General features: G+C 39.2%; 1 pseudogene; it reads left to right on the top strand.

Moving 5' to 3' along the window:
- Positions 1-36,190: 36,190 nt before the first annotated feature.
- Positions 36,191-36,291, top strand: LOC118835065 (annotated as a pseudogene).
- The last annotated feature ends 35,798 nt before the right edge of the window (positions 36,292-72,089 follow it).

Genomic DNA, 72,089 nt, shown 5'->3' with positions numbered 1-72,089 from the left:
CTTCCATAACAGTCATGTTGTAAAAGACTAACTGCATTTCCCTCCAACCTATACTGTTCCCCTTTATTCAGTTTTCTCCTTGTCCCTTTTCAAAAGTGTTTACTTTTGATTACCTCCTCCTGTGATCTGCTCTCCCTTCTATCATCCCCTTTCTCTTATCCCCTTCCCCCCTACTTTCCTGTAGGGTAAGATACCCAATGGAGTGTGTATGTTGTTCCCTCCTTAAGTCAAATCTGATGAGAGTGAGTTTCACTCATTCCCTTTCACCTGCCCCCTCTTCTCTTCCAATAGAACTGCTTTTACTTGCACTTTTATGTGAGATAATTTACTCCATTCTCTCTCTCTCTTTCTACTCCCAATATACTCCTCTCTCATGCCTTAATTGTATTTATTTTTAGATGTCATACCTTCATATTCGACTCACCCTGTGCCCTTTGTCTATGTGTGTGTGTGTATACACACACACACACACACACACATTTCCTTCAACTACCCTAATACTGAGAAAGGTTTCATGAGTTACAAATATTATCTTTCCATGTAAACAAAACAGTTCAATTTTAGTAAGTCCCTTATGATTTCTCTTTCTTGATTACTTTTTCATGCTTCTCTTGATTCTTGTATTTGAAAGTCAAATTTTCTCTTCAGCTCTGGTCATTTCACTGAGAAAGCTTGAAAGTCTTCTATTTTATTAAAAAATCCATATTTTGCCCTGCAGTATTATACTCAGTTTTGCTGGGTAGGTGATTCTTGGTTTTAACCCTAGCTCCTTTAACCTCTTAAATATCATATTCCAAGTCCTTCAATCCCTTAATGTAGAAGTTGCTAGATCTTGTATTATCCTGATTGTGTTTCCACAATACTGGAATTGTTTCTTTGTGGCTGCCTGCAATATTTTCTCTTTGAACTGGGAACTCTGGAATTTGGTGACAATATTCCTAGGAGTTTTCTTTTTGAGATCTTTTTCAAGAGGTGAGGGTGGATTCTTTCAATTTCTATTTTACCCTCTGGCCCTAGAATATCAGGGCAGTTCTCCTTGATAATTTCTTGAAAGATGATGTCTAGGCTTTTTTTTGATCATGGTTTTCAGGTAGTCCAATAATTTTAAAATTAACTCTCCTGGATCTATTTTCAGGTCAGTGGTTTTTCCAATGAGACATTTCACATTGTCTTCTATTTTTTCATTCCTTTGGTTCTGTTTTATAATTTCTTGATTTCTCATAAAGTCACTAACCACTTGCTCCATTCTAATTTTTAAGGTAGTATTTTCTTCAGTGGTCTTTTGGACCTCCTTTTCCATCTGGCTAATTCTGCCTTTTAAGGCATTCTTCTCATTGGCTTTTTGGAGCTCTTTTGCCATTTGGGTTAGTCTATTTTTTAAGGTGTTATTTTCTTAAGTATTTTTGGGTCTCCTTTAGCAAGTTGTTGACTTGTTTTTTATGATTTTCTTGCATCACTCTCATTTTTCTTCCCAATTTTTCCTCTACTTCTCTAAGTTGGTTTTCTAAATCCTTTTTGAGCTCTTCCATGGCCTCAGACCAATTCATATTTTTCTTGGAGGCTTTTGATGTAGGCTCTTTGACTTTGTTGACTTCTTCTGGTGGTATGTTTTGATCTTCTTTGTCACCAAAAAAAAAAAAAAAAAAGATTCTGTAGTCTGAGTCCTTTTGTGCTGCTTGTTCATGTTTCCAGCCAACTACTTGACCCTTGAGCTTTTTGTCAGGGTATGACTGCCTTCAGAGTAAAGAATGCTTTGTCCCAAGCTTCAGGGGTCTTGCACTGCTGTTTTCAGAGCTACTTCTACACAGCAAGCTCTGCCACAGCAGTGCTCCTCTTCCCCCAAGAACTGCCAGCCAGGACTGTGACCCAGATCCAAGCAGGACAAAGCAAGAGAACCCTGCCTCTGCAGCAGCAAAGTACTCCCTGCACCCCTGCTCTGATCCACCACTTGATTCCTCCCACCGTGTGGGCCAGGGACTCTGGAAGCAGCTGCCACTGGAGCTCTGAAAGCAGCTGCAGGAGCTTCCTGCTGCTGCCACAGCATCACCTCCACCATCCCCAGGGCTGGGACTGGACCACACACTTCTCTCACCCAGATTCTGCAATTTTCCCACTGACCTGCTAAGTTATCTTTGGCATTTGTGGATGAGAAGTCTGGTAACTTCTCCAGTTCAGTGAGTCATGGCCCTGATGCCTGCTCTGCCCAACTCCTGGTCTGGTCTGTCTTGGTGTAGTCCACCCTGGGCTGTGCTTTGCTCCCAGTATAGTGAAATAGACCCTTCCCAGTGACCATCCAGGCAGTCCTGGGATGGATACCTGCTGAACTCTGTTATTTTGTGGGTTCTGTAGCTCTAGAATTTGTTCAGAGCCATTTTTTACAGGTGTTTGGAGGGATTTGAGGGAGAGCTTAAGCTAGTCCCTGTTTTCCAGATGCCATCTTGGCTCCCATATATTAGTGTTAATAGGCAGCTAGGTGGTACAGTGGTTAGAGTGCTGGGCCTAGAGTCAGGAAGACTGATCTTTCTGAGTTCAAATATGGCCTCAGATACTTACTAGCTGTGTGACCCTGGGGAAGTCACTTAACCCTGTTTGCTTCACTTTCTTCATCTGTCAAATGAACTGGAGAAGAAAATGGTAAACCCCTCCAGTATCTTTGGCAAGAAAACCCCAAATGAAGTTATGAAGAGTCAAACATTACTGAAAAAAAAAGATTGAACACATTAATGTCAATAATATATTTTATATAATGCTAATGATAATGCCATGCAATTAATATATAAATATTATTTAATGTAATATTTAACGAATATTAAGTACATGATACTTAATATAATACATTCAACCTATAGCTTTCAAAGGTATCCTGTTTGCTTATGCTTCTTTCTGGCCTGCCTTTTGTTTACTTCTTTGCATTAAAAAAATGCCTAAATAACTTTCTTCCTTCCTTCTTTCCTTCTTTCTTTCCTTCCTTCTATCCTCCCTCCTTTGTTTGTTTGTTTCTTTCTTCCTCCCTCCCTTCTCACCCCTCTCTATTATCTGTATGCCTGCCCTGCCCTTCCAATGTTCACTCTCCCCATCCCAACAGGAACCCCTGTCCCCTTCTCAGAAAATCCTAGAGGTGAGTTTATCTGTTTATCTATATTTCACCTTACCTATGAATCTACAAGTTTGTTGAATTTAATTAAATTGAACTACTGAGGTTCTTTTGGACAAAGAGATATGGAACACCACAAATAAATTTCATTAATGTCAAATTAAACAAGTATTTATTAGGTACATAATATGTGTAAGTCATTCAGCTAGATCCTGGGGATATAAAGACAAAAATTAAAAAAAAAATTCCTGCTCTTAGATGCTTACATTCTACTAGAAGTAAGGGTAGAAGGAGGAAAACAACATATACACAGAAAGTTACATACAGAGGAATATTTTAGGAGAGAGCATTGATTCAGAATCATAAGGCCTAGGTTTGAGTCCCAGCTCAGACACTTACTACCTAGGTGATTGTGCAATTCACTTAACTTCTCTGAAAAATCATCTGTAAGGTCCCTCATCTGTAAAACAAGTGGATTAGACTGGACAACCTTTAAGCTTCCTTCTACCTGTAAATTCGTAGTCCTGTCATCTGAGTAGTTGGAAATATGATACTGCATTTAACTAAGCAGGTTCTCTGTGCTTGGTTAATACTCTATCCCATGCAGTAGAAGGTGTTTTGAGAATATTGAAGAAAATCCAACAGCAGTGACTTTGAATATTGGTCCATGGCTCCAATTCTGGAGAGTTCTCTGGGGACTGAGGGAAGCTCTAACAGTTGTCCTCTTCTTGATTTTCTTCTCCAGTGCCTTATACTGAGAGGGTAGTTATGTGGCCCGGTGGCTACAGCACCATTTCTGAAATCAGGAAGACTAACCTTCCTGAATTCAAACATGGCTTCAGACACTTACTAGCTGTGCAAACCAGGGCAAGTCATTTAACCCCCTTTGCCTTAGTTTCCTCATCTATAAAATGAGCTGCAAAAGGAAATGACAAAACTACTCCTGTATCTTTGCCAAGAAAACCCCAAATGGGGTCAGGAAGAGTCAGACACAACGCAACAACAACAAACAATAAACCAGCAGTGTTCATGGGGAATAGTTCTTAAATAGTGGCCAAGTTAGCTATCTTTTGTGAGGACCTAGGCCTCTTACATCTGAGTGGTCTAGGAGCTTCTATTTACCCCCAGCACATGATTGAATAAATTCAAAAAAATTTTGCAAAGTTCATATAGATTTATGGCTACATTAGTATTTTGAAGGATTTGTTCTAAACACCTGTATTAGGAGGGCAGAGTTTATAATCTCAAAGAGGATCATAAACATGTCTGAAAGGTTCGGAACCGCCGGATATAAGAAACTCTCAAAGTAGAAGGTAGAAGAATCAAAACATATATTTAGGCTCCACAGTAACCAACCCATGAACCAGCAACCCCATTTTGATATATTGATCAAAAGCTTCCAGGCCCAATAAGTACGCCTTGAAAGAGTAACCAGGAGGCTACAGAGAAGCATGATTGCGTAAAGCAAAATCATGCTTCCCCCTCTGTGGTAAAAAGATTACCCACTGGGCTGAAGTCTTTGTTCAGCTTCCTCCCGTAGGTCAGCTCTGCTACTGGCAGCTCCTGCTTCGGCTGTGGCTGTGGCTGTGGCTGTGGCTATAGCAGCCTCTGGCTCCAACGGGAGCTGCTTTTAACCATCCAGCTTCTGCGGGGGTGTAAGGTACGCCGGGGAAAGCACAGGTTCTTTCAATCTGCTTAAGCAAGGTGAAGGGGTTGACCGGGAAAGCACAGGTTCTTTCCATCAGCTTAAGCAAGGGAAGCAAGGTGAAGGGGCCGACAAGCTTACTCCAGTCCAACATACAAACAGCATTCAGTTCAGGGGAAAAAGCCAAACTAGTCAAGGGCACTTGTTGACTAAGTGCTAAGGAGCCCATTTTTGGTTGCCAACACAACACCCCAAACAAAGAGGAAAAAAATTAAAAACAAACAACAATTTAGAATAATATAATAAAATAGTGAAAAAAAGGAAAAAAAAAAAACCTTTTTCCTTACTAAAAGGTAAAGCACTCAGGTGATCCCCAGAGATTTATTTGTATACTACAGCCTTGAGGGGGTCTTTCCTGACCTGATTTGCCTCATGCTATGCAAAAGCAAAAAGTCCAGCTCTGTTAAAAAAGAAAAAATAATAATTCTGGGCCTTATCTTAACACACTCCTTTCTAGGGCAGGTAGCCTAGTTTTAAAACAAAAATTTAATTTAAAAATATAGATAAAGCTCCTGAATTATGTAGAGCTTTCCTAAAAGATATTTGGTAACTAGGAGTTATTTCAAGTCAATATCTTACCTTCTGGTTAAAAAAAAGAAATTAAATGATCCTAAATGAGCTCCCAAGATGTAATCCATGGCCCAGGGCTCTACATACTCTGGGATCTCATGAACCAGGTCCAATATTGGGAACTTCCCCTGACAGATCATATTCTCATCCAGTGTTTACTTTGGGAATTCTCCAAATGTAGTTTATGTATAGCTCATCTCTACATTTCCACGAATGTTGGAACCAGCTCCTGTATAACCCTCAAGATAACAAATGTTTATCAAATTGAGAATAGACTTTATTTCATCACATCGAAAATACAGAAAGTATAATCGAGTTATAGGAGCCCATGAATAGTTACAGAAAACACCCAAGACCCTCATATTACAAAAAAAAAAAACAACCAATTGATAAAATTCTCCTCTTGGAAAAGACTTGATCTTTCATTTTAGATTGGGATGATATACTGACATTTTGGTGAAACTCCCTCTTCCACAGGATACTTTATATTTCCTCCCCAGAACTATAGTGCCACCCTATGGTCTGGATACCCCTTGGAAGACAAACATACTTTGGAGCTGCTAAACAGGCAACTCCCCCCTCTCTTCCCACCCTCAGGGTTTATATTATCTGAATAACTAACAGTAATAGAGAGGTGTGTGTGTGTGTGTGTGTGTGTGTGTGTGTGTATGTGTATGTGTGTGTGATGGGGAGCTAAGTATAGGTCTTCCGCTCTCTCATGCTGTGGCTTTAAATGTCTTGCTGCTTATCATTCCATCTAAGGGGAACTATTTGTATAATCCTCTTCTTTCTCCAAGAGACATTATCCTGGGTGGTAATTTTTCCTCCATTATCCAGTGCCTTATTTTCACTAATGTGACCCACCTCATCGTTGGAGGAGGTGCTACAGATTATGAAACCATGTGTTTCTGCTTGAAGGCAACTATTAACAGTTTCTAGAAGGGGTCAGTTTGGGAGGTGTGTGGGGATTGTTGCTACTTGGTGATTCTCCAGTTATATTGCTAATTAGAGGTTGAAGACCAAAAAGTAATAGTCAATTCAACACTGGGGACCACACAGAGCTACAGTAATCCCAGCATCCTTTGGGTCTTGAAAATAAATCAGCCCACTATTTAAACCTTCAGGCTCCTTAAAACAGCATATCAAGAGACTTTGGTGTAGCTAATGTCAAGTTGGAAGTCATGGCTTTTATTTTTGACTCAGACCAATGAATTCAGTAGGCTGTGAAGCTCCTAGTGTGGAAACTTCTTCCACCAATGTAAAGCTTCCTGGATTGCTAAGAGGTTAAATGACTTGCTTGTGAGTCATGTAGTGGTATGTGTAAGGGGCAAGACTTAAACCCAGTTTTCTTTGACTCCGAGCCTTCCTCTTTCTACTATCCATACTGCCTCTTCTGGTGCTCATAGGCTTGCTCAAAAGAGCAAACAATTAAAAATAAAGACAAATAAAAAATGGAACCTCCCCAAACACAATGGCTTGCCCAGGAAATGCAATGGAAACAAACATGACTTGAAATTGGTCCTAGATCAACGACCTTTTCTTGCACTGTGAGGACTTTTATATTAGTCATAATATGCTACATCCCATCAGAAATGGAATGCCAAGACAGTAACAGTGCAAGCTTTTGAGGACTTCAGTGCATTATATTTTATCATTGTTGGCCGAGTCTTTAAATCATTATTTATTTATTTAATATTTTTAGTTTTCAGCATTAATTTTCACAAAGAGTTTGAATCCCAAATTTTCTCCCCATTTCTACCCTCCCCCCCACTCCAAGATGGTGTATATTCTGATTGCCCTGTTCCCCAGTCAACCCTCCCTTCTGTCACCCCACTCCCCCCCATCCCCTTTTCCCTTACTTTCTTGTAGGGCAAGATAGATTTTTATGCCCCATTGCCTGTATATCTTACTTTCTAGTTGCACGCAAAAACTTTTTTTTAACATCCGCTTTTAAAACTTTGAGTTCCAAATTCTCTCCCTTCTTCCCTCCCCACTCAACCTCCCTAAGAAGGCAAGCAATTCAACATAGGCCACATGTGTATCATTATGCAAAACCCTTCTACAATACTCATATTGTGAAAGACTAACTAAATTTTGCTCCTTCCTATCCTATCCCCCTTTATTGAATTTTCTCCCTTGACCCTGACCCTTTTCAAAAGTGTTTACTTTTGATTACCTCCTCCCCCATCTGCCCTCCCTTCTATAGTCCCCCTTTTTTTTAATCTCCTTCCTCCTTTCTGGTGGGGTATTGAGTATGTATGTTATTCCCTCTTCAGGTCAAATCCGATGAGAGCAAGATTCACTCATTCCCCCTCACCTGCCCCCTCTTCCCTTCCAACAGAACTGCTTTTTCTTGCCACTTTTATGCGAGGTAATTTACCCCATTCTATCTCTCCCTTTCTCCCTCTCTCAATATATTCCTCCCTCATCCCTTAATTTGATTTTTTTTAGATATCATCCCTTCATATTCAACTCACCCTGGGTGCCCTCTGTCTATATATATGTATGTATGTGTATATTCCCTTCAGCTACCCTAATGCTGAGGTCTCATGAATTATACACATCATTTTTCCATGTGAGAATGTAAACAAAACAGTTCAACTTTAGTAAGTCCCTTATGATGTCTTTTTCTTGATTACCTTTTCATGCTTCTCTTGATTCTTGTGTTTGAAAGTCAAATTTTCTATTCAGCTCTGGTCTTTTCACTGAGAAAGCTTGAAAGTCCTCTATTTTATTGAAAATCCATATTTTGCCTTGGAGCATGATATTCAGTTTTGCTGGGTAGGTGATTCTTGGTTTTAATCCTAGCTCTGTTGACCTCTGAAATATCATATTCCAATCCCTTCAATCCCTTAGTGTGGAAGCTGCTAGATCTTGTGTTATTCTGATTATGTTTCCACAATACTCAAATTGTTTCTTTCTGGCTGCTTGCAGTATTTTCTCCTTGATCTGGGAGCTCTGGAATTTGGTGACAATATTCCTAGGAGTTTTCTTTTTGGGATCTTTTTGAGGAAGCAATCTGTGGATTCTTTCAATTTCTATTTTACCCTCTGGCTCTTGAATATCAGGGCAGTTCTCCTTGATAATTTCTTGAAAGATGATATCTAGGCTCTTTTTTTGATCATGGCTTTCAGGTAGTGCAATAATTTTTAAATGATCTCTCCTGGATCTATTTTCCAGGTCAGTGGTTTTTCCAATGAGATATTTTACGTTGTCTTCCACCTTTTCATTCCTTTGGTTCTGTTTTATAATATCTTGGTTTCTCATAAAGTCACTAGCTTCCACTGGCTCCAGTCTAATTTTTAAGGTAGTATTTTCTCCAGTGGTCTTTTGGACCTCCTTTTCCATTTGACTAATTCTGCCTTTCAAGGCATTCTTCTCCTCATTGGCTTTTTGAAGCTCTTTTGCCATTTGAGTTAGTCTATTTTTTAAAGTGTTATTTTCTTCAGTATTTTTTGGGTCCCCTTTAGCAAGTCATTGACTTGTTTTTCATGGTTTTCTTGCATCACTCTCATTTCTCTCCCCAATTTTCCTCTACTTCTCTAACTTGCTTTTCCAAATCCTTTTTGAGCTCTTCCATGGCCTGAGACCAGTTCATGATTTTCTTGGAGGCTTTTGATGTAGGCTCTTTGACTTTGTTGACTTTTTCTGGCTATATATTTTGGTCTTCTTTGTCACCAAAGAAAGATTCCAAAGTCTGAGTCTGAATCTGAGTCTGTTTTCACTGTCTGGCTATGTTCCCAGCCAACTACTTGACCCTTGAGTTTTTCATGGGGGTATGACTACTTATAGAGTACAGACTACTTTGTCCCAAGCTTGAGGGGTTGTGCTGTTGTTTTCAGAGCTATTTCTACACAGCAAGCTCGGCCACACCAGTGCTACTCCTTCCCCAAGAACTGCCAACTAGGACCTGGACTGAGATCTAAGCAGGCTCTGCCCTCCTGCTCTGATCTGCCACTTAATTCCTCCCAGCAGGTGGGCCTGGGGCCCCGAAGGAACTGCAGCTGTAGTTCTGTCCTCAGAGCTGCACCACCTCTGCTGCCCCGGGGGTGGTGGCCAAACCAGGAACTCCTTTCACTCTGTCCCCCGAAGCTTTTCCCACTAACTTTCTCTGTTGTCTTTGGTATCTGCGGGTTGAGAAGTCTGGTAACTGCCACAGCTCACTGATTCAGGGCGCTAGCGCCTGTTCTGCCCTGCTGCTGGTCTGGCTGGTCCTGCCGCCACCCATGCTGGGCTCTGTTCTGCTCCTCTCCCAGCTCCATGGGATAGACCTTACCCAGCGACCATCCGGGCTGTCCTGGGCTGGATCCCTGCTTCCCTCTGCTATTCCATGGGTTCTGTACCTCTAGAATTTGTTCAGAGCCATTTTATAGGTTTTTGGAGGGACCTGGGGGGGAGCTCATGCAAGTCCCTGCTTTCCAGCCACCATCTTTGGCCGAGTCTTTAAAGTTCAATTTTTATGTATCTTTTTAAGTGGAAAATTCTTTCCCTCAGAGACCTCATTAACAGTCAGTGAGTAGATGCTAAGAGATGTGATGGAAACTTTTTATAGTATATGACCAGGAGTTGGTTTCACTGCCCATCTCCTGGCCCTCTAGTACCACCCTTGGCACAGATTGGTTGATTGATGAGCTCTTTCTCTTGCTAACTTCGTGAATGGCTTTCTACTGAATTAGAGCAGTCCTCTGTTTGAGCCATGCTCAACACTTACTTGGTGTTCTCCACAGTCCCTGATGTTGAGCAAAAAAACAAAAACAAAAAACCAATAAACTGCTTGAATCTCTTTCTCAAGACTAATGCTTTTTAATGCAAGCTTCAAAATGACTCTCATGGGCTTAGATTTGGGCACTGGAAATTGTTTCCTGAGGTAAATATCTCTTGAGTTAGTTTAAGCCGGTGAGAAATGGCATGTTTCAGGTAAGTGCCTCCCGCCTATTTTAAAGCCTTATTATCAGACTCAGGACTGAAGCTAGAGTCTCACTTCCCAGCCCCCTTTTCTCTGGCTGCCTTACTTAACAGATGTCCTGGATTTGTTGCTGTGTCACTATGGCGGGCTGACTCAGCTATAGTTTGACCTCAGAGTTACCTCCAAGTACTCAGGCTAAAGGAAATAGTTAAGTAGGAACTAAAGCATACAAACAGACCCACTCGCTGTATGTGTTTACAAGACTCACCTGTTCAGACCAAGAAGATGTAAGTGCAACTGAATGTTTCTTTTTGCATGGGGAAAGGAACGTATTTCTGATGTTATCTATCTAATAGCCAGGAATAATCCTGACTGCTCCCTCTGGCTAAATCCCTAAATTGTTCTGGAAAAAAAGAAAAAAAACACTGAAGTTCTGGTGACACACAGATGTACTAGGGAACCAACTTGTCATGAGGAGAACATTTTTATTGTTGTTTTATTGTTTGACTTCCAATACATTTGCAGCCACATAGAGCTTAAAGTAAAACCCATTTTCATTTTATAGCAGAGACATTCTGGAGGTGAGCATTCTACGTTCTCTCATATGCAAGACCAGGGCTAAATTCTGCCTCTGATTCCTGTTCTGAAATCTAGTCAAGGAACCAGAGATTTGGAAGAACTCTTAGAGACCATCTAATTGCCTCCTCCATGCCCTTCACAAACGAAGAAAATGAATTGATCAAGGTCACACAATGAGTTCGCAGCAAAGCCAGTGCTGAGACCTCTTCACTCATTCCAGAGCTCATTCAACCATACCATGCTGCCTAGGGACTTGCCCAAGATCTACTCCGTCATCATCTGAATCAACAACTCTGGATAGAATTTGGATCCTATGTCTGAAAAGTCCAACTACTATCTGGAGGAGAATAGTTAACATAAAGTGGAAAAGTCACTCTAAGGGATCATTACACCAGAACAAGGATGGACAACTCTACGACAGTAGCTGTTCACTGCTGTCCCATTATACATGGAAACTTCAGCTCTAGCCAAAGGTTGGATGCTGGCAGGGATTAAAGCAAAGCTGGCTACAATGAACCTCCTAGTGGCAGCTTCTCCATCCCCAAGCTGGCAGGAAGAGCAGCAGCATTAGGATGCAGAGGCTGCAATATTCCCAGGAAGTTTGTGAGGGGTGCTGCTGTATCATTTACTCCCATTTTCCTTAACTCCAGAACTGCAGAGTGAGTGATATATTCATCTCAAGCCTTTCCAATATCAGGGTGTTAATAGAGGCTATAAATTAGAATAGACTTCTGCAGGAGGCAGATCAATTAATCAACAAACATTGGTTAAGCGTATACTATATGCAGGGGCAGCTAGGTACTGCAGTGGATAAAGTACTGGGCCTGGAGTCAGGAAGACTTTTTTTGAGTTCAAATACAGACTCAGACACGTACTAGCTGGGTGACCCTGGGCAAGTCACTTAACACTGTTTGCCTCAATTTCCTCATCTGTAAAAGAGCTGGTGAAGCAAATGGCAAACCACTCTGGTATCTCTGCCAAGAAAACCCCAAGTGGAGTCACAGAGAGTTGAACGTGACTGAAAAAGAACTGAACAACAACATGTGACAGATACATAGTGGTTAAGATTCTTTAACTTTGAAAAGAAGAGGGAGTGGACAGCATCAGGAGGACCTGAGTTCAAATCCAGCCTCACACATTTACTAATTGTGCGACCCTGGACAAGTCGCTTAACCCCCATTGAATGAAAGGAAGGAAGGAAGGAGGGAAGGAAGGAATAAAGGAAGGAAGGAAGGAAGGAAGGAAGGAAGGAAGGAAGGAAGGAAGGAAGGAAGAAAAAGAAAGAAAGAAAAAGAAAAAGGAAGAAAGAAAGAAAGAAAGAAAGAAAGAAAGAAAGAAAGAAAGAAAGAAAGAAAGAAAGAAAGAAAGAAACGAAGAAACAAAGAAACAAAAAAATACCTCAGTGGCTGGAAATGGACCTTGTAATTTATTGTGGGAGAGATTCATAATTTGAATAGGGATTGGGTTATGTGACCTCCAGAATTTTACTTGCAACTCTAATTTTCACAGAAGTTAAGATCTTAAAGGGACTCTAGTACAAACCCCTCATTTCATGGCTGAGAAAGCTGGACCCAAGAGCAGTGAAGTGACTAGTCTAAGGTTACACAGGGTATCACTAACAGAACGTGGATCTACTTAGTCTCTGGGGCTCTTCATATTCCACCCAATAGAGGCACCTTATGATTCAATGATTAAATTTCTGAATTACTCAGGATGGTGTGTGTGTGTGTGTGTGTGTGTGTGTGTGTGTGTGTGATATCAGTTAGAAAACACAGGACAACAGCTGGGGGATTGTGACATCAATTCTTAAGAAAAAAACAGTCTTAACAAACAAGGTGAGTTTGTTTCTGTGAATGGCACCTTTCTCAACTCCCACCAAGCTCAGCTCTGGCTGGGCTTCTCCATCAGGCTAAACTTAAACAGTCTAATCTGACTGACAGCAGACCCAACAAGTCTTCGGGCTTTACCAGTTCAGAGAAACCCAGAGAAGTCCATGGTCACTCCAGATCCTAGGATAAGCCAAATGCCTAGGCCTGCCCCAGTTGGCCTCCCATTCTGGAGCAGCCCAAGAACTCAATGTTCTCGGAGCAATCAATCATCTTTTGACAAATATTGTGATCAAGAGACACCTCTGTTGGTATGGAGACTGAAGGTCAATATCTTTTCAAAAGACAAGCATGCAAACACATAAACAAACAAACAAAAGCCTTTAAAAGCCCTGTTGGAAAGTAGTCCACTGTGACTAGTACCTCCTCAATGATTTAGGTCTGACCAGCTGCTAATGACAGGAATCTTTTAAGACCATGCAGAAAAAAATAATCAGTATGACACTGCAGAGCTCTGTCTCACCTGTTAGCCCAATCATAGTAACTCATATTTATGCAGCACTTTAAAGTTTGAAGAGTACTTTTCAATCAACAATCCTATGTAGGGCAAATAGCAAATAGCATTGCCTCCAATGAGCAAACTGAAGTTCCATGGGTTTCAATGTTTTGACCACAGTCACAAAGCTATTCACTGTACATTTTTTTTACTGAGGTTTGAATAATAGATGCAAAGCAAGTTTGGAAATTTTCCATGATTTCTGGCCAATGTTCAGAACATGAAAGGGCAGCCAGTCACTGATGCTCACTTTGCCTAGAAAGTAGGGAAAATCTAGGACTCCCTATGTAGGTAATATTGTAAGTAAAGTATGGGGAGAATATGATTTTCTAATGACTGGCATTTATGATTTAGGATCTGCATTTTCAAGTTGAGGATTTTGTGTATTATTATGCATTTAAGAGGTGGTTAGGTAGGGAATAGAGACCTTGCCTCAAGGGTAGAAAGGCCTGACTTCAAGTACAACCTCTGACATGTCCTGGTACTATGGGTAAGTCATTTTGTTTCTCAGTACTTGAGATTATATGATAAGAATATAAACTGGTGGTCTGAGTTCAAATACAGCCTCAGATACTTACTAGCTGTGTGACCCTGGGCAAGTCACTTAACCTTGTTTGCCTATGTTTCCTCAGCTGTAAAATGAACTGGGGAAATAAATAACAAACCACTCTCGTATCTTTGCCAAAAAAGACCCCAAATGGGGTTATAAAGAGTCAGACATGACTGAAACAACTAAACAGCCACAAAAATATGTTGGAGAAGGTACAGACCTGAATTGGTAGGGAATTTCTTCCCCAAGGAGTTCCCTGTGCCAATGAAATCACAAATTCAGACCTGAATCCTATCTTTACTATGGATGTATGAGTATCAGATAGTTTAGCGATGTAGACACATGGATACTTCTAAAAGCCAACCAATTCTTCTTCCTTCCATTACCTTGGATGATGGTGAGTTAATTGTACCAATTTTTAGAAAAAGGATGTGGTAAAGTTTAGAAGTAGAACCTACCCATGGACAATTTATAGAAGTGGTCCATCAGTACTCGTGCTTTTGAAGGACACTATGAAGGGACGATGAACTAGACCCAGAGTTGACTTGGATGAGAAGGCTTTGCCTTCCTTCACGGAATTATTCAATGATTTTAATGACCCCCAAATTCTTTTTAAACGTCTCCTTTTATCATCAATATTCTATGGGTAATTCTGTATGGCTATCAGATGTGGAATCCCATAGTCTCCGAAGGATTAAAGTTGCAGGTCATCCAGAAGGCAATGGGGAGACACAGAGTGGGTGTGAGTAGGCTGCAGCATCTTACTAACGAAGGACTGTGCAAGAGGGGTTACAAAAAATATCTTCAGTGAATTGTAGGATCAAGAAAAGAATATTCTAGTCCTAGAGAGAGAGGGTGAGGGAGGATTAATGAATATCTATAATGCTTCATTGGTATCCAGACAATCTCAAGAGATCTAGAGCCAGAGTTCTTAACTTGGGGTCTGGAAATTTTTTGTTAAATATTTTGATTACTTTTAAAATATAACTAGCTTTCTTTGTAATCCTATGCAACTTATTTTATCCACTTAAAAATAGTATCCTAAGGAATCCATAGGTTTTATCAGATTGCCAAAGGGATCCATGACACAAAATTAAGTGAAGAACTGCCAAACTAGAGGAAAGACTTCTCTTCCATCTAAAACCACATATTAGCATTGAAATCTGAACTGCTAGAGAGAGTACTCATACCTCCTACATGAGTGAGCTCATAGAGCCATCAAAGTATGGCTGGTAGCTTATAAATACCGTTTGATAAAAGGTTTTATAGCCATTTTGGATTTGTATCAAATGCCCACATAAAGGAATTAACCAAATCTTCATTTTATTGAAGACAATGCTAAGGTCCAAGAAGACCTCACTTAAGGTGTGAGAAGCAAACATTGGAACTCTTATTCCTTGAATTTTAATTAGATACACAGTGACTAAAAGCCCACGTGCTGAAAAAACCACAGAGTCAAAACATTGGGGAAGAAGAGAGCTGGAATCTCTCTCTGAAGGCAGTTGGAATGCCTGAATGGTTGGGTGGGGACAGGAAAGGTTGGGAGGGGGAATCTGGGAGCCAGGAAAAGAGGCACCCCTAAGAAAATAGCAGCATTTGCACCACAACAGCTGGGTACAGTGAGCATTCTTGATGCTCAGTTGGCTGGCAGATGGCTTTGGATGAAACCCTTCATTCTCAAACATCAGCCTGTCTTTGGTTTGAGGACTCTATTAGCTTTAAGACATGTAGTGTATTCCTAGTCTCATATTAAAAAGAAATGAGCTCTCCTTGTTTTCTTCCCAGAAGTGTGTAATACAGTTGTTAAGCTGTGCGACTTTTTGACCAAGAATGCTCCCCTCAAGTGGGAATCCCTGTGCAATTCACAGCATGCTTTCTTCTATGATCAAAGTGAGCATCCTGTCCAAATTGGTTTCCAAATGAGGGCTCTGATTGATGAATGGAAGAATGCTAAACATTTCATAATGCTTTAACATAAAATGCTTTGAATTTCGATGGCATGTTGCCCAAGGATTCAAAGTTCCCTACAGTCAACCAGTACTTCTCAACCAGGCTGGGAACCACTGACAATAGGTCAAATTAGGGAGAGGGCTAGACCAGACATAGAGTAGAGTGAATATCTGAAGATCTAAGCGTGTGTGTGTGTGTGTGTGTGTGTGTGTGTGTGTGTGTGTGTGTGGACACGCTGGTTCCTGAGTGAGCACATTCCAAAGCTTAATACAGTATATAGTTTTTTTAGGTTGTATTTTATCTTGCATTATCCCAGTTTTTTTCTCCCTTCCATTAGCTTGGATGACTGTGAGTTACTGGTGCCAACACTAGAATAGTACTTTGAACCAATGTACACTTATGGTTTTTATTAGTTGTTCCATCTAAAAACCTCAGGCCCTCTAGGTGAGTATTGCTTTCTGGATGAAGAGACAGTAGTTTTTTTTTGTTGTTTTTGTTTCTAAATGAAGTGATTCCTTACACACTCCTGGACTAAGAGAAATAATCAGAAAGCAAGAGTCTGATGAATATGATATCAGACCACTGCATCTGGAGTCAGAGAACATGGGGTACAAATGTTGGTCTTACTTTTGCCTATAGGACACTGGAAAGGTCATTTAGTCCCTCCAAGTCTCAAATTCTTCACATGTAACGTGAGGAATTGGGAATAAATGGTTGTGTGTTATCCTTTGCTGTACGTTGTCCATTGTTGTTAGGTTGTATGTTCTCCATTATATGTTATTATATTGTCTGTTACCCATTGTTCTTTTCCAGTTCTGTGAATCTTTGATCCTTTAATCCTGGACTCACAACTGCATATTGTGAAGTAGATAGTGCAAGCTTTATTATCTGCATTTTACACATGAGGTCATTGAAGCTCAGAGACATTAAATAATTTGGCTGAGCTCGCACAGCTAGTAGTCACCAAAATGGAGATTTGAACCCAATCCTCTCATGACTCCAAGCCTAGCATTCTTCCTCCTCTGCCATACTGCCTCATAGAGCATTTTCCTCTCTCTTAGCAGCTCCCATGACACCCCAATGTTCCCTTCAGTTTTAATGACGACCTTGTTTTCATTTTACTACAACAAAATCAAAATATTTTAAAACTTAGGCATCAGGGAACAAATTCAGATAATGAAGTGCCAACTGGATTTTGGCACCCTTCCTTACACATTTGTCATCGGGAGTCAAAAGTAATAGGAAAGAAATTAGGCAGATAAAAGCACAGTTTTGTTTCACATGCTCTGAACTGACATTATACAGTCAGAGTTCTGGAATCTCTGCCTCTGCCACCATGGTCTAACTACCATCTTTTATAATCAGTTGCAGCAGATATGCTGAGCTGAATTAATGTCCGAAACTACTCCACGACAATGAAACCAAATGTTTTCAGCCCGAATCTGCAGTGGGGGTTAGTCCTGGCTTGGGTTTGCTCCTCAGGAGTTGGGAAACTCTTCTCTGTTGCGTGCCACTGAATTACTTTAAATTAGCTCTTATTCTGGCATAGATTTGAACAGAAAACCCACCCTACCTTCTAACTGACTAATATGGTATCAGAAGCACAGTAGAGAGGATGTTTCCGGGCCTCGCTTTCCCTTTGGTGATTTACACAGGACTTTCAAAGACAGATTTTCATCCAAGTCCTCTTTGCCGGCCCCTCTGTTTAATTTCCAGGAACAAATGGTTCCATTTTAAGGAGATCTTGTTGAAATGTTACATATTCTCTGTGTGGCAGCCTAGCCCACCATTTCCTAGCACTCTAACACCATACTCTTGCCCCAAATTCCCTGAACATGATCAGACAGAAGACAGTTTGGAGCCCTTCATGTGGGTTGGGATCCAGTTCAAAGCCTTTTAGGGGAAAGTTACTACTTCAACTACAACAGATGTGAAACTTACATTGGGTTTCTACATGGGAAGGAATGAGGAACTGTTCTGTCCTCAGTCCAACTTAATACTGATGGCAGGATCAACATTAAGCCTTCTTTCCAGGTACAATTCGTTCTTCCTTCCTCCATCTAGGACTGGAGTTCCCGATGTTCAGCCTTGCTGCATTATACCTAGATGAATCTTCAGATGATTTGCTTTGGATGAAACCAAGTGGTATAATTGTGGACAACCCATAAAACAAATATAAAAAAAAACAACAACTAAAAACAGTCTTTTTGCTTGTTTGGAAGCTTTTATGTGACCTCAGAAGCTGAGGAGTTAGAGCTGAAAGAGAACTTAGAGATAATTTTGATCACGATAGTCATTTCATAGGTGGAGGAATGGGAGCCCAGAAAGATTGTACAGGTAGTAAAAGGTATTTGGGACTGGAGGCACTGTTGGAAGAGACCAGGGGACAACAGTTCAAGACCAGTGTGGGGTAGAAGGATTCAAGGAGAGGGAGAGTGAATGCCATTTTACCTCCAAGGCCTATAAAAAGAAAATGGGGAGAAAGAGGGGAACCAGAGGGAAAGGAAATCGTCATTAGAAAAAAATAGTGTTGGAGTAGGATAGTTCCTGAGGCCACCAAGTCAGCAGGCTAAGGTAGCCTTCAGTGTGTTGCAGGCCAGTGTAAATCAGGGTCCTTCTTCTATGCTTTATACCCTTCTGGATCATTTGTCACTTAGATATGTGGTTTTTAAAAGTTTGTCACATTTGCTAGCATGATTTTATTCTGTCTGAGAATAAAAATAATTTCTAGGGGGTCAAATCTAAGTCTCTCTTCAAAGCTGTTTCATCTGACTGAAGTTGAGTTCCTGAAGAATAGAAGAGGAAGGGTTCTTTTCAACGGCCAGTCTAGCTCTGGCCTAAGAAATTGCTCCGTGTTTTACTTCCCTGCTGCTGTGCTCATGGGAGGCAGGCGGTGCAGTAGAAAGTGCATCAGTCTTTCCAACAGACCTAGCATCTAGACCCATCTGTGCTGATTTGTCCACTTGCTAATTGTATCACATGGGACAAGATGCTCCCTTTTTTTCAGTCCTCAGCCTCTGCCAAATGATGCTATTTGACTTGATGCTTGCTAAGCTCCCTCCAGCTCTAATACTCTATGTAGTTTCTGAGACCTTTGGTTTCCATTTATTAAGGTACTAGGAGACTCCATTTGGTGTAATGGACAGACAATGGGCCTCAGAGTTAGGAAGATCCGAGTTAAAGTCTTATCTCTACCACATGCTAGCCGTGTAACCCTGGACAAATCTAAAAGACTGTAGATCAGTTACTATGCTGCATTGGTATTAAAAAAACAAATCCGTAAATATTTCTTACTTCAAGTATTTATTACCTTTGTACCAGGTAGTATGCTAGGTGCTAGAGATATAAATACAAAGAATGAAATAATCCCTGCTCCTAAGGTGCTTACATTCTAATGGGAGAACCAATAATTACATGCAAAATTAATAATTATTATTGTTATTATCATTATTATAACATATGTGGTCTTAATATAAAGTTAAAAGGTACATGTATATGCACAAAACAGTTAAATACAAGGTATTTTGGGATGGACGGTACTAGTATTTGGGCATGTCAGGAAAGGCTTCATTCACAAAAGAACATCTGAGCTGCATCTTTAAGAAAGAAAAAGAATCTATGAGACTAGAGGTAAGGAGGGAGATCACTCCAGGTATAAGGGAATGGCCAGAGCAAAACATGGAGATCTGAGATGGAGAGTTGTGGGTGCGGAACAGAAAAAAAAGGCTGTTTTAGCTGAATCAGAGTGTAGGAGGGGTGATAATGCAGAATAAGGATAGAGAGATAGGCTGGGGTTGGGTTGTATAGAGCTTTAAAAGGTAAAGAGAAGAGTTTATACTTTATTCTAAAAGCAATAGGAGGTCACTGGAGTCGTTTGAATGGGGTAGTAATATGGTCAGATCTGAGCTTAAAGGACAAGCATTCTGGCAGCAAACAGTGTATAGGACAGAGTGTTGTGATGGTGGGGACTTGAGTCAGGGAGACCAACTAAGAAGCTGTTGCAATTATTTTGGTGAGAGTTGATGGGAGCTCGAACTAAGGTGGTAGCTGTGTAAATAATAAAAAGGAGGAGTGGTCAGAAGCGAGAGGTATTATAAAGGTAGAAATAGCAAGATTTGGCAACTGATTGAACAGGAGGAGTTGAGGATAATGCTGAGATTGTGAACTTGAACCATTGGAAGAATGGTGGTACCTTCAACAGAAATAGGGAATTTTGGAAGAGAGAATAACTTCATTAGTTTTCATGCCAATAAATATCACAAACTGCTATATGATCATCAGCAAAAATGGCACTGTGCAGAAGTATTTGGTAGTAGCCTTCTGTGGTTATAAGCCAGCTTGGAGGTGGCTGCATGGTAGAAGTAAAGACAGGTACTCTTTTTGTGCTTCATACTGAATTCAGAAACAGTCTGTGAGCTTTCAAATTTGAGTTTCTGAAGTCTTTTAGATGGAAGGATCTGAAGAATTGACAGACATATTTGGGATGCCTTTACCCCTCCCTATATTCCCCCATCTCTGTCTATTGAAATCCTACCCAATGTCACACTGTGTTCCTTGGTGCCACTTCTGATGGTTCAAGTCAGAAATGTGCTCTTATTCCTCCAGGCTTGCCAAGTGCTCCATCCACTTATGTTGTTATATGTCCCTTATGTGTTCTATCTGAACATTAGCATTGTGTTCATGCCCCTTCCCGCTTCCCCCTAAATTATACACTCTACAAGGGCAGAAATCATCATTTATTTCATCTTTTAAACTCCTCCAGCCCCTAGCATAGTGTTCTGCATATAATAAGAGCTTTATAAATGATCACTGAATTAGAAATTGAGGGACAGTATTATAAAAATGACATTGTAGTCACAGAGATCCTCGTTTCACCTTCACTCCCTGTAACTAAATATAACGATAATGATAGCTTAAGGATAGTGAATAAAGATCCTTCCTTCCTTCTCTCTCTCTCTCTCTCTCTCTCTCTCTCTCTCTCTCTCTCTCTCTCTCTCTTTCTCTCTCTCTCTCTTTCAACATCCCATCAATCAGTATGGGATCCTTGATTTAACTCCTTTTCCAGAGCGATCTGCCTGTCTCAGCTTCCCCAACATTAGGGATTACAAGCAAGTGCCATCACATACAGTGTAAACCACTTTACAGAGATCAGATTTTTTACAAGGGCCTTCTGAAGCTATATGCTTGTTAATTAAAAAAAGAAAAGAAAAGAAATCCTAAATGTATCCTAGAAGTCTTAGTGCCAGTTTGAGCTATTACAGCTTAAAACTGCACTAAGACTTTTGGATCACCCTGTATATATACAAACATATGTAGCTATGCCTACGTATCTATACGTTGGCAACACATATATAAATTAAATAAAAGTTATATATGTAAGTTGGGGCAGCTGGGTGGTACAGCAGGTAGAGTGCTGTGCCTAGAGTCAGGAAGATGAGTTTTCCTGAGTTCACATCTGGTCTCAGATACTCATTAGCTTTGTGACCCTGGGCAAGTCATTTAACCTTGTTAGCCTAAGTTTCCTCATCTGTAAAATGAGCTGGAGAAGGAAATGTCAAATCACTCCAGTGTCTTTGCCAAGAAAACCCCAAATGGGGTCACAAAGAGTCAGACACGACTGAACAATGCCAATATGTAAATTATGTGTATATGCGTATGTATACATATGTGTAACTTTTTGTTTCTTCACATGTGTGTATACACACACACACACACACACATGCACACACACAAATCTATTATACACACAAATATTGCTACTTGGACCTGGATAATATATTGATTTGTTGTTCAAGTGAGAGTTCTGAGGGAGGGGGTTGGGGGAAAAGGAAAGTCACTGAAAAATGTGATACAAAATTAAAAAGGCATCAATAAACCATTTATGACTATATGACAAAAAAAGAAAGAAAGTAAGTGAGGAAGAGGAAGGACCAGTTATTTTCCAAAGCCATCTGGATTGGTTGCCCAGGCTTCAACCTTCCTCCATTTATCCTGTCTCTGTGTGATCTTCAGTTGAGAATCAGTCAGTGGAAATGCTGTATATGGAACAACTGCCCAGTAATGTGGTGTTAGATAACAGAGTGACCAATAACCATTCAACGGTGCCAGGTCCAAACACAAAGAAACATTCCACCAAGAACACAAGAGAAAAACAAATTTTCATGAGTCAGCTTTTTCTCTTCCAAAGTTACTCTCCAAGACTTTTAGGGATGTTGCATCTAGAAAAGTCTTGACCATACCGGGGGGACCAAGAATAATTTACTTACTAGTTAAAGATAAAGACATTGGAAGAATCCAGGGGTCTCATCTATGTGGGTTTTTTATGCAAATGATGGGAAATTGTTCAGAAAAAGATCTGTCTTAAAAGCATGTGCTACACCATTAAGGATGCACCTGACCTCTCTAGTCAACTTGGTGTTGACTGCTGAGGGTGAAAATGTGACAACCTTAAAAATCTACAATTTCTACTACATGTAACCAAAGATGATATGATAACTGCCAATTAAACTTCTTGCAGAGTAATATTAACATTAGCATTAATATTAACCTGACCTTGCTGCAATATATCCTTGCCACATAGAAATTTGATGTCTGGGGAACATTTAAGTACAATAATTGGGTTACCCAATACTAAACAGAGACCCAAACTAACTTGGAAATGTTTGCTTTTATTTAAAAACAGAATTCTCAAGTGTCTCTCTGCTTTCTGATTTTATCCAGGATAAGAAAGGAAAATACTCAAATGTGGCAAGATTTCTAACACAACCAAAGCCAAGAAACACTGGAAAATGCAGTCCTGAGATTTCTGGTTTAATTTCCAGAACAAAGAAATCTATTGTCAGTTTATATCAGCTCTAATATTTAGATGCCTTGATAAACTAAACCTGTCAAGTCTTGGATGTTCACTCGTCCCCACATGTAACACTCCAACTTTGGACTACTCTTTATAGTACAGCCTTTCTCCTCTCCTCCCCTCCCCTCCTCTCCTCTCCCTGCCCCTCCCTTCCTTTCTTCCCTCCTCTCTCTCTTTCTCTCTCTCTCTCTCTCTCTCTCTCTCTCTCTCTCTCTCTCTCTCTCTCTCTCTCTCTCTCCCCACCCCCATCTCTCTCTCTCTCTACTGAGTCTCCAAATCATTCCCAAAGTAAGAATTTGCAAATATTTGGACTTCCATAATTTCACATAATTTTGTTCTCAGAGCACTTATTTATATTTGTATTTGAGTCACACTGGGTGGAAGGAAACACAGAAGAGACATTTAGCTATTTTTTTCCACATTGAGCTAGACCACATTTTCTTTAGGATACATGACTTTTATAAAATTGGCATAAAACTTTATTGTGATTTTAAGTGCCCAGTACCAGAAAAAGATGCATATTCCATATTTTGGCATGCATATGTATGTCATTGTGTGTATGTATGTATTGCATTGTGTAGGGGGGTACAATTTGTGAAGATTATCAACCTTTTCCTGCTGGCATCTAATTTGTTATCTAACATTTGGCATTAATACTCTCAAAAGCACATGTCTATGAATATATGATAAAAATTCATTCAAACTCAATTGGTTTAAATTGCATGGGAATTCCATAAAATTCTGCTTGATGTACGAAGTTGACTTTAACTCTGCCCATTTATTCAAGTGCTACCTTTTTTTCTTCTTATGCCCTCACTTCCTTCAAGTCTATCATCCATTAAGTCTATCTTCAAGTCTTCTCATAGGGGTTAGGGATAAGAAATATAAGCATTTGCCTGTAGCCAGGATCCTGGAGAAAAGCAAGAACTTTAAATCTAATTTACCTTAGACCTTGGGAACATGGACTGTTATATATAAATGGCTGCTAATTGAAATTTAGCAAATCTTGCTAATTTTTCCTTTACAATTGTCTTTTACATCTAGTCCGCCTTTTCTTCTAGGTAACACAGTGGATAAATCGCTGGACCTGGAAACAGGAAGACTTGAGTTCAAATTTGGATTTGGAAACTTACTAACTGTGTGACAGTGGGGAAGTCACTTAACTTCTGTTTGCTTCAGTTTTCTCAACTGTAAAATGAGCATACAAACAGAGCTTACCTCACAGGTTGCTGTGAGGATCAAACCAGATGGTATTTAGAAAGCACTTTACTAAGGGATTTTTCAGGGAAGATACAAAGGATTAAAGTTCATCTTTAGACCCAGAAGGTATGCTCACCTAAGAAACTATTCCAGTGACCTCCTGGGTCTGTACTATGTTTGTCTTCCTTCCTAACATGCTCACTAAGTATGTACACTACTACCACCACCACCACCACCACCACCACTACTATGACACTACTACACCACTACCACTAGCTAACATATGTGTGTGTATATATGTATATGTGTGTATATATATATATATATATATATATATATATATATATATATATATATATATATATATCTGAGATATATTATCTCATTTGATCTTCACAACAACTCTGGGAGTTAGGTACTTTCATTATCTGCATCTTACAGATAAGGAAACTAAAGCAAACAGAGGTTAAGTGATTTGCCTAAGATGGAACAGTGAGTAGTGTCTGAAGCTGGATGTGAATTCAAGTCCTCCTGACCTGAGGCACTCTATCCACTTACCGCACAGGTGGAGATGGTTAAAATGTGTAATGCCTTTAGGTGATCTGACTTAGTAGAGAGCATATGAGATTTCAGACATAATCAAAGTAATCCAATAGGTGAACCAGGAAAGGGAATCTAAAGAGGATAAGGGGGATAAATACCAGTGTCAAGAGGTTTGCAAATGACATAGAGGAGGAAAAAGAGAAGAAATTCTGAACTATTAAGCTATAGACTGTTACCATAGAGAATGAATTTGGACCCCTTATTTAAGATGCAGGATGATGGCATTCTCCCTAGAAGAATCAGGAAGCTTCCCAGCTGCTAACAGGTATGAGGAGTTCTGTTGCCAGCCCCAAGAAGGAAAAGATACTCAGTGGCAACTGGTGACTCCATGGTAGAGATGTAACTAGGACTGATTCACTAAGGTTTTACCCCAAGGCAAAAAATTTAGAGGGCCCCTAAATTGGAGCATCCCAACACCACTTGTAACCCCTAGCAATGCAGAAATGATAGAGCTTGGTCCCTAGTTAACAAGATTGGAAGGAAGCCACCAGCTCCTCCCCCTGTTCTGTCCTCTCCCCTACAGGCACACATGTGTGTTAGCAAGGCACAACATCAATGATGATTGTGAATATGCTTGTGTAGTTCCATATCGCAAAATATAAGAGATTCTCCATATAGAAGGCAGAACAAGTAAAACATTTATTCAGACACCAGAGGACCAGATCCCAAAACCAATGAGTCCAACCCATCCAAGCAGCAACTAACTCCCAAAACCAGTAAGCCCATTTTATCATAACAGCAAGGAACTTAGGACACAATATCACAACATGGAGCCTCACCCTCCCGTTAGCGATCCCCCCTGCTGGGGCCTTCCCATAAACACTCACAAATCCTAGCTCACTTCTCGCCTGTGTCCTGTTACTCCCACAGTTATAACTCGCTCTGAGCATTTCCCTTCCAGTTCCACTAGTTCAGCGAGCTCCTCCTACCACATGTGACTTATGCTTCCTGTGATGTAAGCAGGTCACATGGCCTGTGTGGGAAAGATCTTCAAATTTACGTTACCTAAATTACAACACAGCACATCCCAGGGTATCTGTCTCCTTCTGTTCAACTGAGGGCATGTGTCTGCTGTTCTCCCTAGAGTGGTTCATCAAACTTCCCTAGGAGGAAAAATATTTCTAGGTATGACTGCCTCCTGAAGAAGATCACAATAACAGCTATATGTAGGTCTAGCTGGCTATACTGGCTTTCTGAAACATGTATTTGAGATATAGTTAAAAAACCTCTCAAAACTACCTACTGACTGCTACTCAGTTCTGCATATTTACATACATACACATACATATATACATACATATACATATGGATGCATATAAACATACACACACACACACACACACACACATATATATATATATATATATATATATATATATATATAGCAGTGCAGTGGATAGATAGAATGCTGGGCCTGGAGTCAGGAAGACCTGAGTTCAAATCCAGCCTTGGACACTTAATAGCTGCATGATTCTGGGCAAGTCACTTAACCTCTATTTGCCTTAGTCTAGTAAAGAATGAAATAGCAAACTACTCAGTATCTTTTCCAAGAAAATCCCATGGATAATATGGTCCACGGGGTCACAAAGAGTCAAATACCACTGACCAACAACAACCAAACAAACACAGAATGAATTTCTGGTGACTTTGAAGTCTTGGGCAAGAAATTGAAGGACTTGGGAGACATAGATACCATTTTAGTTTCTTTTTCCTTTCCAGATTATGCCTTTGGAAAAGGAAGGAAGATATGGGAACAGTTGGCTATATAGATGGTGTTGAAGAACAGGATTTATTTTTTTGGACCTTGGCTTATGATACTAGAATGATGGACTCCTGGCAGGGAAGGAGTTCATCTCATGAGTACTGGAAAGAATGTGCTTGGCAGACAACTCAATGACCTGAGCAAGAGGGCTTTAGTAGAATGTCAATCAAAGCCAGTGTCAAGAATGACACAAAAGAGAAGAGTTAGCTCTGCTGTAGCTCTACAAAAGGCATGAAGTCCTTCCTAGAGAAGGGTGAAAAGCCCACCAGGCTCTGCTGTGGTCAGGAATAATAACAAACTGGAGCGGGTTCAGATGAGGGAGGTAAGAAAATGAAGGAATTGGAAACCAACATCGTATAAGGAACAGACAAAAAAAAAACTGGGGATGTTTTGCCTATAAAATAAGACAGGAAAGATATGATTCTACCTTCCAAGATGTGAAGAGACTAATTCAGAAGGGGGCAATTCTAAGGCAATTCTAAATGGCAGAATTAAGGACAATATATGGAAGTTAAAGGGAGGCAGATTTTGCATCAGTTTAAAGAAGTAATTATTATTTTTGGATTATGTCTGTGATTTCATTAGTATAGAGAACTTCCTTAAGGAAACTCCCTTTACTAACACAGATCATAAATGCTTTGCAGTTTAGAGTAGTGAGTGTTGCTTGAGGTCTTAGAGGTTAAATGACTTGTCCAAGTTCACAGATCCAGTATATATGAAAGATGGGACCTGAACCCAGCATTTCCTGACTCTGAGACTGGCTTTGTATGATTATTTTTAGATAGAATAGTTGGCTTCATAAGCTCCCCATCAATGGAATTTGTGACCTTAGTCTGTTGGGGCTCTTGTAAAGGGGCCCCATCAATGGGACATTGGTACCTCCGACTCTGAAATTCTATATTCCTATGATTTTTTACCTTTATTTAGTGTCTCTCTTTTATCCATATTACACATTATTATTAAATTATTCTTTCTTTAAAAAAGTGTTCTGTGTTACTTAAATTATGTGCTCAAAAAATTTGAAACATTTTCCACCATCTGTTGTATAAGGTCCAAACTCTGTAAGTTATTATTCAAGGCTCTCTAGTCTTGCCCCAATCTACCTTATCTGAAACGATTACCTTTAGGCACCCTATGCTCTTGCCTAACTGAACTTCTTGCCACACCCCAAACACACCTGCCTTATTTTGCCTCATACTTTTGTTAAATCTCTTTTCTCCACATAAAGGACCCTTTCCCCCAACTCTCCTCTGCATTCTGCAACTACAAGAAGCTGTCCTCATGCAGGTCTTTTATTCTTATTCTTATTGTGTCAATATCTGGCTGTCCCCCTCTCCAGGAATACTTTCCCTTCTCTGCTCCCACTAATGACCTCCCTGGCTTTCCTTAAGTTCCAACCAAAATCCCACCTTCGACAGGAAACCTTCCCTTCTCAATTCCAGAGCTTTCCCTCTGTTAATTGTTTCCTATTTGATCCATATATAGCTTGCTCTGTATATATTTCTTTGCAGGTTGTCTCCTCCCTTAGATTATAAGCTCCTTGACAGCAGCCACTGTCTTTTGCCTCTTTTTGTATCTGCAGCACTTGGCACAGTGCCTAGCTCATAATAGACCCTTAATAAATGTTTATTGAATTATTTTGATTCTGACTACAGAGAGCCTTTCTTGATCAAATGATTTCTCTTGTCTCTGTACCCCTCTTTCCTGTGATTAGAAATATCTTTTCCCAACTAGTTTTGTCCTATGTTTTAAGTTTTTTTTTCTAACCTCTTAAGTTTTGGGGTAAATGGGAAAGGCAATGGGTCAAGTGGAAAGAACACTGGATTTAGATTCAGAGAACCTGGATTCAAATCCTAACTCTCCCATAACTATGTATATGACCTTGGTCAAGACACATCACATTTCTGGGCCTTAATTTCCCCTTACATAAAATGAGGAGGTTCAATTAGAATAATTCCTAAGGAAGGGATCATTAACCTTTTTGTATGTGTGTCATTAACCCATTTGCCACTCTGTAGAAGCCTAAGGAAGCGTTCTTAGAATAATGTATTTAAATGTATTTGTTGTTGTTGAGTTGTTTTCAGTCATATCCAATCATGTTCCACTCTTCGTGATCCCTTCTAGGACTTTCTTGGCAAAGATACTGGAGTGTTTTGCTATTTCCTTCTCCAGCTCACTTTCCAGATAAGGAAACTAAGGCAAACAGGGTAAAGTGACTTGCCAAGGTCACAAAGCTAGTAAATGTCTGAGGCTGGATTTGAACTCAGAACTTCCTGACTCTAGGCCCAATATTCTAGCCCCCTTGCCTCCTAGCTGCCCTATTTAAATGCATAAAATACCAAAAAGGAAAAATAATATATTAAATTAAAGTTATCAAAATATTTTAAAAATGCAAGTTTGTAGACCCATTGGAATCTATCCATACCTCGTGGACCTTGGTGAATAATCCCTGCTCTGTCATCTTTTCCAGCTCTGAATCTATAATACAGAGAAATGAATGAATTTCTCTTTACTTGGAGTTCTTCCATGAAAAGGTAAGATGGCTGTTTGCCGAGTACGGTGTAGAGCAGTGTTATCAAACTCAAATAGAAATGGGAGCCACTAAATTGTACATAAGGATCCCATTGACTTAGTTTTAAAATGTAATATTATCTATATTTTATCATATTTTTATTTATTTTGTTAAATAATTTCCAATTATATTTTAATCTGGTTTGGATAGCACTCAGCAGTACTGTGGGCTGCATGCAAACCACAGGCTGTGTGTTGGACACCTCTGTTGTCGAGGGTTTTTTCTTGTTTGGAGACAGCTTGGACTAAGTGGCTTTTTTAATTTTATTTTTAATTTATGGAATAAAACAAGCATTTCTATAATTTAGTATAATAAAAAAGATGATCATACATAAAACTGCAAATCTACTATGCACAACTTGCCATTCCTTTCAAAAATACAACAAAATTATAGTGTAAATTTCTTTTCGTTTTTTTTCTTCCCTTCCCCCACCTCAAGTGGCTTTTGAAGTCCTTTTCAGTTCTGAGATTCTCTGATCCTGGGAGTTCTGTATAGATTCCTGTGAATTCTTTCCATTCAGTCCTAGAAATCACAAGATAAACATCCTAAACTCATTGCTAGGTCTCCTGGGAAAATAGCTTACAAGATTGTTGTTTGTTCTTCATTCTAGAAGAGGACCATGACTTCAGGAAGATGATGCCATGATTTGCAAGTGAATTGGATTTAAGTGAGGGAGGGCTATGCAAAGTCACCAGCCTCACTTCCTCCTCTGGAGCCATCTGGGTCCAGTGGCCAGATAAAGATCAGGACGACTAGCATACAAGATAGTGGGGGAAAGAACTATGGATAACCAGTGTCCTAGGAGTTCTGAGGGTGGAAAGCTTACTGAGGGCTGAGAGTGGGATGCTTAGGGAAGTCTTCACCAAGAAGATGGGGCTTGAACTGAACCTTGAGCGTTGGATAGGATTTGAACACATGAAAAGGGAACATGAGCAAGGAGATGGGAGCTTTGGACTAAGGGAAAACAGAATGGAAGCAAAGAAGCATGAAGTACATTTTGGAGACTGAGTAGGTATACCTGGCTATAATGCAGGGTTTAGGGAGAAGAATATAGAGATAAGATAGATTAGGGTCAAATGGTGGAGAGCCTTGAATGCCTTACTAAGGAGTGCTATTGGGTACATTATATCTTCTGTATAATGTGTGCTGACTCAAATATTGGCTCAATAAGTTTTTCAAAGACTTTAAGCAAGTTCCATTATTTTTCAGTGATATTACAAGCCACAGACAGACATTCTGCTCCAAACCCCACCAAGTCACCCAGCTCTTTTTTGAAAGAGATGCTTTGCTTCTTGACAGCAAAATTTAAATGGGAATTTAATTTAGTATTTTTTCTTTGTCTAACAGCAAGATACCAACATTCTTTAGGGGAATGTGGTTCTGTTTATTTGGAGTCATCCTAGTTTTTAACTTCGTTCATTCATTCAGTCACAAATGGTGAGACTTAAGTTGGGCCTTAAAGATGGTTTAGGGTTTGAAAAGAGAAAGGGGAAATAAACATTTATACAATGCCTCCTATGTGCCCAACACTATGCTATGTGCTTTATAAATATTCTCTCATTTGATTCTCACAACAGCCCTGGGAGGGAGGGAGGGAGGTGCTATTGTTATCCCCATTTTTACAGTTAAGGAAACTGAGGCAGAAGTTAAGTGACTTGCCTGGGGTCATATAGCTAGCAAGTGTCTGAGGCCAGATTTGAATTCAGGGTTTCTTAACTCCAGGCCCACTGGACTCTATCCACTGTTTCACTGGGCTGCTTAAAGTGAAGGGAAAGTGTTTAGATTTGATCATTCCCTTCTCTGAACCTTGAACCTTGTTGGTAGCATTTACCATCTTTTACTTTCTACAGAAGTTATTATTCTATCCTCTACTAAATTATAAGCTCCTTGAAGGGAGAGATTATGTTTCATTTATCTTTGTATTCCTTATGAACAATACTTTGCACATGGGAAACGCTATATACATATTTTAAAAAAATAGAATTTAACCAATTTTCAGGCAAAAAGGACAAAATAAAGGAAGATAGAGGCAAGAATGATTATATAGATAAATGATTATTTGGAATTATGAGAACAGTATGACTAAAGCAGTTGACTGTAAGGCAATGGTGAGAAATATTTCTGGATAAATCGAATTCTATATCCTATGGAATGTAATCCAAACTTCTTTATCATTCAATCAATCATTTATTAAATGCTTACTATGGGCCACCACTCTGTGTTACTGTTTAGCCCACAACTGCTATCTGGCTGACCTTAGAAAAATAGCAATGTCGGGGGACTCAGAAAACAATGGAGAGACCCAGGATAAGCATCATGGGGCTGTAACATAGTACTAGCAGTAACATGCATGAAGAAATGATTTAAAATGCATCATCAAGGATATGTATGTTGAGAAAAGTTGTGCCAGTTAGATAGCAAGAGGAAGGAATGGATAGCTCAAGTGTTGTGCTGGTATCCATAAAATATTAAGAGGCCCAAAGGAAGGCCTCTAACATGTTGGATAGATCCTTGATAGATTTTTTTTTAAAGAAATAGGAGTTTCAAATGATGAGAAGACAGTTATGTTTTGTGCCAGCAGAAGTGTTACTCTCCAATCAAAGTATCCAAGGCATTCTCTAGGGAACCAACTCAGCTGGGACAATTCACAAAAGCAGTCAGCTGTAGGTTCAAGTACTCCATCATCTCTACTCCTTGCATGTTATGTGTGAGCGTGATTCTCAATCCAGGGCCAACATAAACATTTGTAAATATGCCTATTCCCTGTAATAAAGACCTGATGGTGTAGAGACCTGGGTCTCAAGCACCACAACTTCGCTGTCCTTCCCAGGTTCTGCTAACCTTTGCTAATCCACTCATTTTAACTGCTAACTGTACTAGGCCATCTGATCCAAGGTATACCAGCCTCCTCCACATCATTTGGATCTCCTGAATACCCCAAAGGCAATGCAGTATGATCAATCACAACTTGATTCAGCTGTTCCCTGAAGCCCTGGTTTCATTTCCCTCCCAACCCTGTTCCTAACCTTCCAGACTTTAAAATCACATCTCTACCACTGTTTCCTTCTAGAATTTCCCTCAGTGCTTGGGGATCCTCATCCTGGGACATCCTATCACCCTGTGGTTTGCTCATCCTGGAATATCCCTCTTAGAGGGCCACTCTCCTCCAATTGATGATTTCCTCCTGGAGTCTCCATTTTGTGAAGGGGCCCAGGCTGCCTTCATTCCCCTCCTGGAATGTTCCTGACTTTCTAGATTCCAAAATAACGGCCTGTTCTTCCTTTCAATTTCCTTTTTGGTTGTTGTTGTGTTGTCTTTCCCCAATAGAATGTAAGCTTCTTAAGGGCAGGAATTTACTTTCTCTCTGCTTGTATCTCTATCCCCAGCGTGCCAGGCACATAATAGATACTTAATACATACTTGTTTCCTTCCTTCCCTGGTACAGCAGAAGCGTCCCAAGTGAGCTCTTTGCTGGGCAAGATGCCACATGAATTCTCTTCCATCTCTAAGCCCTTCAGAACTCCATGCTCCTTCCCATAGCTACAGACAGGCCAAGGAATGTAGTAGATTTAAAATACTAGAAAAGGGAGGCCATTGACTATTTTTGAGCAGACAAATGACCCACTGAAAGTGTTTGGCTGAAGCATGAATGACGGATTCAAAGTGGCTGGAGGCAGGGAAGCCAGTAAAGAAGCAGCAGTACTAATCTGTTTATAAGGTGGTGAGGGCCTTGACTAGGGTGGTGACAGTGGGAATGAAGAGGGAGAGACAAAGCACAGAGGTTGTGGCTGAGTAGAGAGCTATATGCCAGGACTGAGTAATCAACCCAATACAACTAGTATCCATCGAAAGATTGATGGGATGAAGGTTAATATTTAAATCTCTAATAAAGTCATGCCCTAAAGTCTCCAAGATACAGCCCTGAAGTGGCTCTGTACCTTTAAATTCAATCTCCTTACCCCTACCCCAGCCTAACCCCTTCCAGGAAACGTTTAATGTTCAATAACTGCCTGAAGACTCTGGTATGCTTTTGGTCAATAACAGTGCACCGCCCGCCAATATTAAGTGAGGAGTTTAGCAATTATCTGGTGAATTTGTGCTTAAAGCCAAACTGGATCGTTCAGGACCCCAGGTAATTGTCTTTGGCTAGGAGGATCTCAATTGGCTGTCTACACAGACCAAAGACAACAGAAGATAATGGGCTTTTTGACAAGGGACTATCGTTGGCAGAATCAAATGGAGTTATGTTCGGAGAAAGCACGAAGTCCCAAAAGTTCCAGCTGGGATGAAAAGGAAGAGGGATGTGCAAAATGTGTTTGGGAGAGCTGTGTGTGTGTGTGTGTGTGTGTGTGTGTGTGTGTGTGTTGGGGTGGGGGGGAGTTTTGTACGCTGAAAACCCAAAGTTTTTCTTAAAATGTAAGATAAATGTTGTACAAATCTAGTTCATATAAAGTAAACTTTTCGTTGTTTTTCAACCCTGATTTCAACTCTAAATCATCTGGATTGGTTGTCTCTCTAGACCAAATTTACCACTCTTTGCTTTAATTGGTTGTTTGGTAGAGAGGCACTCAGACACTTCTCTTTGCCCTGGGACTGAGTTTCATTTACACCCATTCTCTGTTCCTTCATCTCCGTCCTACTCAGTAAAGGACTTTATGGCCCACTCTCACAGTGAGCAGAGTTATTATTTATTATTTAATGGAATCATTCCACTGTGAAACCAAATTATTTTAATTGGCTTAAAAGAATACTAAATACTCAGAGGGAAGTATGCAACCCCTGGCCTTGTTTGTGTTTAAGACATCATACTGCTCATACTTTCTGGTGAGAATCTTTGACCCGTCTCTGAAGAAGGGCCAAATATAAATAAATTCATAGTGTGCAGACCAAGTTTTTGCCAACATATATTATATGTCATATAGGCCCTTGTTATATAACTTTCTTCTTCGGGTCTTACAAAGTCCCTGTTTGTTGATGTTCAGGGTGTGTTCAGAAAGTGTATTTTTGATTTATCCTCCTCACCTAGGCAAAGTGCCCTGGTCATTAGTGGGTCTGGTTTATGCTTCGTGGTTTATTTTTTGTGGTTGTATATTTCCTACTTTTTGTTCGTGTGCCCTTGGACTTCTTAGGAAAAGCTCAACAGCTCGTTTTTATAAATCAATAAATAAGTAAGTAATACAGCACGGATCAAAGGCCGTGGCAGCTGCACCATGGAGGGAATCATATTGTCCTAGGCACTTATACATTCATAATGATGATATCTTTGGATCCAAGGCTTAACCCATTTTTCATTAGAACTATTAGATTGGGTACAAGAGCTTCCATTACAAAGACTGGAACAAAGATGATTAAAATTCAACAGGTCTCTTTTACAAGCTTCAGTATTGGGCCCTAACACTCTTCCTTTGAACGAATGTTTTTTATATCCCCATATTTCCCTGTTTGTGTTCCAAGCACCACTCAATTAACACCCCTAACCCTTCAGATGAGGAACTGCAGAATCCTAGGATTCCTGGGTTTGTGGATTCTCTAGAGGAAGATACAGGTGAACCAAAGACTTGTTTCCAAGAATTAGTAGTATACCTGGTTCTCAACAGACTATATCTACCCTCCCCCCATTTGCAAACCAGGGAAATACTTTGGAATTGCAGGCCCCAGAACAAGGAGCTGCTTTCTTCTGTCTGACCACTTTCCCTTTAAGTTCAGAAGCTCAGTATTAGACTTTCTACCTAGAAATCTAAAGAGCAGCCCATCATAGTATCAAGGCCCACTGGAAAGAACATCAGATTTAGAGACCTGAGTTTGAATTATAGCTTACCACCCAAGTAATTCACTCAATCTCTCTGGGTCTCAGAAGCTTCATATTTAAAAGAGTGGTGGGGAAGAGTAAAACTAGGTGGCTTCTTATATATCATTCTATCATTGTAAGGTGGGATTTGTCAGTTTTTTAAATACACCATGTACTTTGGATCACCTAAATTTCAGAGCAGGTATACAGGGGGCAGAGGGGAAGAGAGGAGTAGATGGAAGGGGGAACTTAGTGAGAAAAAGAAAGAGAGGACAGGAGAGGGGAGAAGAGGAGATGGGAGGGGAGAGGAAGGGGGAGGGGAGGGGAAGGAGGAGGGGAGGGGAAGGGGGAGGGGAAGGAGGAGGGGAGGGGAAGGGGGAGGGGAGCAGAAGGGAGGGGAAGGGAGGAGAGAGATTTCAGTACATTATTCAGACAAAGCAACTGGTTATTTTTGTCCACTGACATACCTATGTTGACCAAAAGAAGTTTGCCCCTTTTAGAGTTTTTCATAAATGGTTCTGTGTAATGCGCTGTTCAGTGTAGTAATACTGATAATAAGTTTATACTGACCTTAATTTTGTGATGGACTGCTGTTGTTGTAGCTAGCTGGCAACTCTTTCTTTTACTGCTTTTTTTCTGATGCCTCCTGAATAATTTTCAGGTGTCACAAGAACAGAGTCTGACCTAATTTTAAAGTAAGTGAATTTTGCCTTCATCTTTCTACTTGTCTCTTAACCTGACTCCTGCTGGCCATCACCCTCAGTGCGTCATCTTTTCCAAGGCTGCCTTAGCCTAGTGCTGCTCTATGCTTCCGGGCTTCCCTGATCTCACTCCCATCAGAATTATTGTCTCTTGTGCCATTCTTCTAGGGACTCTCTTTCCACTACTTGATATGAAAAAGGAATATATGTTAATGGGTTAATGTGTGATCCTTCCTAGGAAATAGATTTATATTTTTACAATGGCCTCCTGAAGACAATGCCTGAAACTAATGGATTAATTAAAATTCTGGGAATAATAGGCATTGTGGCAGGCATTTCTGGGCAGTTAAGCATTTTTGGTTCCCATCAATTCACACTATATTTATTACGCTTACATGGTGAGCCAGGCCTGCAAACTAACATTTTTCTTTCATGTCAAAATTAAGTACATATTGTGTTTGTCCTTCATTCTCGAAGAGGACCATGATATCAGGGAAATGATGACATGACTTGCAGTTGACTTTGATTTGTGTGAGGGAGGGCTGTGCAAGGTTACAAGCCTCACTTTCTCCTCCAGAACCATCTGGGTCTAGTGGCCTGATATTCACCAGAATGACTGGAGATGGCCCAGAATGTATTGGGAGACCCTGGCCCTTTTGGGCTAGGGTCTTTTCAGGTTCTCACTTTGAGTGAGGTAATGCTCATTCAGTGAACAGGCCTCTTTAAGAAGTTAAATCAAGGGATGGTCTCTTTAACCAAAATTCAAAAAAAAAAAAATCAAACTGGGAGGGGAAGACCCTCAGGGTTCCTGGCCAAAAAAGAAACTGTTACTATTTATTATTTACATTCACTCTGTGCTAGGAGGTCAGGGACCTATTGTCCAATCTATGAGTTCCAGAGTGAATTGGGTTTAAGGCTTGGTTTTTGACAAAGAAATCTAGCCAGTAAACTCGAAGTTAAGGAGGCAGCCTTTACATATATATATATATATATAAAATATTGGAACATACAGAAGAAATTAGCATGGCCTCTGCACACGGGGTATCATATACATTTGTGAAAAATCATATATTTTTCAATTATGTCTTAAAAGTATTTTCTTACTTTTTATTTAAAAGCAACTTTGCTTAATGCATAGGGAGCTGGCCAAGAGTCAAAAAGCCCTGGGTTCAAGACCTGCCACTGCCAGATTGGCTGTGTGACCCTGGGCAAGTCATTTCACCTCTTGGTGCCTCAGACACTCCTCAGGTTATGCTGTGGAACATTTGTTGAACTCCACTGGTAGAGAGAGTTTCATTATTGTATATGTTGTATTCTTTTCCTCTTGTCTTCCCTCAGTAGACTGTGAGCTCCTTGACGGTGGGGAATTCTTTTGGTTTTGGCTTTTATCCTTGCATTCTCAGCACCTAGGACAGTGCCTAGCACTGAGTAGGTGCTTTACATTTGCTTCTTGAACTGAATTGTTGAAGAAAAGATTGCATGATCTTTCCTGATTGATAAGCAAAATTTATAATTCCCGTCAGCATTATTCATTTGTGTTTGTTTATTTCTCATTTTGGCTATGAAAGAACCTTGGAAATTAGGGCCTCTGTTGTTGGAAATTTCTTGGCAGATAGGTATAGTCAAAAAGACCATGTTTCTGCTTTTGATGGGCTTTTGTGCTGATACTGCAAGTAGTCCAGGTCTCTGTGTTCTGAATCAAGGCCAGGGTTTTTCAACTCCCAGGGATATTGTTTGTTTCTCTGTGTAGAAAGAAAAAAGGAGACAAATAAGAGCTTGGATATGAGGTAGATTTATGTTCTCTAGATTGTTTGGGGGCATCTATGGGGTATGATTTGGCTGGCATCTGGGCCCTTCACAGGTAAGTTACCAGATTGAGACATTTCAATTCTGCATTTTCTGATTTTAGAATCTGTTCAGGGACCAGGGAGGCAGCAGCCATGCCTCTTATGAGCTCAAAGTAACTCAAAGTGGAAAGAGTACTGGATGTTAATTCAGGAGGTCTCCAAGATTAGTCCCATTTCTCCTACCTATTGTCCGTGGGATCTGGAATCAAGCACATCTATTCGCCTCACTGACCCTCAGTTTCTTTATCAACAAAATTCAATTCATCAAACATTTATTAAATGACTATGTGCAGAACAACATGGTAGGCTCTTGGGAAACTGAAATATGATCAGGAACTAGATGTTCCACAACCTCTTTTCCAGCTCTAATATGATTTTGTGACTTAAATGCTTTCTACTTTTCAGTCTTTATACCAAAGACTTGCCTCATTCACTGGAACAATCATTTTGCAATGTAGCAAAGTTGTCATTCACATCACGTAAATATGTTGAAATAACTGAGTGTGTTTAAACTAGAGAAGACATTCTGTGTGTGTGTGTGTGTGTGTGTGTGTGTGTGTGTGTCTGTGTTTGTGTGTGTGTGTGTGTGTGGTGGCAGTGATGGTGGGGAGAAGGATATAATATTTTCATATATTTGAAGGACTCTAGTGTGGAGGAAGTATTCATCCAGCTTAGTCCCAGGGGACAGAACTAGAAACAATGAGCAAAAATGGCAAAAAAACCAAAAAAACAAAAAACAATTTGGGTTTGATGTCAGGACAAAAGTTCTTCACATTTTTTCTTTTGGTTGTTTTTAGGTCGTGCATGACTCTGTGACCCCATTTGGAGTTTTCTTGGCAGAGATACTGGGGTGTTTTGTCATTTCCTTCTCCAGTTCATTTTACAGATGAGGAAACTAAGGCAAACAGGGTTAAGTGACTTGTCCATGGTCACACAGCTAGTAATTTTCTGAGGCCATATTTGAGCTCAGGAAGATGGGTCTTCCTAACTCCAGGCCAGGTGCTCTGTGCACTATGGCACCACCTAGTTGTCCTCTTAACATTTAGGGTTATCCCAAAGTAGAATAGATGGCCTACTGAGGGGGTGAGTTCTTTCCTTGGAGGTCTTCAAACAGATGGTGCAAGGTCACTTGTAAGTTATGTTATAGAGGGGTCTTCCTTGAATGTATGGGTTAAACTACATAGTCCCTGAGGTCCTTTCTGATCCTCAATTTCTGTGATTCTGGAACAGATGATGAAGAGAAAAAAAAGTTTAGTTCTTCCGTAACCTTGCTTTGGAAAGCTTACCACTAAGAGCAAGTCACAATTTCAGAGCCATTCAATCAGCTGTTAATGAAACTTAAAGTTATAGCTTCTGATTATAATTAAGGATAAGAGGAAGCATTGAATGTACAGCTGGCTTCAGAGTCAGGAAGACCTGGCTGTGTGACAATGGACAACTCACTTTAAGTGTTGTAGTGTATGATTGTGACGGAATACTACTGTGCTATAAGAAATGATGAGCTCGATGATCTTAGAGAAACATGGAAAGACTTACACAAAATAACGAAGAGCAAATTGAGCAGAACCAAGAGAACATTGTATACAGTAATAGCAATATTGTTTTAAGAATGAATAAGCTATTTTGACTATTATAAATACCCCAATTAACTCTAAAGGACATATGAAGAAAGACGTTATCTGCACCCAGAGAAAGAACTGATAAATAAAAGTATATAAAGAATCATTTTAAATATATATCCTGATTTGTGTCTAATGATAGACATCTCTAGGACAGGGGGGAGGAGGGCAGAGGGAAAAAAAAGGAAATAAATTTACATGATAATTTTGTTGTACATTTGAAAAGATTAGCAAGTTGTGCATAGTAGATTTACAATTTCATATGCAATCATCTTTTTATTGTACTATGTTATAGAAATGTTTGTTTTATTCTATAAGTTAAAATTTACAAAAAATTGAATTAAAAAAACTCATTGTCCTAGATGAGACACCAAAATTCTAAATTCCATATTCATGTAAATCTGCTTTGGAAGAGGGGAGAGGTTTCCCCATAGGCTTTCCTTAAACCAATGAAATTACAGTTCTGGTGGCCCCAAAATGACTAAGAATATTGTAGCCTCATTAGCAAGGGAAGAATTAAAAAGGAGCAGAAATCAGGTAATCATGGCAAAGATTCCTATCATCACAAGTACTATTTTTCTCCAAAGAGGGAGAATGTTTCAGTTAGTAGAGCTGCTCCAAAACAAGAAAACTTCTACTATGAATCTAATTAAACAAACATTTATTTAGTGTCCATAATGTACCAGGCAGTGTACTAGGTGCTAGAGGTACAAAGACAAAAAGCAAACCATGTCTGTCTTCAGAGGACTTCCAATCTACTTGGAATAAACAACATGCACAAAAATATCTATATGTAAAATATATGCTGAGTAAATTCAAAGTAATATTGGGTGAGAGAGGACTAACAACCCAGGGAATCAGGAAGGGCCTGGTTTAGGAAGTGGATCATGAACCATGGTTAGAGGCAAGAGAAAGATTCAGTGAGGAATGGTGTGAAGGAGAAGGAGAAGGAGAAGAAGGCTATGCAAAGCAACAGAGATGGGAGATTGAATGTTCCATAGGGAAAACCACAGGCCAATTTTGCTGTAACATAAAATGTAAGAGGGGAAGAAATCTGCTATCAGATGAGGAAGATGGGTTGGCATCAAGTTGTGAAGGATTTACTTAGCATTCTGGGGCAAGCACAGTGCCTTGTACATTGTTGACGTCTTTCCAGAAGTGAAGACACTTTTGAACATTGGCATATTGATATAAAACTTCCTGTTGAAGTCAATGTAGTTTGTCGAAAAGAATAGTAGGCTAAGAGTAAGAAGACTGCAGGTCCAGTCCTGTCTCCATGGACAAGTAACTTACTCTCTTTGTATTGTACATGGGGAAGCACCCCCATAAGAAGGGAAAACAGTAATACTCACCCCAGGGCGTGCCAGCACACCTGGGTACACATGGCTCACACTCTATGGTCCCTTGTTTTTTAACCTCTTTGTAAAATTTGAACTTCCACTTTATAGGATTAGAAGAACAAATAAGAGAATACATGTAAAAGTGTTTTTGAATTATTTTTTTTTCTCTGAGCTATTTCCTTTAGGAGATAGGTACTATGTAAATGCCTGATGTTATGGCTATTCAATCAGATAGAGTCTCATGGGAGCCCAGATATGCTAGTTAAAGGGAAAGCTGGGAGGGACTCTGATGAACATACATGATGGAAAATCCAGGACTTTAAAAAACCTACTAATAGTAATTTTAAAATGACTTTTTAAATTGGTAATAGTAGACTCCTATAGTTTTTGAAGAGGGGGGGTGGAGATAGGGCTTGGGATTTGTTCAGCTCTTTTCACCACATCCACTTGGCCATCATCCATAGAATGAAAGGTTGGAAATGCAAAGAAATGTTAGTGGTAAAGAATTCATGACTCTGATGAAAGAAATTGAGACAATAATGGTGATGGGTCTTCATACTATTGTACAATATGTTCAAATCGTTACTATAATAAAAAATATTGCCATTTAGTACTCAGCAAATTAGCAGAGGTACATGACAAAAGATGGGAATAGTCAACGTCTGAGGGACTGTACAAAGACAAGTACATTAATATACCTTTGATGGAGCTCTCAATTGGTCCATCTGCTCTGGAAAGCAATTTGGAATTATGCTAAGAAAGTGACTAAAATGCCCATATCCTTTGATTCAGGTATTATACTGCTAGGCATATATCCTAAGGAGGTAAAAGACAAGAAAAGACTTATACATCAAATATTTATAGCAGAACTTTTTTGTGGTAGCAAAAGCTTGAAACAAAGTAGCTGCTCATTAATAGGACAATGAAGAAAAACATGTATATAATGGAATATAACTGTGCTGTATGACATGACTAATAAGAAGAATTCAGAGAACCACGAGAAGACTTCTGTGAACTATTGCAGAGTGAGTAAGTAGAAACAGCAGAACAATATACACAACGTTAATGGAAAGAACGAAAAGACCAACATTTAATTCTGGGCACTTATGATGACCAAACATGCCCTTAGAGAAATAAGAGTATACACACCTCTCCCTTCTTTGCAGAGATGGTAAATTAAGTATGTCAAAGATGGAATATACTATCAGACTTGGTTGACATGTAGATTTTGCTAAACAGCTTTCTTCCCCCCCTCTCTTTAATTTTTTTTTTGTTAAAAGAGATGGCTTGCTGAGTAGGGAAAGGAAAACGATTTGTTCAGAAACGAAGACAATATAAAAACACATGACATAAATGAGTTAATAATTTTTTAAAAAATCATCCAATGCTTCACATTTAAAGGACCTATAATAAGGCACCCAAGATATTTACTTTAGAATGCTTCTGTGGGTTTCATAGGACAAGTAGGATCCCACTGTGGTCAGGCTGGTGAAAATATCAATCCTTTTTCTTTTCTAACAAGTTAAGCTCCTCTTTAACTCTTGTGCCAGAAGATGGGTTTTTAGCTATAAAATGAACTTTGATCCTATTTAAATTAGCATGAAATTGTTACTAATGGCTTTGAATAAGGATCATAGCTCTATAGCCAGAAGGGACCTCAGTGGCAATTTATTCTGACTTGCATCATTTTATAGATGAGACAATGAACATCAGAGGGATTAAGTGACTTGCCAAAGGTCATACAGAATAAAATTTGGGGCAGGATTTATGTATCCATCAATTTTCATCTATCTATCCATCTGTTTACTACATATTTCTCTATTATCTACCTATCTTGTATCTATCTACCATCTACTATATAACACCTTCTCTCTCTCTCTCTCTCTCTCTCTCTCTCTCTCTCTCTCTCTCTCTCTCTCTCTCTCTCTCTCTCTCTCTGTCTCTCTCATATACAGTCCAGTGAGTGAAGCTGATAAACTCAAGAAATCAGTATCATGGTGACTGAAAGAGCCAGTGACAAATAAATGTTCTTAAAAGCACATTCAATGTTCATTCTATGGTTTTATTCTCTCCCTAGGCACTGCATTAAAAAATAGTAGATTCCTTATTTTCTTTCAAAACACCTACATGCTTAAAATGTTTTCATTATTACTCAACTTTTTATTTGACAGAAGTGAAGATATTTGTCCCTGGAAAAAAGTGCCATTTGTTTTTAAAGTGTTAGAACAAACAGCTCCTTGGCACTAAGCAAAGCTGAGAAAGAAAAAAAAAATCTGAGCAGCTGTGAAATGGCAGACAATGTAAGAAAATGAGGCATGTGAAAGAATGTATAATTTCACAAGGGCCACAGATGCCAGTGGGGAGTGGGAGAGGAGATAGATGAGAAAAGAGTGAGATGAAGTGTGTGAACCAACTTGAAATCTACCCTCTCCTTCCCTCCCCCCACCTTGGAGGTAGAACAAAATGCATACACATTTCAAAATATGGCAGGTTTTTAGTTTGAGAAATTAATGGAACCAACAATTTATTTGTCTAGAGACATTCATATTAAACATTGAATTAACCATATATCAATAGGCAGTATGTAACTGGCTATGAACAAAGCACAATTTTAATTTTCTCTGTGTGACTAAATCATTAACTGGTTACAGCAAAGGTCCAAGTCTTTCACATTAAAAGAAAAGATAAAGCGGAAAAGACGCTGCTCACAATGAGAGCAGTTCTAACATAACCTATTTAAACAGACAGTAGACTTCGAAAAATGGGAAATGGACAAAGTAAAAATATTGACTCTGACTACCATCTGCTTAGAAACCACCTCAGTGAGCAAATACTTGCTTTCCTTGCCAAGAAAAGAGACAGGACAACAATGGTGTGAGGCATATCATTTTGGAGGTGGGGGCTCTCAAAGTAGTGAAAAGAAGTGGAAAATAAGCAAGCAAATAAATTGGTACAAGACCTACTGAAGACTGTGCACTTCTAGAACATTTGTAGAAGAAATTGGGAGGACAATAGAAGAAATACAGAGTAGTTCCACTGTCTTTTTTTTAATTAATGACTAATTTTCAGTAATTATGGTAATAGAACCACCATATCAGTACCAATGATCTATGTAAATATCTCACAATGACACTCAAGGGAGTAATGTTAAGAAGAACAATTGGACCTACTGGAAATGCCATGGTTCTCACTGATCTATTCTCAAGATATGGCAAATTGGAGAAGATTCCAAAAGAATGGAAAAGACCATGGATGATATTTATCCCCACAAGGCGGGCAAGAAGAAATCAGAAAATATTAGCTCATGCCTGTTTTTATATCTCTGCAAAATCTTTACCAAAATGGTATATATATATATAATTATACATTAATATATACATACATACATATGTACATACATACATAACTATATTGAGGTATATTTGATGAAAAGAGATCACTAGAAGCTTTTTTGCTTAAAAAGTTCTGCAAAACATCATTTATAATCACATAACTAACTAAGAAATGCAGCAAATATAGGATTCTGCTATGTCTATTGTTATTGATCTTAAAAATCATTTGACCTAAAAAAAGGCATTTGCCTCCCATAGGATAGGGACTCTCCCTAGATTTCATTGGTACAGGGAATTTCTGGGTGAGGAAATTTCTCTCTACCAAAGCAAGTCAGCACTTTTTCTACAACTGATAGTGTTAAGGAGTTGCCTAAAGTACTGAGAAGTGACACAGGATCACATAGCCAGCTTGTGTCAGAAGTGAGTCTTGAAACCAGATCTTCCTGACTTCAAGGTGTTTTAACAATCTGGCTAGCAGCTTCTGTGGGGGCGTAAGATGCACCCAGGAGGCTGCCGGCACGCTGGGAAAGCACAGGTTCTTTTTATCTGCTTACACAAGGAAAGCACGGTGAAGGGGTTGACCAGCTTTCTTTAATTCAGCATTCAGTTAGTTCAGGGGAGCATACAGACAAATATCAACAGACAGACCCAATACAATTCATAGTTACCGACATCTGGGCTCGGCCCGAGAGCAAGGGCTGGCCCAGAGTCACGCTCACCACTACTCCCTCGCCAACCGGAAAAGGAAAGAGAAATCTTCAAGCGGTCTTCTCCCCTCTTATAGAGTTTTTGACATCATCAAGCGCCGCCTGAATGACCAGGGCTGATTGGTTCTTGAGTTGGCCCTTCCCCCTGGCGTAGACTAGGTTAACACCCAATAGGGCATGGCTCTGGAGTCAACACCTCCCCTCAGCCAGCCCCATGAATCATCACACAGGAAGTTCTCTGCTACCAGGCATGGGTCTCTGGGCTTCCTGCCCCGGAAGAGAAGCCACAGACCCAGCACCCATCAAGGCTCAATGAGATAAACTGAGTCACTCAAAGAAAACAAAGGCCACTCTGGCCACACAAGGCCAGCTCTCTATCCACTGTGCCACTTAAAATATTCAGGTGCCTCTCATGTACATTTTTCCAAATCTAGTTATTTTATTTTAAATTTATGGAATAAAACAAACATTTCCATAGTGTAATATAATTAAAAAGATGATTGCTCATGAAACTGCAAATCTATTATATACAATTTACTATTCCTTTAGATATATAACACAGTTATCATGTAAATTTCTTTTTTTCTTCCCTCCCTCTCCCCTACTCTAGAAATGGCTACCATTAGACACAAATAGGTGTATATATATATATATATATATATATATATATATATACACACACACACACATGTATGTGTGTAAAATTACTCTGTACGTACTTCTATTTATCATATTAAAATTATACAAGACAAATATACTACAGAGACTGTTCAATAATCCACTGAGTAATAATATCAAACAAGGCATAGAACAGGGACACAAATGTGCACCTAAAGTTTCATAATGTTTAGAGTTGGGTCCTTTAGGATTGTCTTGTCCAGCCTTCTCATTTTACAGATGAGGAAATGGAACTGGAGGTTCACTCAAGTAGCAGAAGTGAAATTTGAATCTAGGTCCTCTGACTGCAAATCCAGTGTTCTTTCCAGTACACCACATTTGAAGGTGATAAATGTTGGATCAGACTTCTCTTTTAAGAAAGATTTTCAGTGGGAGAAATGCCATCATCAACAACAAACATTTAATGAATAAATGCTACAGCACTTTGAAGCAGTTCTAATGTCAGCGGAATAATTTTGATTGACTCAATTTGCTACATGGAAATTTTCAAGAGAAAAATAGCATCTGTTCAAACATCCTTGGACAGCTTTTACAAAAGAGACCAGGGCCATCCAAATTATCCTCCTCCTTACTCAAAGTGCTTCTAAATTCTAACAAGGAAAATAAAATTATTGTTAATTAATGTTGATATAAATAGGATCATAGATTTAGAGCTGGAAGGCAAATTAAAGGCTACCAAGTCCAACCTTCTCATTTTACAGATGAGGAAACTGAGGCACATGGCAGCTAAGGACTTGCAAACATGTTACAGTAAATATGCATGTGCATTTTGGAGCTTATTGGCACACTTTATATGACAGCTCAGATTTATGTAGGACTTGACATTTTTTAAGCCATTTTCTTTACAATCCAGTGAGGTAGGTAGTACAAATATCTGCATTTTATAGAAGGTAAGAATGAGGCTCAGAGGTGAGAAGCAATTTGCCCATAGTCTTGCATGTAACAAGAGGCTATGCTGGGATTTCTCCCCAGATCTTCTCATTTCAAGCCCTCTGCTCTTTCTACTTAGTCTAAGTTGGCTTCTACCTAACATATGCACTGCATTCGTGACCATTTTAAAGGGCTTAGATGTATGCTCTTTATGGTTTTAAATTATTGTAGAGATTCTTAATTATTTTATCTTTGCTTTTGGAGAAATCTATGATTTATTTAATGATGAATTCTTGATTGCACCTACAAGGGAAATGGGCTGCCATGGGAAGCAACAGTTTTGTCCTCATTAGAGGTCCTAAAGCAATGGTCAGATAGCTACTTCTTGATGAGTATGTTATAGGAGGGATGCTTATTCAGGTATAATGTGTTCATGGAACAGTAGTCTCTGACCTCCTTCCCAACTCTAAGCTTTTATGACTGTGAATTAAGCTAGTATTTAAAAAGATTCATTTTATATTGATTTGCTTTACAACATGATTTCTAAGAAGATCAATAATGCAATATTTCAGTGACTCTGTAATCTCACAGAATTACTTCTGGAGAGATGAGGCCCTCCGGGCTGTGTTATTTGCTCTGCCTTTGCCTTCTATGGTTTTCTAGACCTCATTGTCTTCCCTGTGTCTGTGCCATCCAGACTCCCAGCACTGTCATCTGATCTCTGGGCTCTGGGCGTTTTCTCTGGCTGTTCTCCTTGCTTGGAACACTCTCCCTGCTCTGCTCTGACTGCTGACCTCCCTGGCTTCCTTTATGTCAGAACTAAAATCCCTTTTTCTACCAGAAGCCTTACCTAACCTCTCTTAATTTAAGTCCTTTCCTACTTATCTTGTATATAGCTTGCTTTGCATATATTTGTTTGCATGTTGTCTTCACCATTAGATTGTAAGCTCCTTGAGGGCAGGAACTGTTTGTGCCTCTCTTTATATACCTTAGCCCAGTGCCTGACATATAATAGGTGCTTACTAAATGTTATTGATTATTTATTGTCTGCTGATATAACCTAAGAACTCCTGAACCCTGCCATCTGACCCACTTACTCATCCTTAGAAATTCTGGACTTTTTCATTTGTCCTTCAGTTAAAATTTCTTTTGCATTATCTCTTCCCCCCCTCCCTCCACCAATCCCCCAATTCTAGTGTCAGCACCTTGAGAGCAAGGACTGTCTCCTTTTTTGGTTTGTACCCCAAACATTTAGCATAGTTCCTGGCACATTAAAGTTCTTTTTAAAAAAACTTCCTTTTTTAAAAAAATGATTTATAAGAATACAAGTCATTCCCTGATGGATAAATGATCAAAGGATATACACAGGCAATTTTCAGAGAAAGAAATTAAAGATATCTATAGTCATATGAAAAAATGCTCAAAATCTCTATTGATTAAAGAAATGCAAATCAAAACAATTCTTGGGTACCACATCTCTCCTGTCAGATTGGCTAACATGTCAAAACAAGAAAATGATAAATTCTGGAGAAGGTCGCTACTGCATTGTTGGTGGAGTTGTGAACTGATCCAACCATCCTGGAGAGCTATTTGGAACTATGCCCAAAGAGCTATAAAAATGTGCAGACCCTTTGACCCAGCAATACCACTTCTAGGGCTATATCCCAAAGAGATCATACAAGGGGGAAAAACCCCATATGTACGAAAAGATTTATAGCAGCTTTTTTTTGTGATAGCAAAGAATTGGAAATCAAGAGAATGCCCATCACTTGGGGAATGGCTAAACAAATTGCGGTTTATGAATGTAATGGCATATTATTGTTAATGAGGAGCAGATGGACTTCATAAGAACCTGGAGAAACTTATACGATCTGATGATGAGTGAAAGGAGCAGAACCAGGAGAACATTGTATACAACCATAGACACATTGCTTCTGTGATGACTAACTTTGATGGATTTGGCTCTTCTCAACAATGCAAGGTTCTAAGACAGCTCCAAAAGGCTCATGATGGAAAATGCTTTCCACATCGCAGATTGAAGCAAACTATTTGCTCTCTCTTTTTTTTTTCAATTTAATTTTATTTTATTCTTGGTTTTGTTTCATCCTTCTCATGGTTCATTTCATTAGTTATAATTCTTATTTACAACTTGATTATTGGGAAAATAAGTTTAATGTGAAGGTATTTGTAGGACCTATTTCAGATCACATGCTTTCTTGGGAGGGATAGAGGGGGAGGGGGGGAGAAAATTTGGAACTCAAAAACTTGTGGAACTGAGTGTTGTAAACTGAAAAAAATTAATTAACTTTAAAGAAGATTAAAAAATTAAGTTCCAAATCTTCTCCTTCCCTCCAGCCCTCTCTCTCATTAAGAAGGCAAATAATATGATATCCATTATACACGAAAAGTCATGTAAAACATATTTCTCTATTAGCCATGTTGCAAAAAAAGCAAAAAAGTGAAAAATATACTTCATTTTGTACTCAGAGTTCATCAGCACACAAATTATTAATAAATGGTTTTTAAATTCATTCATTCATGTAAGTACTCCTTTTAATGATGCAAATCAACTCCTACATCAACTCTTATACAAGTCTCTTTAATGTCCTCCCATAAATCCTTCACAGAGGACCAACCTAGGAAACAAAAGAAAAATTCAAAAGGACACTCAGTTCACTAACCTCCTGTGGTGAAAAGTAGAAATTTTCAAATGCTATACATTGTTTTTAAAAATTCAGTTGCATACAAAGCAGTATTTCCTAGATTGTTAGATGGGTGGATCATAGTTGCATGGATTTAGAGATGGAAAGGATCTTAGAGGTCATTTAGAAAATTTCCTTCATTTTACATATGAGAAAACTGAGGCCGGGTGAGAAGGGAAAAGAAGCACAGGGCAGGGAAGGGGAGAGGCGGGAAGGGGAGGGAAGGACAGGAGGGGAAGAGGGAAGGGGAGGGGAGGACAGGAGGGGAAGAGGGAGCGGAGGGGAGAGAGGAGGGGAGGAAGAGAGTAAAGTAAGAGGGGAAAAAGAGAGCAAAAGAGAAAGGGGAAGGGAAGGAGAAAGGGAGCCTATACAGGCCACAGAATTAAGTGGAAGAGCTGGGATTTGAACCCAGTTTTCTGACTCTTTTCACAATACCATGTTGCATCCCCAGAGAAGTCTAGATGGTCTCATCAGTGTCACCAGTTTCTTTTTTTACTCCTTCCCCTAAGCTTCAGCTGCTTTGAGTCACTTGGCACTTTGGATTTATTTTATTTATTTATTTATTTATTTTTTACAATGAATCATTGTGAAAATTGAACCTTTGTAAAAACTGTATGCTCCTGGTAACTACTTCATATCCCTAATCCCGTGGGGCCAGGGCAAAGGGACTGGAATAGAACTGTTTTGGTGAATGATATTGATCATTCATCGAAGGGAAGATGGTAGTTTAAATAACAAACCAGGAATTTTAAGAATTTCAGAATCCCAAATCTCAAAGCTGAAAGAAACCATAGAAGCCAGTAGAAGGTAAGCTCTTTGAGAACAGGGAATATCTCGGTTTCATGTCTTCTGGATCCCTATACATAGTAGGCACCTTGTGAATTTTTTTGAATTCATGATTCTCTGCAATCTGGACACACTGTTCTACTTGCAGTCTCTCTTTCACCAGTATGCCTTCTCATGCCTGGACTGTTCTCCTTTACCTTCACCCCTTAGTTTCCCTGGCTTCATTCAAGACTTAGCTCAACTTCTGCAAAGGCTTGGCCTTTTCTCCTCAGCTGCTTTTGTCTTCCCCAGTTAGATGACCTTCCATCTACTCTGCATAAATTTTATGTGGGTGTAGTCATTTCTATGTGGCCTTCCCTATTAAATTGTATACTCCTTGAGGGGAGAACTGCTTTTTGCTTTTCTTTGTATCCTCAGAGGTTAGTGTACTGTTTGGAACTAAATAAAGATTTATTGACTGACTTATAGAGAAACAGAAGGAGCTGGAGGGACAGCCTTGGATTCGGCAGATTTGAATTCAAGTCCTGCTTCTGATACATAGCAGCTGTGGGACCATGAGCAAGTTGCTTAATTTCTCAGTGACCCAGGGAATTCTTAACAGCTATGATTTTTAGGTGGAGCAAATTTCAACATTAGAGTTCCCTAAAGAGAAGAAATCAAAAGTCTGAGGGAGAAAAAAAAGACATGCAGCTGGATGGTTAGCCCATTCCCTCTTTCTATGTATCTATGTATGTATGAAGGTGTGAATGCATACATGTATGCATGTGTCTGCCTGCCTGTCTCTTCCTTGTCTTTTTCTCTCTTTCTTGATTTCTTTTTCTTCCTTCCTTCCTTCCTTCCTTCCTTCCTTCCTTCCTTCCTTCCTTCCTTCCTTCCTTCCTTCCTCCTTTCTCCCTCTTTCTTCCTTTTTCTTTCTTTCTCTTCCCCCTTTCTCTCTCCCTTCCCCATTCTCTTTTGCTCTCTTTCTCACCTCTTTCTTTACTCTCTCCCTCTCCTCTCCTCTCCTCTCCTCCTCTCCTCTTCTCTTCTGTGTGTGTCTGTCTGTCTCTCTCTCTCTCTCTCTCTCTCTCTCTCTCTCACACACACACACACACACACAGAAGCACTGTAGATTGTCAATGAATTGCCCCATGATTTCAAAGATCTCAAAGTGTTCATTATGAAAAAGTGTATCTCTTACTCCCTCTCAGTGAGATAGTTTGACTTCAAATCATAAAATAACTCAAAAAGTCATGGGAATATGGATGGTGGGTCTAGGTAGGCTTTCTTGTGTTATCTATAATTTCTTAAGTGTAAGAGGCATTATCGATAACATGAAAAGGAAGTAGACCAATCATATGTCAAGAATGAGAGGTAATAGGGAAACGTTGAGTACTATGTTGAGTAATCCCAAGAAGTCTAAAACAGGTGATGGAAGTGAGACCTCCAATGCATTTCATGAATCTTCTATGGAGGCTTTATAAAAAGACATACACAAGAATTGTACAGAATGGGGAAAAATAGAAAGATTATAAAATTGGTAGAGGGATCCATGGATAATATCCTGGATTTAGCAAATAAATGAGTTAACAAAACTATTTTCTTTCTTTTTCATTTTCTGAGACAGGAAGTAATGTTATAAAAAGCATCGAGTTTCAGTTTTCCTCAAAATGTTCCACAAGATGTTTGGTAAAAAATATGTTGAAATTTTGGAAAATCATCCCAAGACCTGCTAAGCTTGGTTTCTTTCCACATTATTGAAACAACATGTGTTTCTTAGAAATTGAAAGTCAAGTCAAGAAGCATTCATTAAGCACCTACTATGTTCCAGGCACTGTGCTGAGCACTGAGGATACACACAAAGGCAAAAACAAAACAACAGTCCAAATAGTCTGCTTTCAAGGAGCTCATAGTCTGTTGGGAAGAAAACATGCAAACAATGATATACAAACAAATTGGAGGTAATGTCCCTGGCAATGGCATCTAGATGATACAGCAGATACAGCATGGAGCTTGGAATCAGGAAGACTCATCATCATAAATTCAAATCTGGCCTCAGATACTTACTTAGCTATATGACCTTGGGCAAGTCACTTAACCCTGCTTGCCTCAATTTCTTCTTCTGTAAAATAAGCTGAAGGAAATGGCAGAGAAAACCCCAGATGGGATCATGAAGAATTGGATACACCTGAAAAGACTGAACAACAGCAAAAATCATATGGAGGGGTACCAAAGGAGGACCAAGAAAAGCCTGTATGAGATAGAAGCTGGAACTTTAAGGAAGCCAGGAAAACCACAAGATTTAAATGAGGAGAGAGAAGGTTTCAGGTTTGGGGACAGCCGATGAAAATGTAGCAGGATGGACTAGATAACCTTTGATAACCTTTGAAGAACCTTTATAACCTTAGGCTCTTTGAAAAAACATAGGAAGGATGTCTAGAGCAAAGGTCGCCTAAAATGGACCATTTCTTTTTTTAAAGCTTTTAAAAACATGAAATAATTTATTTAAAAAATAAAACCTAGAAATGATTACCATTTTTGATTATGGTAGAGTTTGTGTACTTTATTTTCCCCAAAGAGTTTGCAATATTTTCCCATATTTTAATTATTCCAACAATATGACAAAAACTAAACTTGCATTCCAAGGAGGAATTGTCCTTTGATCTATGCAAGGACCAGAATCAGCCCTAGAGGGAAAAAAGAGAGCAGAGGTCAGGTAAGTCAAATTTATCTTCAGCTCCAAACTCTTACCTTTTTTTTAATGCCTTTTCATACCTCTGCTTGAGAAGGGAACCCTCATTCCCTCAACCATGGAATTCACCTCATCATTTGCCACCTGGCTAAACTTTATGATCTCTAGAAAAATCATCATTCTGCAAGATAAAAATCAACTCTGAAACTAACCGTTCTGTACCCCCTGCCCCTGGGGGCCTTCCCTTCTAGTTAGAGAAGGGTAAGACCCCCTGTTCGAGGAGTGCCCCCAGGGTATTGGCCTTTTAATTTCCTACCTAGCTGTAGGACTTCATCCTGTCCTTTTTAGTTTCTTTTTATATATTATCTTTCCCCATTGGAATAAGAGCTCTTTGAGGGCAAGGACTGCCTTATATGTTTTCCTTGTAGCCTGTTGTGTAATTTGTCCTTCATTCTTGAAGAGGACCATGACATCAGGGAGATGATGTCATGACTTGCAGTTAACTTTGATTGGAGGGAGGGGTTTGGAAATTCACTAGCCTCACTTTCTTCTCCAGAGCCATCTGGATTCATGGCCAGATGTCTATCAGGATGACTGGAGATGGCCCAGGATGCAGTGGTAGACCTTGGCTCTTTTAAGCTAAGGTCTTTTCAGGTTCTCACTTTGAGTGAGGCAATGCCCATTCAGTGAATCAAGGGATGGCCCTTTTAGTTAAAAAAAAAATCAAACTTGGAGGGGAAGACCCTCAGAGTTGCTGGCCAAAAGAGAAATAGTTACTATTTACATTCACTCTGAGCCAGGAGAGCCCAAAAAATAACCATCCTTTTCCTGGTATACCCAGCTATAGAAGGTGCTTAATGTGGGTTTATTGACTCTGATTCTGACGACACAGAGCCAGACCAGGAGCTTCAGAGTTGAAAGGGTCTCATCTCATTTTGCAGATGAGTCCAAACTGAGGTTAAGTGATTGGACACGTTGGAAGTCAATGACTGAATCAGCTGTAGAACCAGGACTGGAAACCTGGCCTCCTCCTTGCCAATCCACCAGTATTTTCACTATGTTGCTGTTGTCCCTTTTCTCCTTTGCTGTAGTTATCTCTCCTTGAGAATCTTTGCGCTGCCCTGGCATTCAGAGTCCCAGGACACAAGCAATTCTGATTAACACTTTAAAGGATGAATGATTCTATGCATTAACTTGTCTAGGAATAGTTGAGTTTTAAAGAAGATGGCTTATAGAGCAGTGGTGTCAAACTCAAAAAGAAAGGAGAGCCCACTAAGAGGAGCTCAGTGCATATTGACTTAGAAAACCACATATTAACATTTATTGTTATTGAGTCATTTCAGTCTTGTCCAACTCTGTGACCCCATTTGGGGTTTTGTTGGCAAAAGATACTGGAGTGGTTTGCCATTTCCTTCTCCAGCTCATTTTACAAATGAAGAGTTGAGCCAAACAGGATCAAGTGACTTGCTCAAGGTCACATGACTAGTAAGTATCTCAGGCTGGATTTGAGCCTGAAGTCCTTCTGACTTCAAGGCAGGTACTCTATCCACTTTGCCACATCATAGCTCCACTATTAACATTAATAACCATATTAACATTATCTATATTCTATTCTATTTTTATTTATTTTGTTAAATATTTCCCAATTACATTGAAGTCTTGTTCTTTGCTGTACTCAGGAATACTGACCATGGGCCCTGGGTGTGACACCTCTGTTATAGAGCAATACATTTAGTCCTAAAGGATGAATCAAGTACTATGGAGGGGGTGGGGGGAGACTTTTTGGGACAATGGGACCTTTCCAGTACCTCTCATATCCCATTAGGGAGATTACCACTTCCTACACTTCCACAGCTGGGTCTTGGTGGTTGGGTTTTCTTTAGGAAGGAACCTACAGATTAATTGAAAAACAGAATGAGAACATTAGGAAATATACAGATTCTATTCCTTGTAATACTTTTGAATCCCTTGCAACTCTCCCCTATTTTTCCCCATTAGAATGGAGTAGGTGGAGTTGAGAGAAATTCTTAAATTTTCTGCTCTGATGTAATGTGTTTAATTAAGACACTAGAGGAAGGAAGATAAATCTTTTAGACTTCATTCCATATAAAATACGTTGGGATAGGTGCTACAATCCCAGTTTACTGAATGGAGAAATACAGACTCAGAGGGAATAAATGATTTACTCAAGGTCTTTCTGTTAATCACTAGCAGAAAGGATATTTGAATACTAATCTCTTGACTACTAGTCCTCCTGATTATCCAGAAGAGATTACTTTCTCTGGTGTTCTACTAGTCTCAGAGCCTGATCTCACCTGTTAATTTGGAAGAAGAGATGAGGTTTTTTTTTTTTTTTTTTTTTTTTTTTTGATGAAAGGGCTTGTGTATATTGTACTGCCATAGAGGTAGCCAGCACAGTGGACTAAAGGATAATTTTGTTAACCACTGCCCTGGATTTACATCAACAACAAGAACAAGAAAACATTTAGTGCTCATCTAGTCGTATTTTGATTTGTTTTCTATTCTGGGAAGCTAGGCCAACAGTACTTACATGAAAAGGAAATAGATTAGCCATTGGAAGAAACAAAGTATATCTGTTATTCATAGTCCAATTTCACTTTTAGCTGAGGACAATATTTTGACTCATGTATTAAGTACCCATTATGTGCAAAGGTTCTATGATAGGTTTTGAAAAATAACATAGGTTTTTACCCTCAAGGACTTGCTAGGAGAGTGCAACATGTATTTATATAAATATGATACAAAATAGAATGTGATGTAGGCACAGAAGAGAAATTCAGGTAAAGTTGTCTATGGCTAGGAAAATATGAGAAGGGAAAGAACACTTTCAGATCAAAGAAGGTTTTATTGAAGAAATGGTACCTGAGCTGGTCTTTGAAGGAAGAAAAGGATTTAAATAGGTAGAGATGAAGAGGGAATCCAGTTTGGGTGGGGGTGATGGCCTATGTTAATTTATGGAGGAAAGAAATGACAGCATAAGTTTGAAGACCATCTAGTAGTCCACTTTCACTGGAGCATAGTGTATTAAAGGTTATACCATGAAATGAAGCTGGAAAGATAGATTAGAGCCATGTTATAGACCAGTGGTGTCAAACTCACAAAAAAAAGTGGGAGGAGATGTACTAATCCCTACATAAGGATATCTTCAGCTCATGCGCTTAGGTTTAAAATATTATTTTATCTATCTTTTATTAGATTTTTATTTGTTAAATATTTCCTAATTACATTTTAATCTGGTTTGGGCTGTACTGAGAGTTTTGTGGGCTGTGTCAGGCTGTGTGTTTGACACCTCTGCTTTAGAGGGCTTTAAATTCTAAGCTAAGATGTTCACATTTTGTCTTATTAGCAATAAGAAATATATTTTAAGCAGGAGAAGTGACACTATCAGACTTGTGTAAGATTATTTTGGTAACTGTGTGAAGGATGGATTGGAGAGGGGAAAGACTGCATGCAAGGAGATCAGTTATGTGTCTATTGGAAGAGCTAAGCTAAGTGGGGATGAGGGCCTGAGCTCAAGGTGGCCATATTGTGAGAGATTAGTAAAAGTTAGGGAAAGTTAAGTTTCCACAGAATAAAGTGTCAGTTTGAACAAATAAGGGAACAAAAGTTAACTAAGGTAGATGGACCCAGCCAATGAGAGAATAGCTAATGACTTTCTGAAAACCACAAACCCTGGATATAGGCAAAACGGGCCTAAACCAGTCAGATAAGAGTCAAGGTTGAAGAGAGAACTGGGTCAAATGACTACCATACATGCTTAATTGGCTAATTGAATATTACCTTACACACCCACAGAGGAGGTTTCCGTCATTTTTGAACATGGAGAGGGGAAATGTTAAGGTGGGAGGAACATGCCAAGGAGTTGCATGTGAGGAGCATACATGGAAGATTGTAACCCAGAAGGGAGTGGACCAATCTGTTCTCTGAAAGGAGGTACTGAGCTGATGCTGTATTAATCTTCATCAATCTAACAGAATAAAGCTGGTCTCTGCTCCTATATTTCCCACTCCCTCTTCTAAAGAAGGGCGGAGTCTGCTTCTGGGCAGGAACGTTTCCAACTCTTTTGGATTCTTCTAAAATAAATTGTCCTTGATACCTGAATTTCAGTGTCAAGTGTATTTCTAACAACATGGAATAGAAAAGAAAATGGATGCAATAGATGTTGAGGAAGTGAATTCAATAAGACTTTGAAATTGATTGGATATAAGGGATGAGGAAAGGAAGAATCAAACATGTTGCTGAAGTTTTGAGTCTTGGTCATCTTAAGTGTGGAGAGGCCAATAACAGCTGGGTGAATGGTCAAGTGTAGTGAACAAGATGAGGGATAAATTTTGGACATGCTGACCCTGAACTGGAGAGAAACACTTAGCTAGAAATTTTAGCTGCCAGTTGGAGACACTCAAGAAAGAGATGGGGACTAGATATACAGATTTAGGAGTCACCTGTAGAAAGGTGATAAGGGAAATGACATGAGTAGATATGATCTCCAAGGAAGAGAATATGGAACGAGGGGATAAAAATTTATGCAACACCTACGATGCACCAGGTACTGTGCTAAGAGATTTTTTTCTTTTTTTTTCCTTCAAATATTTCATGTCATCCTCATAGTAACTTTGGGAGCTAGATGCTACTATTTTCCCATTTTACAGTCTAGGAAACAAGCAGAAATTAAATGACTTGCCCATGGTCACATAACTAGTAAGTGCACAAGGCTGGATTTGAACTCAGGTCTTCCTAATTGTTGGCTTAGCCCTCTATGCCATGTGCCACCAGCTGCCTCTATACAGAGAGAGAAGAGGCATCAGCTTTCAATAGGTCATGCTTCTCTGAGTAGGTTAGTGAATACAGCAGTAGCCCTTAGGGACTGGAGTTTGGCCTCATATATTAAAACACTATGGGACCTTGCAGAAAATAGTCACACCATATGTAATAGTCATTACCATATGTAAAATGGCTATGATTCTAACTCAGTGATTTAAAAAGAGACTCTTGGATTGAAAATACTTTGCAAATACAGTAAGATTCCACTAAACACTACATAATATTACATAGATTTGTACATATTTCAAGTCAAGTCAAGTCAAATCTCATTAAATAAACATGGTCACATTGGTTTCCCAAGTGAGAGAAATTATTATTAATAACCAAAGATTTGAGAAGATTCCGATTTTCCTCTTTTCTTAGTCCTCATTTCAAGACCTCAGTCTCTGCTGGTTGAGCTAATCTCCTCCATCTAGACAGCAGCACCCAGGTGGGGCAGCCATTGTGTTCTGTTCAGGCTTGGGTGGGGCATAAATTCTTTGAGTAGATTGCCCAAGGCTTGGGGGTGGAAGACTTAGAAATGGATCAAAGTTCAGGTTCAGATCCTCATTGTAATATTCATTCTCTCATTAATTGTTAACCAATCAGGGTTGATTGCCACCTTGGGAAATACCTACTCTTTGAAGTGCATAAAAATTGTGAGTCCCACCAAAACGGTCTTTGATCTGAGAGAGGGACAAATGACCATCCTTTTATTAAAATGATGTTGGCATTATTAAAAAATGACTAAGTTACCCAGAAATTATGTCTGTTGAACTTTTTAAAATGCCACACCCAACAACTAGAGTTGTCTCCAAATAGAATGAACTGCCTTGGGAAGTTGTGAGTTCTCCATCATTGAGGAGGGCCTCAAGCAGGGGCCAGATGGCTATAGGTGGCTATAGATGGGATTTCATCTTTGGGAAAGGGTTTGGCTAGATAGTTCCTTCCAACCCAAGGATTCTGATTTGACATAAAGGATGTTATTTTAATACTGATGTTGTAAAGGTCTTCCACTGACTCATGGGCACTTTGGTACTTTCATTGCATTGTAAAAGATGCCAAATGTCATGCATTATTATTGGAATATAAACAAACACCCTGATATTTAGAAAGCAGAATGATACTGAATTTGAGGAAACTGACCCGGTCTGAGACAAATATTTTTACAAGTGTCTGACTATCATCCCTTACTAATCATTGCTATAACAATCACTTTTCACCACCAGGCAATTTGATGCCAATGTTGGCCTTATGTGTTCTGCCTGCCGGAAGCACCTCTGGTGCTTGCAGCCAGGGCAGATCAGACAGTTGGTCTTACAACAATAACCTTTAGATCAAGAAATTTCGCTCCAAATGTTCCTAAAGCCAGAACAGTTCCCGACTCTACATTAAAAGGTTAGAGAAAGATCACATTGCAGCAGCTGCTTGTGTGGATTACCTAGTCTAGCCGTCCTGTCAAGGCTTAAAAAAACATACACACACACACACACACACACACACACACACACACACACACACACCCCTATCTGAGCTGCAGAAGGAAAACAAATCACTGAAGTATCAAGCAGAAGCTTGCAGAGAGAGATGGGATTTTCTGTCACTGGCCCTGAAGACTCAGGTGCACCTTAAAGGTAGTTCAGAAGTTTTTAGTGACTCCTGCGGGGTGGAAGAAATTTACTGCCATTCCATGTACTTCATGTCAGTAAAATGGAAGCCCCTTGGGGCAAGGGGTATTTCATCTTTGTATCCCTGGGCACCTAGCAGACTACCCACCATATATTAGGCACTTAAAAATGCTTGTTTCATTGAATGGAACCAGATTTGTTTCCTAGGCTGTTTCTAGAATCACAGTTTCATCCTCAGGTGTTTGTTTTGTTTTCAATGTGGCAGCTCATCTTGTGATGAATTTGGAGTCCCAAGACCCCAGTTGAAATGCCATGTGACCTTGGCTAAGTCATTTAAGAAAAACAAAGGAGTTGTACTCGATGTTCTCTAAAGACCCTTCTAGCCTCTGATCCAAGATCCTGGCAAAATCTTCAGGGCCGATCTCATATGTTGGTCAGAGGCAATCCCTCATCAGTGTTGCCTGGCACAATCTACTCATTCCGTGATAGAAGCTTTACTCCACCAGGGAATGAGTTTTACTTTGCATTGAATTCGTCTATTTAAAGGGCATGGGGTAACAAACAAAACTTTACATTTGTTGACCAACTTCACATTTTAATACATTTATCTGGTTTTTGTACTTCAATTTTTCAAGGGTTCTGGGAGTTCATTAGGGCAGGTACTCCCTCTTCTGACATGGAGCAAGTCCCACTACACTTATTAAATGGCATTATGGAGTGCTGTGGTCAAGATATTTGTACCCTGGTACTCAGCCTTCTTGTCAGCAATCTTTGTGAACTCAGTTGAGCAGGTTTTCTGACAAGTACTGTGCCAACAATCACCAGGTCGATACTCAAAGTCTTTTCAGCTCAGAATAACTTGCTGGTATAACCTTGAGACTCCAAAGTCACCTCCCCAGTGTGGTAAGAAATCAAAGTAGGTCTGTATTGTTCTGGTTCTAGAGCTTAAGGAACTGAAATATAGCCTCACAGTCCTTCAATCCAAGTATACAATTTACTGATAATATTCAAACTACTAGAGGTATACACATACACACATATACACACGTGGAGAAAAAGGAGAAAAGGATACATATGCTTATCAGCTTCGTGGGTCACCCTGTAACACCAGTGTTACTAGCAGCTGCTGTGGAGATATAAGACCAACAATACCAGCACACAGGAGGGCTGCTAGCACAGGTTCTTTGATCTGTTTTTCTATGGAAAGCTACTTTAAGGGGTTTACAATCTCACTTTAACTAAACATACATATATCATTCACTTAGTTCAGGGGAAAAAATCAGCACTCTGAACTTCAGAGAAAACACAAACAGAAATTACAAGCAGAAATTATATAAACAGAGCAAATAACAAAGTAGACAGGGCTTCTCTCTGTCCATAGCAATATATTCATAGTTACCAGAGAGAGAAGCACCAACATCTGGGTTTTCAAAGCCAGAGGGGGTGCTCCTTAATGGCTACCCAGAGTCTTATCTGGACAAATCACATGAACACTCTTCCAATGAGTGAGCCCCAAAGCAAAATGCTAACCTCAGAGTATGTATACTGTTTCCAATCAAGGATTCTTGATTCAATCAAAGACTATTGAATCAAACAAAGGCAAGACTCAATCAAAGGCACTTGATTACGTTAGTGCGGAGAAGCACTCCAAAAGAAAAAACAGCAAAAAGTCCCACTTTGCTTGCCATTATACACTCATATCTGAGAAACAAAGAAGCTCACAACAATTTCCAGAAAATAATCCCTGCCCAGTAGGCTTCATCTAAGGTGATCTTGGCAATTAGATTTAACACTGTTTTAAGCTCAGAAAGCCAAAAGGAGCTGAAACCCTCTTAAAATGCACCAATCTATGGTGGTGTTAGTAGTGGTAGTGGTGGTAGTAATAGCAGTAGTAGTAATAGTAATTATATAGACTTTAAGGTTTCTAAAGTGCTTTACATATGTTATCTTATTTGATTACAATTCAGAAAACTGAAGCAGATAGAGGTTAAGTGACTTGCCCAGGGTCACATAACTAGTATCTGAGGCAGGATTTGAACCAAGGTCTTCCTGACTGTAAGCCCAATGGTCTATCTATCCACTGTACCATCTAGATACCCAGGTAAGCAAAGCTCAGGAACCTGGGTCTGAATATATATATGTATGTGTATATATACACATATATATAATGTATGTGTATATATATATACATATATATGTACATATATATATGTATATATACATGTGAGCTAGGTAAGGTTGTATACTATGGGTTGGAAGAATTTCTTTGGTGTTAGAGTCCACACTTATAGGTTCATCAGTCATTTGAAGTATTTCAGTTTACCTGTCTGCACCCTTTCCTCCAAGACAATGGTCTCCAAACTTTTCAGATCATATACCCCACCAGAATGTGGGCAGTAGGTGGTGCAAGGGACAAAGTGCCTGGCTGGAGTCAGGAAGACATGAGCTCAAATCCAAACTGGGACACTTCCTATCTGTGTGACCCTGAGCGAGTTACTTAATCCTGTTTGCCTCAGTTTCCTCATCTGTAAAATGAGCTGGCAAAGGATATTGCAAACCACTGCAGTATTTTTGCCAAGAAAACCACAAATAGGGTCAGGGAGAGTCAGATGCAACTGAAACAACTGAACATCAACAACTCCACCAGTTAAAAAAAATGACTGCATAAGCCCAATATATGTATATTTACTTATTCATATTACATATACTACTTTGTGGATAATTTATATGTATATGTGTATATATGTATGTGGAGACAGAGAGAGAGAGAGAAAGAGAGAGAGAGAGTGTGTGCATAAAACTCACACAAAAATAGACATTATAAAAAGCTGAGATAAAAACGAGTGTTTGATCCTAGAGACAATATAAACATGGATCCCCTGGAGGTTGTTGGGTATGGGAGTGACATGATCAGGTGAGGTTTAGGAAAATCCCAGGCAGCTGTGTGGAGAATGGATCAGAGTGGATGGGATTCTTAGCAGAGAGACCTAGGATTGCAATAGCCCTGCAGGTGAGAGGTAATGAGGGACTGAACTAAGGTGCAGGGTCTGTAAGTATGGAGGAGAACAATAGGAGAGATTTTGTGGGAGTAGAAATGACAAGATTTAGAAACTAATCAGATATGGATGGATGGAGTGAGAATGAGAGGTGGAGGGTGAAATTCAGGCTGTAAATTTGTGTGACTTGAAAGATGGTGGTATCCTGGAAAGTTTTGAAGGGGAGGTGGGTTGGGAGGGGAAGAAAATACAATGAGATTTGTAGTGCACATTGATTGGTCATCCTGCTGACTCACTTTGTCCCATCAAAATGAGAATGGGTGTTGCTAAGGAACTCCCACTTTGTAGTCTCTGTGCACACATAAACAGGTGAGTGGCAAACACTACAGCCATGAGGTGATGGGGTACGGGGGTATGTGTGCACTTGATTGGGTTGAGGAGAATCAAAGGAATTTTCCCAAAGGAGAAAAGACTTAGCACCTAACTTTGCCTAGGGCACTGTCAGGTCAAGCTTACACTATAACTGACCCGAGAGGCCCATTTTGTTGTTGTTCAGTCATTTTCCCTCGTATCTGACTCTTTCTGACCTTATTTGGGCTTTTCTTGGCAAAGATACTGAGGTGGTTTGCCATTTCCTCCTTCAGCTCATTTTACATATGCGGAAACTGAGGCGAACAGGGTGAAGTGCCTTACTCAGGGTCACACAGCTAGTCAGTATCTGAGTTCACATTTGAACTCAGGTCTTCTTTACTCTAGGCCCAGCAATCTATTCACTGCACCACCTAGCTGTCCATATTTAGCTGGAAAGGGAAGAGTTGGGAGCATGCACAATCCATAGGAAAAGAGAGGATTGTTGTTAGAGACAAGCCCCATTTGCCTGATTATTGTAGAGAAGGTGGAATGTGATGTATCTTCTAAACCTCCAATTGGCTGATCATGCAACCCTTGAGTTTAAGGTTGTGCTGGAGCTGGCTTCTATAGGCTTATTGGTTGCTAAATTTTCAGTGTGAGCATCTACACCTCAAAAATAAATAAAAGTCACAAATCAGGGCTTGATTTATTGTTTTCTTGATTCTCTGGACTTAATAAAGTGATGGAGAAAATGGCAATAATGCAGATTAAACTCCAAAGTGTCCAGCATACATTTTTTCCCAGAGCTGGTTGTTAAACCTTCCCAGCATACCCCTATTGGAGCTCCACCATTTAGCTGTGTTTGTACTCCACCCCCAGAGTTAGGGGCAAGTTGTTACGCCTCAGTTGCATTTTGCCACTTAATTTGCATTTACAAAGTGATATTTACTTCAGATATATAGTAAATCAGTCAGTCGATAAACATTGTTTACTATGTGTAAGGCACAGTGCTAAGCCCTGGGGGATACAAAGAAAGACAAAAAAAAAAAAAAAAACCAAAAACCCAAAACCTCCTCTCTGGGAGCTCACAGCAAGAACAGCAAGACATTTCCTCCCAATGCCTTGGGGGCATACACTCCCTACGCCACTTCAGTCTCTGGGAGGAGTAGGCTCAAAATTTAGCTTAGTTCCTACATAGAATTGGTCCCACCAATTTCACGTCCAGATAGAGCATGACTGCCAGAGGAATCCATGTCTCAGTTTCCACTGGTTTGGGTCCAAAAAGACTGGTTTCTCACTAGGCTGATCCTTATTCCAGGCTTTGATCCTGGGAAGGCTACAAAATCCTGCCTGGACTCTGACTCCCAGAATCCTGTGGCTCACACTCCTGACCTTCATATTAGCTTCTTTCATCTAAAATGGAAAAGAACAAACAGCAGCCAAGACCTTCTTAGGGCCAGATGGCCTTGACAGAGAGAAGACTCTAAAGTGACTGAGGCCAGAGATATTAGAAGCTTTCTAAGGCTGTGGGAGTGGCTCCATAACTAATCAAAGGGCCTCCTATCCACAGCATCCTCAATTGGCTACAATCTCTCCCCAAGGCTCTTTGTGACTCTCCTGGGAACTGGCTCCCTAACCTCTCCATATAGAGAGTTGCCTTCTCAGGTGGTCCTCACATGTACCAAATTCCTATTACATTTATAAAGTGCTTTGTCATTATAGTTAGGTAATTCTGGTGTGTCTTGGCAAGTGGATTCCCAGGTATTTATACATTCTGTAGTTATTTAAAATTTTTCTTATGTTTCTGTAGGGTTTTCTTGGTAGTATATAGATAGACTAATAATTCTTTTTTGCGGGGTTCATTTTATATCTTGTTACTTTCCTGATGTTTTAAATGTTTCATTAAATTTTTAGTTTATCACTCTGGTCCTCTATCATGTTCTATCATGTCATCTGAGAAAAGCTTCCTCCTGGCCTATGCTTGTTCCACTAATTTCTTTTTATTGTCTTATTTCTATAGCCAGTATTTCTAGAACTCTATCAAATTATAGTGGTGACCATGCTTTATCTTAATCTTATCAATAAGTCCACTAGTATTATTTCATTGTAGATAATGCTAGCTCTTGGTTATCAATATACTATATTAATTATTTAAATAACTATTTACATTATTAAGGAAACACCCATTTATTCCTATGCCTTTTGATATCAAGGTATTGTATTTTGTCAAAAAGCTTTCTCTGCTTTTATAGGGGAAAAATGATTATATTGTTTTATTGTTAGTATGGTTTATTATGATTATAAGTTTCCAAATATTGAACTATCTGCAATCTTGGTATAAATCTGACCTGGTCATAATGTATAATCTTTTTTTAATATTGCAATAATCTTTGCGCTGATATTTTATTCAATATTTTACGTGGATATTTACTTGAGATACTGGTCAATAATTTTATTTTTCTGCTTTCTTTCTAGCTTAGGTATCAGGACCATATCTGTCTCAGGTGTTTGGTAGCTTGCCTTCTTTCCTTAACTTTTAAGTAATTTATGCAATTTTAGAGTAAATTGTTCTTTGAATATTTGATAGAATTCATTTGTAAATCCATCTGGTTATGTTTTTCCCCCTTTGGGAGTTCCTTTATGACTTGTTATGATTTTTTTTTCTGAGTTTACATAATTGAAACTCTCTATTTCTTGTACTGTTAAGCTGGCTATTTTTGAGTAAACATTTATCTGCTTCATTTAAGTGGTGGATTATAATTGGGCAAAATAGTTTCTAATACTTTCCCTTATTTCTTCTTCATTTGTTGTGATTTTTTTCAGTTTTGATTTTGGTAATTTGTTTTTTTCTCTCTTTTAAATAATCAAATTTGGCCAATACTATTTACTTTTTTTTTATCCTCCTCCTGCCAAAGCTCTTAATTTTATTTATCAAATCAGTGGGAAATTTTTTTTTTGGCCTGTTTTCAATTTTATTTCTTTGAGTCTTTATAATGTCTTATTTTGTGCCTAGTTGGTTTTTTTTTATTTATTGCTTTTCTATTTTTTTAATTGCATGCCCAATGCATTGATCTGTTCTTTTTCTCTTTTGTTGATGAAAGTTATAAGGAATAAATTTTCCTTGAATAATTGCTTTGGTTGAATCCCAAAAGTTTTGGTATATTGTGATTTTCTTTGATGGCCTTATCTATTCTTTTTTATGATTTATTTTCTGGCCCACATTTTCCTTTGGATTTTATTATTTAGTCTCCATTTAAATTTGAATTTTTTTTCAGATGCACTGTACTAATTATTTTTATTGTGATATGGCTAGTAAAGGATGTATTTGATATGCATTTTTTTTGCACTTGCTTGAGTTTACATCTTAGCACATGGTCAATTTTTGTAATTGTGCCATGCCATACACAACTAAAAATATGTATACTCTTTTCTATTCCCATTTAGTAATTGCTAGAGAATTATCACATCTGACTTCTCTAAAATTCTGTTTCAATCCTCAATTTCCTTCTTGTTTATCTTTTTATTTGATTTGAAAAGGGCACATCAAGCTCTCAAATTTAGCTTTGTTGTCTATTTGTCCCTGCAATTCAATTAGTTTTCCTTTAAGTAATTAGGTGCTATGCTATTTGTTACCTTCTGTATTATTATTATTTCATTATTTATAGTGCCTTTTAGCATAATGTATTTTTCCTTTTTATTTCATTTCCCCATGTCTATTTTATTGCTTCTTTGTCTTAGATCATGATTGCCATTCAAGGAATAGGAAGGAATAAGCATTTATATAGTATGACTATGTGCCAGGCACTGTGCTAAGTGCTTTACAAATATCATGTCATTTGATCCTCACAACAACTCTGGGAGGTGATTGAGGAAACTGAAGTAAACAGAAGTTAAGTGATTTACCTAGGTGACACAGCTAGTAAATGTCTGAGGTCAGATTTGAAACCAGGTCTTCCTGAGTCCAGTGCCTACTGAACTCTATCCACTGTGTCACCATCTACCTCTATGGGATAATTTATTTCAATGACTCATTGTTAGCTGTGTGTGAATCTTTGTTTCCAGTGGTTTTTTTTTTTCTCTTTAGACATCCTATTGTTAAATCCTGCTTTCTGATCTATTCTTTACCTCTTCTGCCTTATGTCTAAATTTATCTCATTTGCATTCACAGATACAATTGATTATTAATTGTATTTTTCCTCCATCATATTCCTTTGAGTTATTGCCTTCAGTGATATCTAGCCCCCTTTTAATAAAGGAGAGGGTAATGAAAGAAGTGAGGGAAAAGGAGATTTATAAGAATAGTCTATAAGTGAAATAGTCTAATCCCACTCCATTGTCTCTCTTCCATTCACTTAGTCCAAATCCTTAACACCGATTCTTCAACTTTCTTTCTCCCCTTTTAATTTTCCCCTTTATGATTTAACTTCTACAGATAAATTTGTTTTGCTTGTGTCTATTCACTCCCTCTAAAACCCTCCACTCCCTGCTCTTTGCCCCCATATATTTTCCCCATCCTTTGTCCTGTTCATGCAGAGTTTGGTTCATGAGTTGCCTATTCCCTCCCCCCATTTTCATAAATTATTCTTCTCATGAACCCCAATTATGAGAAATAGTAAATAGTTTCCTTTCTTCTTCATTTCCCCCATTCTGTTCTCTTTTTTAAAATCCCTTTTCTTTATTCACTTAGAACCAAAAAGATGCATTTAGTTAGGTATATCTTTTCCTTTCTCCTTTCCCTTTCACTTTCCTTCTCTCCTCAGCTATATGTAAAGCCTCCTCAGACAAAGCCATTTTGCTTTCTTGCTCTTCTTTTTCTTTGGAATGTTTTTTATTGCTGTCTACTGTACAATATTGTGAACCTCTGTCAATACATAGTTCATCAGGTAGTCTATCTAATCCCTTATTTAACCCCTTAAATCTATTCATCACTTCCACTTCCACTTCCATCTATCATAATGGATATTATTTAGGTAATACCTATATAGTCCGATGATTTTTCCTACTTTCTTTAGTTTAAGTCTGAATTTTGCAATAAGCTCAAGCTCTAGGTCTTGTTTTGACTGTATAGAGCTTCTCCATTGTTGGCTGCAAAGCATATTTTGATATCGTTTATCTGGTGATATCCATGTGTAGAGTTGTCTTTTGGGTTGTTGAAAAAGAGTGTTTGCTATGACCAGCAAGTTATCTTGACAAAACTCTATTAGTCTCTTCTTTGTTTCATTTTGTGTTCCAAGGCCAAATCTGCCTGTTAATCCAATTATCTTTTGGGTTCCTACTTTAGCATTACCTATCCCCTATGATGAATGCAACGGTATTTTTTGGTGTTATTTCTAGAAGATGTAGGCCTTCATAGAATTGATCGATTTTGGCATTGGTGGTTGGAGCATAGATTTGTGTTATCATGGTGTTAAATGGTTTGCCTTGGATTTAAACAGATATCATTCTGTCATTTTTGAGATTATATCCCAGTACTGCTTTTCTCAACCTCATATTGACTTTAAGGGCTACTCCATTTGTTTTAAGGGATTCTTGCCCAGAGAAGTATATGTATTAATCATCTGAACTAAATTCACCCATTTCCAACCATTTAAGTTCACTGACACCCAAGATGTCGATGTTCAATCTTTCCATCTCCTTTGTGACCACATCCAGCTTACCTTGGTTCGTAGATCTTTCATTCGAGGTTCCTATGCAATATTGATCTTTACAGCACGAGACTTTCCTTTCATCACTAGACACATCTGCAGCTTAGCTTCCCTTCAGCTTTGGCCCACCCACTTCATTCTTTCTGGAGTTAGTTATAGTTGTACTCTGCTCTTCCCCAATAATGTGGGAATGGACTCCTTCTGACTTGAGGAGCTTATCTTCTGATGTCATCTCTTTCTATCATTTTAGTACTGTCCTTGGGGTTTTTCTTGGCAAAGACACTAGAGTGATTTGCCATTTCCTTCTCCAGTGGATCACCTTTTGTCAGAACTCTCCACTGTGACCTGTCCTTCTTGAGTAACTCTGCAAGGTTCATAGTTTCATTGAGCTACTCAAGCCCCTCTGCCACAACAAGGTGGTAATCCAGGAGGGAAAGATATTTATAATGCTTTGCAAGTATCCATAATATTTAAAGAAGCAGCCTGGTGGATGCTGGCATAGTGGATCAAATGTTGGATTCGGCATCAACATGACCTGGATTCAATTCCCACCCTTGATACAAAATAATAAATAATAATAACCACCACAACAGTATCAACAACAAGAAGAAGCATTTATATGGTTTGCAAAGAGCTTCACAAGAATTATCTCATTTTATTATCTCAACAACCCTGAGAGGTAAGAGCTATTATTACCCCCATTTTACAGATGAGCAAATTAAGTCAGACAGAAGTTAAGCAACTTTCCCAGGGTCACACAACTAGTAAATGTCTGGGGCCAAATTTTCCACATCCAACTCTTTGTCCATTGTGCCACCTAATACTGTCTTTGTGACATGGGGCAAATAAATTACCCTCTACGTCTCTCTCCCTTTGACTTTTGAATGGAGGATAAACTGGAGTAGGGGAGAGATTTGAGGTAGAGAGACAAACTAGCAGGCTATTAAGTAATCCAGGTGTGGGGTAATGAAGGCATATACCACCCCACCCATGAACCCAGTCTTCCTACCTCCTCATCTACACATCCCCTGCCTAGAATTACCTTGTCTATATTTTGTATATACTTTTTAATGTACATGATGTCTTCCTCTATTATGAGCTGCTTAAAGGAATGTCTTTGTACCTCTAGTGCCTACCACAGTGCTTGGCACATGGTAGGTCCTTAAGAAATGCTTGTATTGAGTCTGTAATAATTTAAAGATGAGACCAGAAAGAAAGCCGATGATGGAAAAGATCTGAAAATATAAAGTGTATGGGGAAAAAACTCACACTTCATTATTACTAAAAAAAAAGGGGGGGGCGGGGAATCAACCAAAAATTAATGACCACCTACTCATATCCCTGCTTTTTCATCTATGTAAAATTTTTATGAAAATAACATATCCTTGCACTAAGGGAATCCTTGATGAGGGTATTAAAAACGTAAACAGAGGTCTCAAAGAGATATTCCACAGGAGACCATATTTTCACCATCACAATCTTATAATTAACTATAAGATATTGGGAATACAAGATCCCACTAGGCGTTTTGTTTTGAACTATAGAAAGCATTTGACTCAATAAAGAAAATAAAACCAAACCATCTTAAAGGCACTCTTCCAACAAGGTGTGTCCCATTCACATGCCAAAATTATACAAGATTCCTCAAAAGATATAAAAAGGTCATATTGTTTGACGACCCCATAATCGTTAATATCTAGCAAGGTACAAGACATGGAGCTGTATGCTTGCCAGAGGTTATTTCCACTGTCATTCAAGAGATTCAGGGGAGAGTTCAAGTTGAATAAGTATTCCCTGTATATGATGAAGCCCGCCACATGCTCCTGTTTGTGGAAGATGTTGTGATGATTGCTTCTACCTCCAGAGCATTGCAGACACCCCTGGTAAATGCAGTCCAGAATTGCTCTTAAGAATTTTACTTAACTATCCACACAGGAAAAATCAAACATTTCAAAAATGCCTGTTGTTCGGATTGTGATATGCACTTGGAGTGACAATTTATCGTGTTCTTCCATCAGTATATAGATTTACCTTAGGTCCTGAGAATTAATAATAGTCTGGGCTCAGGATTGAACAGGGAAAGGAGATGAGCCATGGATTACCTTTGGGAAATTGCAATTTTTTAAAGTGACATTAACCTTCTTCCTGAAAGAAAAGATCATCTTTTAGATACTAACATTCTTCTAGTGATATTATAAGGCCATGAGTCAAAGAACACTATGGTCTCTGCAGAACTGAAGTTGATGCTCACCCAAAGGGTCATGGAAAAGAACATGGTGCATGTGGATGGGATGTCACATATTAAAATAAGGAAATACAAAGGAGGAATGGTGAAAGGTATGTTTTCAAAAAAACATATACATGATCAAAAGGAAGATGAGATGGTTACATGGCAAATACAAGTGGAATGCAAGTGATAACTGAGGACACACCCATTTGTCCATTGCTGTTCTTCCTGCGTAAAGAAAACTCAATGAAGATACCTGGAAGGTTAGGATAATACCCTATGTCAAATTTATGGGGGTTGAAGCATGTGGACAAGAGTGGGGCAGGCAGGGATAGGCTGTGATCATTCTGTATCATTGGAGGGTATGTGCCCCATTGGCAGGAGTCACACATCCATTGTAGCATTAGAGTTAGGTCTGTTTGCATAGACATTACATTGAAAGGAACTGAAACAAAGAAGTGTACTTATTGTATGTTGTAAGGAAAGAATATATTCTTTCCCTCTCATGCACATTTACATAGGCTTTACATGGTACTTAACTATAAATAGCTAACAAGGAAGCCAGAAATATACTGCTAGAATGTGAACTCCATAGGTTAGGGGCCATATTTTTTCCTAAGTAATTAAGGCATAGTGGATAAGACCTGGCTCTGAGTGTTGCCTCTGACACATTTTGACTGCGTCACTCTGGGCAAGTTGTTTAACTCCTCAGTGCTCTAGGAAACTCTCTAAATTGTAGAGAAGGTGCAATGTAGAAGAGGGTGTTTCCTCACCTAAGTATCCTCCCTACTAATGAAATCAAAATCCCCTCTTCTCTACTGCTGTCCTCATCTTAGTGCTGAGCTCTGTGCTCTGTGCATCATAGGAGCTTAATAAATGCTTTTTGGATGAATTGAATTGAAACATAAGGTTGACACAAGGAACCAAGTTGCAAAAGGAGCCTGGACATTCATCCAGTTAATCGGATCAGACATGGACTTGTCACTTGGCAATGAGGAGGTAACACTGGCAACAGAGGCATCACATGATGACTCTGTGCATCTAATTGCTTCACCACTGAAAGGGAGCCAGGTAATGTTACTATTTGCAGATGAAAGCAGTAAAAGAGGTATTACTATCCTGAGTACCCACATCAAGGAGATCAGAGGTCTATTGAAGTACCAAAGAATGGAAGGAATGCTATCCTCCCTGGCCCATGCTCTTTTGAACATCCAGGCTTGTAGCATAAGCTGGTAATGGGTTCCCTCCATTAAAAATGATTCTACTTGATGCCCTGACTTTTGAGGGAATGTGACATCTAGCACTGGCTTACTTAGAAAATATCTGTGGCCGTGGGGTTGTAATAGAGGTACAGCAATGATCAAAATATGACCTGGATGATTGGAACAATAACTCCAAAGTAATGAAGTATTCCAGATCACATGCAGTCATTTCAGAAATTAATAATGTATACATACCTGTTTATAAACATGCATAGAGAGCTATGTATTTGTATATGTATGTGTGTGTATACTCATAATGCACACACACATCCCCATTTTTTCTTGACTCATGAAACTATATATGTGAGACCGAATGAAATGTTTTGTGTTGTGAAGGGGGGATGCAGTAAGAGGAGAGGTGTTACTTACAAGTTTCTGTTAGGTAGTTCCTCCCCCCTTTTTCCCAATGATCTTGAGTCCCGATCCAGAGTCAGCGACACAAATTTGTACTGTGTTCACATGGTTTCTATGTCTCCCTACCATATATGCAGCTTTTTTTATGCACATAAAGCATTTAGGTAGCAAGACCCCTTCTGCCCGATATGTTACAGAGCACTGTTTGGGGTGGCTTCCCAGCTGTTTTCAATTTTCTTGTACACAATTCTGGATAAGGGTGGGGACTTGAAAGGGATATAAGGAAGAGTTCCCCCCACCCCCCGTTCTATATTCATCAGCCCTGCATTCTCAAGAACAGAGGGTGAGGCAGTGTGAAGGGGAGAATCAGACTTCATCAGTGGTGATTTGGAGCATTTTTTTCATATGGCTATTGGTAGTTTGGGTTTCTTCCACTGGGGATTGTCTATTCATATCCTTATACAACTTATCAGTTAGAGAATGACTCTTATTCTTAGCAATGGATCATTTGCTTATATTTCTTGGAAATGTGACCTTTATTAGAGAAACATGTAGCAATTTCCTCCCCACACTCCACCAGTTAACTAGTTCCCTTTCCATCTCAGCTGTATTGGATTTGTTCATGAGAAAAGTTTTTAATTTTTTGTAATGAAAATTGTCCATTTTATGGTCTATGATCCTCTCCATTTCTTGTTTGGTCATGAAATTTTCTCCTATCTATAGACCTGATAGTTAAAAAGCTGGAAACTAGAGGGATGCTTATCAACCAAGGAATGATTATGGTGTATGGATATGAGGGAATAGCATTGTAATAGAATTGCAAGAAATGAGGAAATAGATTATTTTACAGAGGCATGGAAAGATATGTGAGGTAATGAGGTGTCTAATAAGCAGAATCAGAACCATTTACATTGTAACAGCCATACTGTAAAAAATGAACAATTGAAAAGACTTTGATAAACTGATGAAAAATGGAATGATCAGATCCATAACAATTCATACCATGACATGGCAAAGACCAAGAACTTTGAAGTCTAT

This window comes from Trichosurus vulpecula, chromosome 1 (genome assembly GCF_011100635.1).
Source record: "Trichosurus vulpecula isolate mTriVul1 chromosome 1, mTriVul1.pri, whole genome shotgun sequence".
Taxonomy (NCBI): Eukaryota; Metazoa; Chordata; class Mammalia; order Diprotodontia; family Phalangeridae; genus Trichosurus; species Trichosurus vulpecula.
The sequence above is the reverse complement of the archived record's forward strand: the minus strand, read 5'-3'. Positions and strand labels throughout refer to the sequence as shown.